The following is a 69,134-nucleotide window of genomic DNA, read 5'->3' as shown; positions in this document are numbered from 1 at the left end:
GCCGGCTCTACCACTCTCAACGTCTCCCAGGAATGAATAATTCTGCCGGGTTGCTGCCATGAAGTTCTGTATCTTTCTGAAGCCTTTGCAATAACCGGCTTTCCTCACTGAGTAACGTACGGTAGACGGCCCTCTCGTCCTACCAAGGTGAGGTCTTCCAAGCGTTTGCATGTCGCTTGTGCCCCGGGGAAATCACCCCATTTGCTCCCTAAAGGGGAGGAGAGTGTCTGCCTGAAAACCTACCAGGCCCTAATGAGCTGTATGTGTAAGCCTAGGCTGGTGGGGTAGCTGCGAGGACAGCCTTTCAGAGTTTCTTTCAGCACCAAGTTGTGCTGTGCCTTGTACCTGCAACCCCGAGGTCTGGAATTCAGTCATTCATTCATTCAACACACATTTGCCGTGCTTCTCTCATATATCAGGCACTCTGTCTCCAAGGTGCTAGGTGAACTACAAAACATGGCAGGGTGTGGAGAATGGCAGTGAGGTGTGGCCTGTGCCTTCTTCATCTCTGGTACCCCAAGTGCCAGAGCATCATGGTGAGGATATCTGACAAGTGGTTCTCAGGAATGATCATCAAGGAAACCCACAGGGACACAGGGATGGAGAGAGAAATGTCAGACTCAGCAGACAATCCAGGAGGATTGGAATTCAACCCTCTTTTTCCCAATGCTCATCAGAGCAGTGGCTTTTAGCATTTTGACCATGATCCACTCTAAGAAATATGTCTGACATTATATACACAGGCATATAAGTATATACATATGAATATATAAACAGCTGACAAAGTTTTATAAGACATTACCAGCGTTTACTATGTGTGATGAACTCTGATGTATTTTTTACCCTATCCTATTCTATCCCATTCTATTTTATCCAAAATGCTGTTATAAATTTTGCAGCCCACTAACAGATGGCAAGTGTCACTTTGAAAAACACCAAAGTTGGGAAAGAAAGAAAAGTGACATTGATGTGGGGTAGGAAAAAATTACAATCACATCTCATTTAAAGTGCATTCAATGAACCATCTACTAGATCCTTCTGTAAATCAAATCAGTCTATTCTTAATTTGCATTTATGAAGACCCAACCTTCTGCTTTTGCGTTTGCTTAAAGCAAAGTATGGCCTACCAGCCAATCCAGTCCTCTGTCTGTTTTTGTAGGCACGTGAGCTAAGAATGGAGGTGGGGAAATCAAAAGAAGAATCATTTGACAACACATGAAAATTATATAAAATTGAAATTTCAGTGTCTCTATTGGCTCATAGCCGCACTCATTCATTTGCATATTGTCTGTGGCTGCTTTGGAACTAAAATGGCAGGCTTGAGCATGGCCCGTGAAGCCTAAAATATTTTCTCTGTGGCCTTTTACAGAAAGATTTTGTCAACCTCTGGCTTAAAGCGTGGTATTTTTTATGTTAGGGAGGGAATGATCCCCCAAAACACGGTTCTGCTGGTGTGGGGCCTTTGAAGGACCCACTGAGTGAGAACACCTGACTTTGCTGAGGCTGCCTTCTCAGAGCCTTCGCTTTGGCCAGCGGGAGCCCACTGATGTGGTGACTCATCTGAACCACCTGACTGGCTGCATAAGCAGCTGTCCAACAGCTGCCCCGAGACCGCTGACAGCTCTCAGGCACTGTGTGGCCTGGCCCAAGGGGCTGGGGCCAGGGCTCGGAGAGTGCAGTTTTTGAAAAATTAGCCAACATTAGACTCTGACTTCTCCACTTGACCTTTCTCTTCCCTTCTGTCTTGCCAGCAACACTTTCATCTGGTCTTTCTCTATTTTTCATTGGGCTTATATGGGCTCTGCATCACAACTTCCCAAAAAGGAAAGTCAATTTTTTGAAATATTAATAAACATCTTTTTAAAATTTTTTTTTTATTGATTTCAGAGAGGAAGGGAGAGGGAGAGATAGAAACATCAATGATGAGTGAGAATCATTGATTGGCTGCCTCCTGCATGCCCCGCACTGGGGATGGAGCCTGCAACCCAGGCATGAGGAATTGAACCAGGGACCCTTCAGTCCTCAGGCCAACACTCTATCCATTGAGCCAAGCCAGCTAGGGCTAAACGCCTTTTTTAAAAAAAAATTCCTCTTCTCAAACTCCCTGCCACCCCCAACAGCCAGGCAGTTCTATGCCCTTGTCTCCATGGGGTAGGAGTTGGGGTAGAGGGATTTGGAACCTCTTGGCTTTAACTTCAGGGACAGGGAGGCCTTGAGAATTCTCAGCAAATACTGTTTCAGGGGAACATTAGAGAGCAAGGCCCCCCACTTCTGTTCCCTGTGGGGAAGGCGTGAGAAAGTAGAGGGGGATGCTATGTGCAGAGAAATGAGGGAGGGAGGGAGACACCCACCCCCGCCCCCCGAGATGGCAGAGAGTCCAGCACTCAGGACTTGTCAGCAGAAGGCTACCTTAACAATCAGCTTTCACTATAGCAAGTCCACTTAGGGCTACCAGCTGGCCTTCCTTCATCTGGGTGGGAATTGTCTTCTCTAGCAGCCAGCATGTCCCTACAAGGCATGACATCATCCTAGCTTCCAGCTGTGGCCTTTTCCCCACCTACCCTACCCTAAGAGTCCACTGCCCTCTCTTCAACTTCCCCAGATCTGATTTAGTCCCACATAGAGAGGGACCTGGACGTTTAGCAAACCAGAGCCAACTTGAGATTTCTCTGACTGCAGACAATCTTGGTGACTGCTACAGCTACATTTCCACTGTTTCTACTGCCAGATTTGGGACTGCGAAGGCCAGGCTGGTGGTAACCCCAGCAGGGTGTGTGTGTGTGTGTGTGTGTGTGTGTGTGTGTGTGTGTGTATGTGTGTGCGCACGCGCACACCTGTGCAATTATACAAATTTGTCTCTGAGAGTGTGTGATGGGATTGGGGTTTGGTGGAGGATGAGAATGAATGGATGGAGAGCTAAGTAGCCAGACAGACGTGGTGATTGGACAGAAACACACCCAATCTCCACACAATGTCCAGTCTGCTGGGGCTGGAAGGGGCTGGGCTGGATGCAAGCCACCCTGACTTCTGGACAGAGTCCTGCTTTTTCTGCGCCATCCCCAATTTTGGTTCTTCCTAAGGCACACAGTGGGAGGAGGAGAATACCAGAGGAGAGGTGGAATTCTTCATCTCCTCACACCTCTGGCCTGGTCCCTTGGTAACTTTTTCTAACTTGAGAGGTGGAGACAAGCTTTCTCCAGCACCTTCCTCCCCACCCCACCCCCCCACCCCCAATGATCAGTGGACAAACTTATTTGCTCTCATCTGCCAGGTTTTAAAGCTTGACCTGCATTTCACAAAAGTCAGCTTGAGTTCAATTACAGTAGATTGCCTGATCCCATTTATTTTCTCCTGTATACTTGAAGTTAGGACAGCTATAATTTGAAATGGAAATTTATGCAAATACTATGTAAATTAGGTCATTCCCAGATTAACTGGGGGGGGAAAAATCTGGTCGCCTTAGCAGGCACCATCTGTTCCCTCCTCATTCTTTCCATATCTGAACCCCAGCCCCCTTTCCCAATCCACTTTGAAACTTGTTTTCCTGTGGCCATGAAAAGAGGTATTTCAAGGGAAACAAATCACCCATCAATTTGCAGGTGGGTTGCTCTAATGTCCATTCTGCTGTGGGAAGAGGCTCAGGTAAGGGTTGGGAAGAGGTTTAGGGTTAACTGCAGGCTCGTGGCTATCTGAGCAAGCAGCTGGGGCTGGCTGTGCTGGCCTGGCGTGCTCTGAGCTGAAGAAGCTTGGGGTCTCTGAGTGAGCTGTCACACCACACATCTGCCTCTCCTCCTCCCTCTGACTGATTGTTCCCTTCCTCCTTTTTGCCTTTGCCTGAGCCCTCTCGTGCACCCAGAAACTCTCCCATTCCCTATTTGGCAGTTGAAGTAGAAAGGTTTGGGGGTGTGCAATCTTGGGTCCAGGTATATGTTTGTTGGGGGGCTCCAGTGCCCAGGCTAAGGTAGGGTATGTGACAAAACAGCTGAAACTGATAAGGGCTACAAGGACTATCAAAGACATAGTAAGACCAACCCCCAACAGGTCTACGGCTTAGAATCGGCAGAAGACTAGCTCGATCCAACATGGTGACTAAGTTCACCTTACAGTAACCCCTAGCCTCTTCATAGGCTCATTGTAGTACATTAGCTTGCTAAACCACACATCCTGGGTGGCCAGGAACAGAAACAGAAAGGAAATGGAAAGGACACAAAATAGTCCACGGTGCTCTTCTGAGAACTCTTCATCCCTTTCCCAGAAAATCCTGCCCCCTTACTGAGTGCCCTACCCTTCGATTAAATGAGCCTCAATAAAAGAAGGAAAGCCCACTAGGGAGGTGCTTCTCTGTCTGTGGAGTAGCCCCTCTCTGTCCTACTGCTTCACTAATAAACTCTTTTCACTTTAAACTCTATGCTGGTTCTAATTTGAATTATTTCCTGTGCAAAACCAAGAACCCACAGTGGGTCTCAGACCTTCAGGTCCCCTCGGACCTCTGCACTGCCTACACCAAGGCCTCCCGTCCCGCCCCCATGGCTGCAATGCAGCCCATTCCTGCTTTGGGGCAGTGACAGCTTCAGTCCTGCTCTGGGAAGGTGGAGCCTAACATCCCTGTAGCTGGAGAAAGTTTCTACTCCACAACCCTTAACCTTCCTTTCCTCTTAAAGGTTGTTCATGTCAGGGAAGTGGTGGGGGGTTCCTTCGTTCTGAGTCACTTTCTCCTTGAAAGGGGTAAAAGTAAGGAGTCTGCCCAGCAGTTCATTAGTTCTTCCATCCTGCAATGAAGAGGCCTCAGGGAACAGAGCCACAGGTGACTCACAGCAAATAGGTAACTTCAGCATAAATACTCTTGTTGCTGTTAGCCACTGAAATGTTGAGGTTGTTGGTTATTGCAGCAAAACATGAGAGATGACTAATATACCTTCTATAATCCTCATGAACCTTTCCTCAAATTTCAAAAAATTCTTTAACATACTCATATGATATTTTCTCAGTCTGAAGCCAAATGAGAATAAAAGCATCTTTATAATAACTTGTTTTTTTTTCTTGATTCATTTTGACAGTACAAACTGCACTTGCATACATGGCTTCTTCAAAACCAGACCTTTAGGCAGTGGAAACAGTCAATGCAAAGGCCCTGGGGCAGCAATGTAAAGAGCCCTGTTTTGTGGGAAAGTGGTAGGCTTGTGCACGGCCCCAGAAAATGTGCAATTTCAGAACAGAAGCACAAGGTGGCACCATGACATTCTTCACAGTCACCTCTGACCACATATGCTGGTGGTAAAGGAGGGGACACAGATCCCCCTAGCCCCCAAATAAAGGGCTCTATCAGGGAATCACAGTCCAGCAGGCTCTAAGCAAATCATAAGCCATAGACTCTTAGAACTAGAAGAACATTGAGATCTCCCAATCAAGTTGACTGCCATGTGGGGTCTATGATGCCTATGGAAGGACTCCAGGATTCTGGGAATCTCCTGAATGGCAGAATGAATTTTTCAGGGGAACCTCCAGAGCTTTCACTACAAGGGGTCTATGACCCAAAAAGGGTAAAGAAGTTCTAACTCCAACCACTCCTCCATCCAAGGCCAGACTTTATGAGGATTGCTCAGCAGCAGGCAGCCTGGGCCGCATCCAGGTTGCCAGGTGCCTTGGAGACCTGGGTCTGTAAGCCCTATGCTCTCGGTGGAGGAGCCCGGGGAATGCACTGACTCTTTAGGCCTGAGGCCACTGGGGCACCCTTCCAGAAACTAGAGCTTTTGTGATGGGCCTACAAACTCCCAGGCACGCTCTTCACTTTTTTTAGACTGAACAAACAACTTTGCACACTGATTTTTCAAAGGTGCCTCGATGCTCCCTTGATAAATAAAATATTGTTGCGCTTAATGTGGTTACTAAATTCACAGTCGCTTTGATCATTATATAGTTTCTCACCTCCTGGATGTTCTATGTAAGTCCAACACAGTGATTGTCAAGCTTTTTCATTCCATGTCACACATAAACAAATTACTAAAATTCTGCAGCATGCCAAAAAACAGATTTTTTTCCCGCTCTGACAAAAAAAAAAAAAAAAGTATAATTTTGATTAATTCACACCGGATGGCTATTTTTGTGTTGGCTGTCATCATTTTTTTTAAATTTGATAATCTAAGGGAAAAGAGGTCAGTGTCCCTGACGACATAGTCAGGTATTGCATGTTTCAAAAATTCTTGTGGCACACTGGTTGAAAATCACCGGTCTAACATATAACTAGTCAAATTTAAGTCTAATATGTATTGGGCTCCACATAAGTTTATTATAATGGGGGGAGTCTGCCAGATATTTTAAGCTAAATGGAAATCTTTATAATAAAAATGGTTGAAACTCTGGTGTGCGGTGAGAGGGGAGCACACGATGTGGAGAAGTCTGATAGCTGAGAGGGGACAGGAGCTGGACACGTAGCGGAAGCCGTGTGGGCGGCTGGTGGAGCATGACAGCAGAAGTGAGATTCAAGCCTGTGGACTGCTCAAGGGGGTCGAAGATGGAGACGGAGGCTAGCTCCTCTGACAGGGAAGATGCAAATTTTAATTCAGCATCTTGTGTCTTACAAATGTCCCTGATGCTACTCTAGCTGTTACTGGTGTTTTAAGTACCCATCAAATACCATATTTAGCAGTGTCACTTCTGGAAGCCCAACTTCCCCTCCTTCTTCCCTGGGGGGCTCCCAGAACCCAAGCATTGACCTCAAGTGGTTAGACCTGCAGGTGGGTGGTTCCCTGGGGACCCTTTCAAGCAGAAAGAAAAGGCTGAGGATTAGGGCCCCTTTCAAGTCCTCCTCTCGGTTTTCCTTCACTTCACTGCCCAAGCATGTCTCCAGACCTGGGCCCAGGGGCCAGAGCTACTGAATATTTATCAAGGGCCTCGGGGGAGGCTGAGAACTGGAAAATCAGGCTCAGGTGGGTGTCTGTGAAACCGGCCTGGGTGCTGGCCCGACTTCCCAAGATTCACGTGGCCCAGCTTGCTCTGCCGAAACACGCCCTGCCCTGCCCCACTGCCCTCCTTGGGAGGCAGGTGTGGACCTGGCTGCTGCCGGGGAGTTTGCTCCTTGTTGCTATTCTCTGCACCGGCTTCCACTGCCTGCCCAGAGCCAACTGTGGCTCCATTGTCTGCAGTGACCTGAGTTGACCAGCTTGGCCTGCAGCCCTGCTCTGGAGGATGCGGGCTACCAAGCATCACAAAGCACTGCTTTGTGGCCCTGACAGGAGGAGTTGTCATTAGCTGTGAGATGGTCCCTGGCAGATCCTGACATGTGGTGAGCAGACAGCTCTGTGCTGGTCCCAGTATTTTGAGTCCCCAGATGGATGCAGTGCCCAATCCGTCTGGGAGTGTTGCCTCCACTTCCATAGGCACCTCCATGGCACCTTTTGTGCTGGCCCGGAGCAGGGGCAGGGTGGCACAGGAGACATGGTTGGAGCCTGGTGCCCACCGTGGTGCAGGTTGATGGCAATGACACCACTGAGGTTGTGCAGGGCCCTTACATGGTGGTCTTCCTGATGGCACGATGTGCTTGGAGTCTGCCCATCCCTACCTTAGGGCGTGGGTCCCTAAACAGTGGCAGTATCCTGTGGGTGCAACAGCTTACCAGAAGAAAACAGAAGTGAATATCTTGGAGTAGGGCAGAGTGTCTTAACAAAGACATACAATCACAAACCATAACATAAAAGAGTAATAATTTCAACTACATTAAATTTGAGAATCTGAGTACCTGAGTTCATCACAGGTACTTCAAAGAAACTCAAAAGATTAGCCACAAACTGAGAAGAGACCTATGTAACACACAAGTGGTGAAGGGTTAGAATCAAGACTATATCAAGAGTCTGGCTCTCCTGGCAGGGTGGAGGGGGTAGGAAACAGACAGACAGTTCAATAGAAAAATGGGGCGGGGAGGCTTTTACAGAAGAGGAAATGCATAGGGCTAAGTGAACACAGGGAGATGCCAATCCTGACAGCATTCAAGACAATGTAAATCAAGACCACAATGAGACATGGGTCCTCTAGTGCAGGCATCCTGGGCTCTCCAGCTGGGAGAACCCTCCTCAGAAGGTTTCCCTGGGAGGCCTGGCCCACTGGGCTCTGCAAAGCCTCTGGCTCGTTCTTCCCCAAAGTATCTTCCCGCCCAGAGTCTGAGTGGGACCCCTCCCGTTCCCTTCCTTTCCCCACCCCTGGGATCCTCAGGCAGATCCCATTCCCTATTCTCAGCATCTTCCCTCAGCTCTTCTCCCAGGTCTCAGCCTGGCCAACAGGGCTGCAAGGGCATCTTCAAACATAAAATCAGTCCGTTCACCTCACAAGCCCATGGGGGTCTCAGAGCAGACTATTTATGAGCTGACAGTTAGCACCTCCTAGACCAAGTCCGGGTAAAAGAGAGGCTCCCTCTGCGTGTCTTTTCCTTTGGAGACCCTTTCTGATCAGCCTTTAAGAACCTGAACAAGCAGCTGAAAGGAGATCCTGAAGTGGCTAAGCCCAGGCTTGGAATGAGAAACAGATACAGCTCAGCCTCTGATGAACTTTTGCCTAATTACATGTCCAATAACAAATAAAGCACTGAGCAGTGGGGTCAGGGTGCCACTTCGACACCCGTGCCCTTAGGAGTTGGTGAGACCGTGAGTCAGCTGTGGCCTACTTCCCTGGCTGCTCGGCTCTGAGAAACCTACATCACAGCTCCTCTTCCCCCTCAGGGCCCACTCATTGTCCATGTGTCCAGCCCAGGCCCCCTCCTTGCCACCCTTTATTGTGGTCTTTATACAAACAGCAGGCAGGGTAGCTTTTTGATATGCAAGGGCCTCCAAGCCTTCATTATGCATTGATTACCCTAAATCTCATGGCACTGAGGATACATCAAAGACCAAAATAGTTACAGATCTCTGCCTTTGCGGAAATGATATTCTAAATGGGAAACAGGACATAAAATAAAAAGTGAAACCTGTAACACGTGAAGAGCGACAGGCAGCCCTGAGAACTATTTGCATGCTGTGAAACACGGCTATTCACAGCAGAGAAAACAGTTCACTTCCCTGACCGTTGAGTGGTAATGAACATGCATGCGGCGATTTATGTGCGTTATCTCATTTAAATTGCATCACAGTCCGTGGGGCAAGACTGTCATTATCGTCAGTTTCCAGATGAGGACAGTGGCACACAGGGCCTTTCCAGCTGCTAAGAAAGGGAATTTGGATTTGATTCTAAACTGTGGGGCTCTGATGACTTTGTTCTTAGGCCTCCCAGCTCTGCCCTGACCTCCTCAACACCCACTCAGGAGCCTCCAGACTGCACTGCAGTGAGGCGGTCACCTCTGGATCTCACCACACTAAGGAGGAGGGTGTCGCCTCTGAACATCTGGGTGATAAAAGGAGTTTTCAGGTGGATCTGAAATGGCCACTGTGGTCCTGCAGAAGGACCCCTCACCTGTCCTGTATGCCACCAGGCAGCAATGGCCGCCTGGTGGTGCCTTTTAGTCTACGATGGATGTGTGGCTCAACCCAAGGATACACCAGCCTGAAACAGAGTACAAATCAGAGGTGCTTCCTGTTGCTTCATTGCTCAGTAGCCTAACAAAGCAGGGACTAAGAGAGACCCCCTGCTCTGTGGGGACAACCTGAATTGCCTGGGGCAAGACTAAAGGGGGTCTCAGACTCCAGAGAGGCCACCACCCTCACAGCCATTGCATACTGTTTCCCCAAGTAGGGTCTGTAGTATGGGGGGTACACTCCATGTCCCTTTCCTACCCATAGTGACAGGAAGCTGAACCCAGAAAAGAAACAGAGCATGTGCCTGTGTGTATACATGTGTGCCTACACATGTGCATGTGCATCTGTCTTATCAAAGCTCAATCCATGAGGCTGAACAATGACACTCCCTCCTTCCTGGCCTATAGTGGGGAGAGCAGCAAGTCTATGCTGGGGAAATGAATTACAGTACTTTTGTTAGGGGCAGAAATAAAATGTTGGGACTAGCTACACTGATAAGAAACATTAATCATGCTCTGTTGACTGTGATTGTTCTGAGTAGAGACAGCACATTCTAACCTGGCTGAGAGTTGTATGCCCGGGACATGGGAGCTAACATTGGAATGCAGTCCATCCTCCTTTCCCCAAAAACTGCCTACCATTATGGAAAGAAAAACAATCTAGTCATGGAGGTGTCCGCCCTTTGCAACCCCCAGCCCACATTGCCTGTAACCTGTAACCATTATACCTTGCCTACTTTCCTATGCCTGGAATTCTTAATTTCCCACATATTCTTTGTCCTTCTACACAATATAAGCCACTGGCTTATGGGGAGAGGCACAGCAGATTTTTGTGGATGACCTGCTGCTCTCCCATACTGCCGGCAGTATTGGAATAAACGCTCATATATGATTCAACCTTGTCTCTGCTTAATTGGCTCGAGTAATAACAGGCAGCCCAGACCCCTTGGTCGTCTGGTTACACTTTTAATAATAAGCTATATGACCTTGGGCAAGTTGCTCAACCTTTGACTGCCATATGGGGCCAAGTACTCCTTTCGTGCCTGCCTCCATCATTTTTATAGCAGCTGAAATGAGGGGATCTCACCAGAAGGAATCACCATGAGGCTTGTTAAGATTTAGGGTAATCAGGGGTTAAAATTCCCGCTCGTCCTGCTCACAGGCACAGGCCACAAGTATTGAAAACCCTCCACTCTGTTCCAGAAACATTATTCTAAGACCTGTCCTTCCCCTTCCTCCGCTGTGGCCGACAGGTGAGAAGCAGAGGCCATAGGAGGGAGAGGCTACGGAGAGCAGATGGCATAAGAATTGGGTTTGGCGGCACTCCCATAGGGCGGGGCGCATGCACACTGTGTTTCAACAGAGCCCTGCTGCATTCCGCACCCCCATCCGAGCCACAGCTGCACTATCGCCTTTGCCCAAGTTAAGTGCTGGCCCAGCAGATGTGCCATCCGCTCTCCATAGTGAACGTAGAACCAATAAGGTCCCTGGCCCTACAGGCTTAACTGGTTTCTCACCCTCTCTCCAGAAGGCAGCTGCTTGGAAAAAAAGAACTCTCATTTATTGGGCCCCCGACAGCTTGCCATATGTTTCTTGGTTTAACCCACCCATCAGGTCTGTGAAGTATTAGCCACATGTTATATCCCAGATAGCTGTGCCTGAGCGAGGCAGAGGCATTCATCTCAGCTCTGCAGCTCCCACTGGAACCTGGATCTGTTGGCTCCCAAAGTGTGGGCTCTGACAGCTCATTACTCCCCAGGCAGTGAGTCCTTCCTAAGTACCTGTTGGTGGTGGGACTGGTCGGGGGAGGAACCTTGAAGGAAGCAAGGTCCCCTCAAGGGAGTTGGGACAAACCTACGGACTACAGTGCAGGGATCCCAGGAGGCATTCACTCCGTGCTTACACTCTGGCCCCAAAGAGGGTCTGAGGGGACTGCCCTGAGGCTTGTGATGACCCTTGGCCTGGTGGCGGGGGAGGGGGGGGAAGGGGGAGCGGGGTGGAGAACGCAGCTTGAGACAGGTTAGTAAACTAGGAATAGGAAAACTGAGAGAGATAGTTAAACAGCAATTTACAGCCATCTAGAAAACCTAGATGCCAAGCAGTTTGCAGCCACCTAGTAAATCGTATCTTCCCCAAACCAAGAACACTTAAGAGTAAATGGTTTGCACTTTCCCCAACCAGGGGGTAAATAGATCAAATCACCCTACTCAGGGACACAGCAGAAATCCAGTTAGTGCCATTTGCCAACCACACCCAAGGACAGATAAAGTTAAGAGAATAAACCTTACTTTGGTACATTAGCATAAAACTGATTATTGTATTGCCATCCTCCCTAAGACCTCCGCTAAATATCCAGCCTTTAAAATCCCTCGAAATGAAGGTCCAGCACGTGCTCTCCCTCCCAGGAGCCTTCTCCCCACTTCTTTCCCCACAAGCATGCATCTCCTGAACTCTAGAGACCCCACAAGGCTGGCAACCAGGGCAGCAATGGGCAGTGGCAGTTCATCCAGGTAAACCCCTAAACCTGTCCTCAAGGCCCCCTTTTCTCTGACTTCTTAGTGAAGCAAAGCAGACCAGCCGAGGCTCATTTCCCCAGCCCATCCTTGTCTCACTGTCCCCAGCTTTAATAAACGTCCTCTAAAATTCACCTGGACTTGTGTTGTGAAATTTTTCCTGCACAAAGTCAAGAACCCAACCATTACTGGCTGGCCCTAGGCAGACCCATTAGGGCCAGGTCCCCTTTGCAATAACAAGCTGTCAGGGCTAGGACTGCCGAGTCCTCCGCACTAAACCCTCAGCAGGTGAGAGGGTCCTCCTAGGTCCTGATGATCATGGTCAATGGTGGTGAATCCAGTTAGGAGTTCAGCCAGGACTTAGACTCCAAGCCCACTGCTTGAAGGGGTGAGGTGGGCATGGCTGTGGCAGCTAAGGGCCCAGCCTGAGGGACAAAACCTGGTGGGCACTGATCTGAACTTGAGGAGCCTACAGGGCTGGATGAGCAAACTATTTCCACTTTCTCAGCAGCCTCAGTTCTGGGAATCAGGCCAGCAATCAGAGCCTTTCCCCTCATTTTCTTTTTTGTAAAAGGGAAGACTGGTCAGGGCTACCAGAGCCAATAGCTTGCACATGGGTGCACTGCCCACACTTTGGCTATTCTAGAGGGTCAGGCCTCATGGGAGCCCCTTTCTCTTGGTCTGGCCATTGGGGCCTTCCCCTCCTGCAGCTGCTGGAACCCACTCTCCTATAGCCCCCCTGCTTCATGGGACTCCCTCTTTCCAGTCTCAACTCCCAAGCCCTTTGTCCCTTAAAGAAAGCAGCTTGGTATCAGTTCAACACCTATGGTGGATGGGATTCCTCCTGGTAAAATATCCCCAGAGAGGGTCCCACCAGCATGGTGACATGGTGACTAGTGACAACTTTACCTACAGGACACCTACCTGTCCTCAAGGCCATTATACCAAGTTCGGGAGACATAGCAGCGCTACCTAATACAAACAAACAAACTTAGGGAAGCAGCCAAATTGCAGAGGGACGAAGAAACAGGTCCCAAATGAAAGAACAGGAGGCAAGCAAACTAGCAGATACAGAGTTAAAAACAATGGTTATAAGAATGCTCAAGGAACTTAGAACTTCAACAGCATGAAAAAGGACATGGACACCATGAAAAAGAACCAGTCAGAAATGAAGGATACACTAACTGAAATGAAGAATAATTTACAGGGAATCAATAATAGAATAGATGAAGTCAAGAATCAAAACAGCGATTTGGAATATAAGGAAGCAAAAAACATCCAAATAGAAGAGCAAAAAGAAAAGAGAATCCAAAAAAATTAAGGCAGTGTATGGATCCTCCAGGACAACTTCAAGTGTACCAACATTCGGATCATGGAGGTTCTGGGAGAAGAGAGAGAGCAAAAAATTGAAAACCTATTTGAAAAACTGACAGAAAACTTCCCTAAACTGGTGAAGGAAATAGACATAAAAGGCCAGGAAGCACAGAGAGTCCCAAACAAGGTAAACCCAAAGAGGCCCACACCAAGACACATCATAAGTAAAATGCAAGAGGTTAAAGATAAAGAGAAAATCTTAAAAGCAGCAAGAGAAAAGCAATTAGTTACTTACAATTCCAGTAAGACTGTCAGCTGATTTCTCAACAGAAACTTTGCAAGCCAAAGGGAGTGGCAATAAATATTTAAAGTGGTGAAAAGCAAGGACCTCCGCCCAAAATTACTCAGTAAAGCTAGGTATCATTTAGAATCAAAGGACAGATAAAGTGCTTCCCAGACAAGAAAAAGCTAAAAGAGTTCATCACCACCAAACCAATGTTATATGAAATGTTAAAGGGTCTTTTTTAAGAAGAAGGAAAAACAAAGTTCGAAAATATGGCAATAAATACATATGTATCAACAATTGATCTAAAAACAAAATAAACAAACAAGAAGAACAGAAATAGACTCATATAGATACAGAGAACATTTTGATGGTTGCCAGATGGGAGGGGGTTGGGAGTATGGGTGAAAAAGATGAAGGGATTAAGAAGTACAAATTGGCCCTAACCAGTTTGGCTCAGTGGATAGAGCGTCGGCCTGCGGACTGAAGGGTCCCAGGTTCGATTCCGGTCAAGGGCATGTACCTTGGTTGCGGGCACATCCCCAGTAGGGAGTGTGCAAGAGGCAGCTGAATCGATGTTTCTCTCTCATCGATGTTTCTAACTCTCTATACCTCTCCTTTCCTCTCTGTAAAAAATCAATAAAATATATTTAAAAAAAAAAGAAGTACAAATTGGTGGTTACAGAATAGTCATGGAGATGTAAAGTACAGCAGAGGAAAAATAGTCAATAATATTCTAATAATTATGTATGGTGTCAGATGGGTATGAGATTTATTGGGATGATCATGTAGTAAGTTACATAATGTCTAATAACTGGGGTGTACACCAGAAACTAATATAATTGAAACACGGAAATCAAACTGAAATGTGTGGTTTCCTCTGGGCAGGATGCAAAGGTGGCTTCTTTCCCGGGTTCTTGTCCGGGTGGATTAGAAGAATGAAGCCACGGACAAAAAGGTGGTATATGGAAAGGTGGAAATTTATTGGAAACAAGCACAGACTCCCATGTGGGGAGGGCGTCTCAAAGGGGTAGCCCACTAAACCCCTTTTTCCTAAGGTTAATAAAGGCTACAGTTCTTTGTGTCCTAATAATCTCCTCTGATTGGTCACTATAGCAGCTTCAGAGCTCAAACCCCATGTGGGGTTCCCCTTTTTTTCTCCCCATCCTGTGGTAGAATTCTTTTTTCCCTGTGAAAATCTGTTTTCCTCTTTCTCCCTTTTGTTTTTCTACTCCCTGTGGCTTTCCCCTGTCTTCTATAAATGGGTATCTTCCTTTCCTCTTAGGCCGTGACTTTCCCCTAATCATCTGTGAGTGGGTATTTTCCTCTCCCCTTATCCTGTGGCATCTCTTTTCTCTCTGTGTGAACGTATGCCTTTTGGCAGCTCCCAGCCCCCCAACTTTGCAGTCCTCCCCCATGGACCCTCTTTATTTCTAAAACTCCCTAAATCTGCCTATTTTACCCCTGAAAACTCCTTTCATAATGTTGTATGTCAACTATAATTAAAAAATAAAAAATTATTCAATGGCAAACAAAAAAACCCTTAATATTTTCTTTCTAAATCTTGAGGAGAATTGAGATTATGCCCTTTTGATTCTGTGGTTCCTCTTATCCTTTCCATCACCCCTCACCCCCAGCACCACAGTCCTAGATACTCATATCCCAGACTGAGGAGTGGGGTTGGGGGAGCTGGCTGAGTAAGGGACTTACTCCCTGGCTATCCCTCTCTGACTCTCTTTCAATGCCTAGGTTGGGCCTGTCCACTGGCTATGAATGGGAAGGAGGTAAGAAGCTGGGAGGCAGGGTGGGGAACAGGAGGAAAATCCCACCTGTGTCCGTGTTTCCATGAAGCATTGTTTTGTAAAGTTCCTGAAGGAGCTGGAACTCCCTGTTTTTTTTTACCCCTGAGGAAACAGCTTTCCTGGGGAGGAGGGAAGTATGGACAAAAAAGGAGCTACATGCTAAACCTGATAAACTCAGGGGAGGCCAGCACAGTGGGCCTTACAAGCCCAGAGACCAAAGTAACCACATGGGATGGTCTGAACATAAAAATCCCTAACTAAAAGTGGGTCATGGTAGATAGTCACTTGCTAGGCCTGTAGCTTCCTTGACAAAGGCCAATCATTGACTTTGAAATTGTCTATTGCCTTTGTGCATCTAAGATAACATATCTTTGAAATGTCAGAGTAATTTCCTTTTCCAGAACCCTCAAAGGCACAACCTCGAGCACCACACTGTTATCGATACAGTAAGCAGTTAGATATGAGCAGAACAGGAACAATTGCCCAGATATGGGTCACCAGGATGGAAAGCCCAGATATCTAGTAACGGGAAAAACTGGGGAAACAAGTATTGTAGGGTGAGGATCTCATCCCCGGAGTGACCTTTCCTTCCCTAGTATATCACTCACTGGTCATGCAGTTTAGACCCCCTGACCGTTCATATCTCTGATCATGCAGTTTGAATCCTCCCCTCACGGATCCTCCCCTGGAAGTTGCTAGTCATGTGGTAGGCCCCTCAGAGGAGGAACAAGGGGGATGGAGAACAGCCTCATAGCACTCGCATAAAAGCCCTTGCACAACCACTCCCTTAAGCATTAAGCCCTCAGTACAATGAGGTTTTGGCTCCCATCAAATAATCAAATAACAACAACAACAACAACAAAAAATCAAATAAGAACACAGCCTCAGGTGTGTTCACCACAGAGATAGAGTTTTGGTCAAACTAAAGATGATGTTTAGGCTTCAGTTGTGTTTCAGTTCCAGGCACAGAAAAGCAGCAAAACCAGACCAAGTGATGCCATGGCTGACATCAGGACCAGCTGTAATGACGAATGAGTCCCAATCCTGGCACTGACCAATCAGTAGAGACCATGACCCTAAAAGGACACACCTGGAAAGCTGATGAATATTCCATTGAGATCCTCCTATGAGACCTCCCTTAAAATCCCAGCCTTTGGAAAGCAGACAAAACCCCTTAAGGTAAAGGACCCAGCTGGTGCTCTCTCTCTCTCTTGAGCACGCATGTGCCTTTTCCCACCCCCTTCTTATCCCTCGGGTCTCTCTCTCTCTCTCTCTCTCTCTCTCTCTCTCTCTCTCTCTCTCATGACTGGAATTGTTCTTCCCCCTTTCTTCCTTCCCTCAAGGCATGTATGCTTGCCTTCTTTCTCCTAAGTTCAAGGGCCCGTCTTTTGCCTCTGTTAACTTGTTTCATCAGTCCATACAGTCCATCTGACTCACTTCTTTCTACCTCTGTGACATTCTAATAAATTTTCTCTTATAATCAGAGTTCTTGGCTCTGAATTCTCTCTTAGCCAAACTCAAGGACCGAGTCTAACTTCACCAATAACATCTGGTGCCATTCACCATTAACATTATGCTGTTGCCCACAGACCATCTTTATGTGCTGTAACTGTTAACTATCCTGCACCCACAAATGTAAAAGAAGTATTTGTCTCTCACTTGTATTTTTTATCTAGTCTTAGAGATTTCCCCACTTGGCTTTCTCCCACCTCCCTAATCTACAACCAATGAATTTCATGTAATCATCCTCACATTCTCCTCCTTTGATTCTAATGTAGAATATAAACTGCAAAACCATTATTCTCCAGGGCAATTTCTCAATCCATTGAGATTTTGCTTCCTGGCAATTGTCAGTTTGGGTCAAATAAACTCTTATAAGACTTTTTGTTAGGCTTGGCATTCTTTTGTCAAGGGCATTCTTTTGTCAACAACGCAAGGAGGAAGGGGTCAAGCCCCCTGCCAAGTTGCCAGTACTCTTCCTTGTTTATGCCTTAACCCTCTGCTTGAGCTCTGACACCTTCAGCACCGCTGTGGTCAAGTCTACAGGAAACAGGAAATGTGGTTTAGCAGACATCCTCTTAGGACTCAGTGAAGTAGCTAGTACTGCTACTGCTACCCAAGGGAACGAAGCTTTGCATGATGTGTGCACAACAGACTCCACCAGAGACTGACTCTCTGTCGTTTGTAGCCTTTGGTTCCTGTGGGCATGTATATGTTTTTCCGACCTCTTAGGAAATTACCTTTACCGGTATTAAAAAGCAAGAGTACTTCAAGTTCCTTTGCCGAGCCTCTTTGGCAACATGAAAGGCTGAAAACCAACCCTAGGAACAGATGCCGGCTTAGAGTTTCACCGCCCAGAAGATGGGCCCTGCATGGTCCCGGAAGGTTCTGTTTGGAAAGAGGAAAGGGTCAACTCTGAGCAGCTCTGGGCCTGCGGCAGGCGCGGCGTTCAGGTTCAAGCACACAGCAGAGCGGAGGGTGAACGGAACCGTGTACCTTCCTGAAGATGACAGACGCGAGCTCTGGCCTGGGGCCCAAACTTCTTATCCTTGAAAAACACATTTTACAGATTGCTGGCAAAAACAGCCAACCCACATTAAGCTGCCAGAACTATTTTTTATTTCCTCCTACTCCTCTTGAAAAAATACGAGATAAAGATTTTCTAGGATGCTTCCTCCCTTGTCTCCCCTGAAAGAGATGAGAGCAACTGGGAAAGTCTGGAGTTCCCTTAGCGGTTTGCGGCCTCCAGAAAGCCCAGTGTCACACTTCAGGACATTCAATAACAAGGAAAGTATTTGCACTTCAGAAGCATTCTTCAGTTTCTAATGTGATTCCTTCAAATGGCATTTTCCTGAGGACATTTAAGGATTTATTTACAGACCCTTTATTTACTGTCAGAGAAGCTCAAGGGCAGAGAAATTCTGGGCTGACATTTTGGGAGTGCTATGCTCACAGGGAGATCAAGCAGAAAGATAAAGCGCTTTTGAAATGATAATGTGAAGTAATGGGGACAAGCATTTGTTTCACAGGCACCATTTCACCATTTCCAATGTAAAGTGAAGCCCAGACATGCTGCTCTATAGTGATTATATAATTAATATTTCAGTGACTGGCAATCCTCAGTTGTCCTTATAAAATTTTCATCTAGAAACCACCACTTAAATTGGATCATCATGAAACAGGTTTCTGCAAAGTGGATTCTATATTTTTTATTATGTAAACTTCGAGTTACATTTCTGATTAGGGACTTGACATCAAACACATCAGATATGATTGCATGATTCCTGTCACATATGCAAAAATAAAATTTCCCTAAAATCCGTGATCATTATAAATTAGAGGCCCCGGGGGTCCCTCAGCCCAGCCTGTGCCCTCTCACAGTCTGGGAGCCCTAGGGGGATGTCTGACTGATGGGGAGTGGGCCTAAGCCGGCATTCGGACATCCTTAATGCCGTGGAGGTGGGAGGCTCTTGCCACTGCTGCTGCACTCGCCAGCTGTGAGCCCAGCTCAGGGCTTCTGGCTAAGTGGCGCTCCCCCTGTGGGAGTGCACTGACCACCAGGGGGCAGCTCCTACATTGAGTGTCTGCCCCCTGGTGGTCAGTGCACGTCATAGTGACCGGTTGTTTTGCCGTCCGGTCAATTTGCATATTAGCCTTTTATTATATAGGATAGTAAAACCATGCTCCAGTACTATCAAGTGGGTGTAAAGGTACTGTAGGCATCCCAGCAGTCTCCTATCACTACCCCCTGACCTGCTGACTCTTTGACTATTGACTGTTGACATATATTATGTCATTGCACTAATCATGAGGTAGGGAATGCAAATATTGATCCCTGAATTCAGCAGATGAGGAAAGAGGTTCATGAGTGCACAGTTAGCTGGAACCACTAAGCAGGGACTTCTAGTATGGGTTTTCTCTCTACTCCTAAGTCCAGTCACTCTCCACTGTACCAGAGCATCCCCTTTGAAGCACTGCTGGTGAGATGGCGGACATTGTGTATTTGCTTGTCTGACACCTCAGAGGACGCTGCTTTAAATGTATGTTAATGTAATGATCATATATTAGGCTCCCTCCACTCCTCCAAACCTCTGGTAATCACCACACTGTTATTTCTGTCCATGAGTTTCAGTTTTATATCCCACATATGAGTAAAATCATATGATTCTTAGCTTTTTCTGATGGACTTCACTCAACATAATATTCTCAAGGTCCATCTATGTTGTCCCAAATGGCATTACTTCATCTTTTCTTATGGCTGAGTAGTATTCCATTGTATATATATGTACCACATTTTCTTTATCCGTTCCTCTATTAAAGGACACTTTATCTACATGTTTTGGTCACCATGAAAAATGCTGCAATGAACATAGGCGTGAATATCTTTGCAAATACATGTTTTCGAGTTTTTTTGGTAGATACCCAGGAGAGGGATTGTTATAACTCTATTCTTAATTTTTTTGAGGAACCACCAGACTGTTTTTCCATAGTGGCTACATTTCCACTAGTAGTGAATAAGGGTTTCCCTCTCTCCACAACCTCTCCAACACTTTTACCTGTCTTGTTGATAATAGCCATTCTAACAGGTGTGAGGTGGTATCTCATTTTAGTTTTGATTTGCATTTCCCTAATAGCTAGTGAAGTTGAACATCTTGTCATATATCTGTTGACCGCCCATATGTCTTCTTGAGAGAGGTGTCTGTTCAGGTCCCCTGCCCATTCTTTAATTGGTTTTGTTTGATATTGAATTTTGAGTTCTTTATAAATTTTGGATATTAAACTTTTGCTGGAGCTGTTGTTTGCAAATATCATCTCCCATTATGTCAGTTGCCTTTTTGTTTTTGGTTTCTTTAAATGAACAGAAGCTTTTGTTGATATAGTCCCAATCACTTATTTTTGCCTTTACTTCCCTTGCCTTGGAATCAAATTCACAAAATGTTCTCTATGACCAAGGTCTGTAAGTTTAGTACCTATGTTTTCTTTTTTGTAACTTATTCAGATCTGGTTCTTTGATCCATTTTGAATTAATTTTTGCACACGGGGACAAACTATAGTCTAGTTTCATTATTTTGCATGTGGCTTTCCAATTTTTAAAGCACCATTTATTGAAGAGGTTTTCTTTTCTCCATTTATGTTTTTGGCTCCTTTGTCGAAAATTATCTGCCCATATACATTTATTTTTGGGCTCTCAAATCTGTTCCATTGATCTGCGGGGTTTCCAGCCAGTACCATGCTGTTTTGATTATCACTGCTCTGTAGTATAATTTGAAGTCAGGTAGTGTGATATATATCCAGCTCTGTTTTTTCTCAGGATCGCTTTGGCTTTTCAAGGTCTTTTGTGGTTCCATACAAATCTGATTTTTTTTGGTTCTATTTCTTAAAAAAAAAAAAAAAAAATGACATTGGGATTTTGATGGGGATTGCATTAAATCTGTATATTGCTTTGGATAAGTAATATGGCCATTTTAATTATGTTGATTTTTCTCATCCATGAACATAGAATACCTTTCATTTCATTCTTTTTCAGTATCTTTTAATAATGCTTTGTTTTCAGTATATAGGTCTTTCACATCCTTTGTTATATAATGTCTTAAAGTCTGTGTTATTCCTCTTTTACAAGTTGTTTAGGCTGTTAGAGATCATTTGCATTTCCATATGAGTTTTAGAATCAGCTTGTCAATTTACAAAAAGCATATTGGGGTTTTTTATTGGAATTGTGTTGAATCTATTGATCAATTTGAGAAGAAGTGACATCTTGAGTTTCCCGACTCATGAACATTGTACAACTCTCCATTTATATAGGTTTACCTTCTCTCAGCAGTGTTTTATAATTTTTAGGTTTGTACACTTTGTACAGGTTTGTACATTTGTCAGATTTATCCCTAAGTAGTTATTTTTATATGCCATTTTAACAGTATTTTTATATAAAAACAATTTATTTTATATATTGATCTTGTATGTAGCAACCTTGCTAAATTCACTTATTGTAGCAGATGTAAACTACCTCCTATCTTTCCATTTCAAAGTACAGTTTCATTCTGTCACAGCCTGATGGTCTTTGGGTATTTACCATACCCCTTTAGTCTTCATCGTAATCCTAGGAAATCAAAATTCATCATCAGTTCTCCTGAGTCTATACTTTCTTGATGGCAAGATCAGTTCCAAATGGGCCATGCTTTTAATGATTGTGTTTTTAGAGAGGAAAATATTTAATCTGATTCATCCACTGATTAGCAGCCATCAGCATCATTTTAGAAACAGGAGAAATGCAGAATTTTAGGCCTCACTCTGGACCTACTGAACCAGAATCTGCATTTTGACACATTCCTCTGATGGTTTATATGCATATTGAAGTTTGAGTAGCATTGCTTCCTATTGACAAAAAGTATCATGTAGATCCTTTACTTCTGGACAGACCAGAAACCCTAGCTTTGTCCATAATTACAGAAAGGAGTTTTAAGCCATTTTCCTATGTGAAGAACATTATGGCTATTCTGACCATTGCTAGATTATTTCAAGAAAGAATAGATTTATGTGTTTGTCTTTTTACAGAATCTATTGATCTATTATCAGAATTGAGAAGGAAGCTATATGACCCAAGTAGAGATCTAAGATAAATTAATAGTACTTTAATCACAATTTTATTACCAAGAACGTGGGGAGTACTCTGGTTTTCCTTGTCTCTATTACATTTTATTCATTCACCTTCATAACCACACTCTGTATCTTATTACCCCTCCGAATTCTTTCTGACCACGATCAGCCATCTCTTCAGTTCTCTCATTCTAATAATTCCCACCACACCTGTTCTTTGAATTTACTAGGATTGCTGGTCAGTCTCCTTCGTTTCCCCCCATCTCTCTGTTTTCACCTTCTTCCCTACCTAGCTACTCCACTCTCATGCCGATATTGTCTACTTTCTTGCCTACAAGTCCAACCACAGATCATTCTGTCAGGTTTCTCTGTTTCTATATTAATTGGCTTAACGACCTAAAAGTAAAAAGCAAAACTAACATATTCAGAAGAAAATAGAGATGCTTATCTTTATGACATTGAGGATTTCTCAAGACACAAAACGCACAACAAACCATGAAGATGAATAGGCAACACCAAATAGGAAAAAACCCAAGTGGCCAATAAATACAGAGAATGATCACCAACCTCAATAACAATCAGAGAGCTACAAATTAAAAAAATATCAAAACACCATTTCAAACCCATCAGATTGGCTATATGGTCCAATAACATCAAATACTGGCCAGGATATGGGGCAACAGAGACTCATATATTGTTGGTGGGAAACTCAATTGGTAATATTGAGTTTACTAAATATTTTGTAATATTACTGAACAATTTTGTAATACCCAAGTTACAACTGAAATGTATCTCACATTTCAACAGTTCTACTTCTAGTGATGTCCTAGAGAAGCCTTCACACAATCCCAAAAATACTTTTCCCAGTGCTATTTTAGTGAAAGGTGAGAAAAATCTAACTGTACTTCAGAAAGGAAAAAGCTGTAGCTGTGATGTTTTATTTCCTTAAAAAGACAAAACCAAAGCAAATCTGACATAATGAAAACAAAATATTAATATTTGTTCAACCTACTGGTGGGGACTCAGTTATATATTATTGCTTATACTTATTTATCTGAAATACTATATACATTTAAAAATTAAGTGTGACACAGAAAGCAATATTGTCCTTAACATTTACAGCAGGTTAGTAATTATTTTAAGTATCATTATCCAATTGACCTCAATTCACACAAACATTAGTACTGGTGCTATTTATAAGTAATTCTTTGTAACCTACAACCAAGTAAAAGTTCCAAGCTGTTCTTTCTTCCATTGCTGGAAATTATCCTGTAAATTACTGAACCCTGTAATGTTGACTCAAAATCAGGGAGTGAAAAGGCAATAAAACGGACTCCTTTCTAGATCTACCGTAATCTCAAGTTATTAACTTTTAATGTCCTTAACTTTAAGTACTTCTACCACAACAGACATATAAATACCAAGACATCCCAGACTCTTAGGGGAAAATAAAGGGAGGCTCATGTAATCCTGAAGCTTGTCCGGTATTTCTGTTCCCAATCACCCTTCCCATGGACTCCAGGTTAAGAGTCTCTTTTAGATGCTATCAAGTTAGCAATCATAGTAAACATTTATAAACCTACTTTTTTTCAACGTTGTTCCTAAGGACTTTACATTTATTATCTCCCTTCATCCTCATAAATACTCTTTTAGGTCACTTTATCCTTAAGTACTTTTAGGTCCACAGCATTCTTATTCCCATTTTTCAGGTAACCAAATTAAGGCATACAGAGGGTAAGTAATTTGCCTAATTAGCTAGTATGTGGTGAAGCCAAGATTAAAATTCAGTTAGGCTCCAGGGCATGCACACTTAATCAAGAATCTGTGTGCCTAACTGATGGACAGTCAATTAGAAAAGGTTTCACTTGAAGGTTATAAACAAACATTTAAAAAATGAGATTGAAAGAAAAAAAAGGATAGACGCAGGGTCTCCAAAGCATTTTTTTACCTTTTATTCCTTGCCAAACATAAAAAAAAAAAAACAAACCCAAAAAACTACTGTGATATTCTCTTGATTGCTTTGAAAATTAATTTTATTTTGCATTGCTCATGCCTTTTAAGATGAAGGTTTCTTTGTAATATAACAATCAGTGCACTTTCTTTTGACTTCTTTATTAAGTTGGTTGCATAAAAGATATATTCTCATACTGACAATTCTTGTCATGAATAAAATCAACAAAAATAAGGCAATAGCAAGACATGCTTCACAAATAAACAATCAAGTGGTAAGAATACAAAATCTGGCCTGTACAACGAAAAGATTAGGAAGCAAAATGTGAATAAGCCCTGGATTCAAAATATACCTAAAGACACAAAAAGCACAATCCATGAAGATAAATAGGCAATACAGAATAGGGGAAACCTATGTGGTCATTCAATACAAAGAAAGATCACCAACCTCAATAGCAATCAGAGAAATACAAATTAAAAAACATCAAAGATTCCTGGTTTATGATGCATAATTTCATTATCAACCATTTGTGAAATAAGAATGAACATTAAGAAATATGAAATCCGAATTGCATTTATTTTCACAATATCAATGCTAAATTCAATAATAACTTCATTGAATCTAAGTATTAAAGGTTTCAAAAATAAAAGGCAATCTTAATTTTTTTAACCATATGAATAGGGTCTGCCAAAAAAAGTAGATTATTTTATTCTACTTGCAAGAAGAATAGGTCTCCGCCTGCAGTTAAGTGGCATGAGCAACAAAGGACAACAAATATCACTAAGAGTAATGCCCATAGATATCAAAATATCTAGTTGAACCATGTTCTTTCTGCTTATATAGCAAGTCTATTAAACAACCAGCATAATGGAAGCTTACATCTCATGAGACAGAATTACTAAATTAACATACATCTATTAGAAATTTTCAACCCCCACTCCCAAAACATTTTAGCACACCTATTAAGTACTGCAGGTCATTTAGAAAAACAAATAAAACATACAACCAGTCTTTGCAATTAAAAATTTTCCATACATATAAACAATGTCCAGATATAAATTCTGAACTAAATATGTTTTTTCTAAATATGATTTATGTAATCAAGGCTTTCTTAAACAAAGATAGGTCTTAGGTATATGATCTGTACAAACTGACAGTAGTGTATATTCCAAATAGATTTTTCTTCTTATTATGATATGATAATATAACTCTTTTCTGAGTGAAGATATATGTTAAGCTTAAGGTGTAAACACTCTGGAAGGCAAACAAGTTAGTGAAGAAATTAATGTTCATTTAAAAATGTGTATCATCTCATAATAGGCCCTGAATTTTCAAATTTACATGTACGAATACATTTACATCTTAAATTTCTAGGAAAGGTACAGGCTTTGTGTAAAAAAGCAGCAAAATTTTAAACCCACCAATTTATTGAAAAAGCCATTACTTTTATTAGAAACACATAATGCTTCTCAAGATGTTGGCAACAGGTCATAGTATAGACGTATATTTTATACAGTGTACTTCTCCCTTAAATTATATTCCAGTAGGAGGTGGAATACCTCCTTGGGTATGAGAAGCAGAAGTATTTGATGGACTGTGTAAGTTGGTCTCCTTGTACACAAACCATGCATTTCCTCCCCAAAGTATCATATTCAGAAAGCCAAAGATCTAAGAAAGAGAAAAATAAACATGAAGATCTAATATCTACTTTTTTATGAATATTTTTATTCATACTTAAATACTTAACATTTCCTTAAATACTTAACATTTCCAGGCAGTATACCATTATTTCATATAAAGTTTAAACTACATATGACGTGGAATAAAAAATACTTTATATTTAAACGCCAAATTCAAATATATAATGACTTATTCCCAATGAAATAAAGCTAAATCTCTAAATTTGTAACATATAAAACCATGACTAAAAATAAATCCTTATGCATGCTCACTACTATAAAAAATAGAATTAAATTTGAGAGCGTAACTAAAACCCTCCTTTTAAACTGCCTTGTGTGTTTTTTCCTACTTCTCTACTTTATACCTCCTACTACCTACCATATTTCCTACTCCAACAACTATAGGCAGAAGAGAAAAGGAGTCAGAAGAACTTTATTTCACATCTTACATTAGTCTCTGGTATAAATTTGATAAGAAGAAAGTCTTAAAGATGAATAAACTGAAGCTACCCCCATTTTCACGTTTTTTTTTTTCTAAATTCAAGAAATATAAATATGTTCTTATATTTGTAAAAAGAATATGAAGAGTGGGATAAGAAGCTTGAGAGTACTATCATATTACTGACGACAAAGCTTTATAACTTTTTGTATATTTGCATACAAAAACATTTCTGAAACTGTCCATTTCAGATATTATCAATCTATGTAAGTGCAAAAAGGTGACCTTTCGATTACAAAGTTATAAAGCAAAAATTTGGCCAAATTGCTTTATAAGGCAGCGCTAACTTCACCCAACACTTCCTTACAAAGACGCGAGACCTCCCTAAACATAATATACTTCATATAACATTATATTTAATTATATATTTATCTGAATTTTGGTAAAATAGAGGGCTAAAGAATATGTACATTTATATAGACTTAATTTTTTTAGGTTATTTATTAAACCAGAAAAGTATTACTTTCATAGACTCAGAGCAAGTAAGATTAGAGAACGAGTTCTATAAAGTCAGATCTGGTTCAAACCTTGATTTGCCAACTTGGAGGTACATTTTTTCCTAGTTGTAAAATGAATATAATAATGCCACCTCCCACATTCCCTTCGATTGTTGGATCACGTAAGATATTAGTGTAATGACCTTAGTGTAACACCTGGCATATTGACTTAATAAATGTTAGTGACTATTATAAATACCTATCAGGTAAAAGTCTTGCCTAGTCAATTTTAATGATAAAAAAGACTCAATTATGATCTTGTTCAAAGTCATTTTCTAATTTTTCTAACAAACTTTTCTTTGTTGTTATAAAGGTAAAGATTATATGGTAACCAGGATTCTGACAGTTTAATAAAAATAAAACCCAACACATCTAGAAATTATTAAAAGCTATTGTTTTCTTAAATTACTAGGTAAGGTTTTTCAAATAAGTGAAATGAAATATTTTATAAATACTGCATACATACCACAGATACATTTAGGGATCCCATACTAGTCACAGAGCCAAAATAACACATCAATCCTTGAGAATGACAGGGTGTAAGTTCCTGGACAATACTGTGACCGGTAGCTATTTTAATATCTGTAAGAGCTTTAGCCCAGGCTGAAGTGCTCACCAGCCACAAGAATGTGACAACAAGAGTAACAACAAAGTCCTAAAGTAAAAAGAAGTATGAATTAATAATGAACAGTTAATTTAAAAATACTAAATTTAAATCCATAATGAAGGAATTGAGATTACATCCAATCCCATGGTACTGAGAAATGGCCTTCATGATACAGTTTATAAAAAAGGACATAGTCAACATAATAAACATTGCTGTTTATTATTACTAGCTCAAAGCCTGAGCAACGACACTAAATAAGACTCAATCGTCTCTTTAGGAGTGAAAGATATTTACACTAGAAATCAAGGTTTTACACAGCTCTTACCACAAGCATACCTAAGCCACTCACTCCCAGGACTGTATCTTAGACCGTTATCACCAATAACTGTAGCCTTTCATAATCTCTATTTTAAACAGCCCACTCCCCAATAGCACTTGTCTTTCCAGCTACCTCCCTCTGGCACTGCACCTTAAAAATACCCCCCATGGAGACCTACAATCTGATCTTAAAACTTGTTTATTGTCTCTCAGTCTCACTTATGCTCTAATTTCCCTCCTTAATTTATATTCTAAAGTCCTTCAATATAATCCCTTGCATATACTCTTTAACTCCCTTACCCTTCCTTCTTCTGCTTTATCAGATTGTTCTGGCAAAACTAACTTTAGTTAAATCTAATTCTCCATGGTATGCAAAATCAAATGGTGAAAAGCACACATCAGGAAGACTAGTCTTTTTAAATTCATGATCATGAAATTTTAAGAATGCTCATTATAATAATAAAATAACAAGAAAGAAATCTCTCTGAAAATACCTTATCCTAGTAATTTTCTACTAAAGTCTTTGCTAGTTATTATATTTATAAAATCAGAACTGAAGTTTTTAATATTTTGGATAGTTTTTTCTCGAACTAATAAGATGAAGAAAGGAAAAGAAACATCTACTCTTACTCAATCCTTTCTGCTGGGAAACTAAAATTTGTCAGTTAGTATTGTTATATACTTTTTAAAAATACGTATTTGTATAATATAAAGTATAAGTCCCACTTTGTTTAGTCTTCCTTTAAGTTAAAGACCAAAGTGGGAGTAATATAAAATTTATATCTTTTAATGTTATATATTAGGGTATACTCAAGGCTATGAGTTTGTATACAACTGCAGCAAAACTCCAAGCTCAGGAATGGATTCTGGAGCTTATTCCAGAAGTATTTTGTTTTAAAAATGAATCTGATTAGTTTTTAATTACTTTTGCCAGCCAGCTCTTTGTTATTTATTTAAGATAAACACCAGTGACCACTTACAAGATACAGAAATTATGTTACATATAGCTTGTCCAATTGGTCAAAATACATTGAATAAATATCTTGTGATCAGAGAACCCAAAACAATATGATTAACTTTACAAACATGGAGGTATTTACATTTTGTATTTGAGCTTTCTACTGTTACTGATCCTTTTAACAAATGTAGATCAAACAGAAAAGGACAGAAACTTTATAGCTTAAAATTTTGCACTGAGGGAGTTCCTTTTTGCTACTGTACTTTTTGCTGCAGGTAGACATTTCCTAAACCCTTGCTAGAAATACAATGACTTTTGAAGAACTGAGAAGTAGTATGTATGAGGTTATCACATGTTTAAAAAGTAATCTCTGGGCTCAAGTTCACAGCTTTGACCAATATATATATCAAATCCTCTTAATTTTTATTTTTTCCCCTCCAAATTTCTAATTAAACAACAAGCTGTTTTTTCCCTTTCATCATTATGTTCTTTAACTCTACTTTGCTAATGGCTTAATACATGACATTCTTATACTTCAAAAACTTTTCTGAAAATGATGCACAGAGTAACCCTACGGTGAGGAGGAAATGTGGGTCTCTGAAGATAGATTTTGTCCTGCTCAGGATTCTAGTTAAGATGATGCACCATACATGCCTGGAGTTCTGCAGCAGTTCACACTGCAGCTGGCTATGGCAGCCCTGGTCCTACCAATAATCAGGATATGATTCATAAGAGATTTTTAGGATCTGGGATACCCTATATTTGTTTGGTTTTATTTTCTGGTATTTCTGATTCTCCACATGGCCTAGAAACCTTAAGCTCCTGCTACTTAACACAAAAAAAGTAGTACATTTACTTAAAAAGGGAACTATAATGGATTTAATGTCACAATTGAAATGTTCCTAGAAATACCTTAGCAGAGGATTGCTAAAATAAAAGAATGTCATCATTAACAAACAGTACTTTAAAATAAAAAACCACTGTCATATTTGGCTATATTTAAAAATTTGGGTATCTCGAGAAAACTTTTTTACATTTATATGTTTAAATTAAAAGTAGAATTCAAAATTTAATTTAGAAGCTGGACTTTTACTACAAAAAGCATCTATTATATGCTATATCAACAAAAAACCACTTAAGGAATTAATTCTGAATTATCTCTCTACATGACTACTAATTGATCATGAGGTGAAAAATTACTTTTAACTTTCTGATTGATGCAACTAGATCAGTTTTATTAGCGAGAAAAACCTTTCAAAAGAACTAGATTTGGCCCAGCCAGCATGGTTCAGAGGTTGAGTGCTGACCTATGAACCAGGTCATGGTTGGTTCCCTGGTCAAGGCATATGCCCGGGTTGCAGGCTTGATCCTCAGTGTGGGGCATCCCAAGAGGAAGCTGATCAATGATTCTCTCTCATCATTGATGTTTCTATCTCTCTCACCCTCTCCCTTCCTCTCTAAAATCAATAAACATTTAAAAAAAAACAACTAGATTTGAATGTTGCTTTTAAAAGTGTGGTCATTTTAAAGCTTATTAAACAAAATATGAGAAATGAAAGGCTCACTGCTAAATTTAACTTAAAAATTTGTTGGGATAATGACAACATGGCAAGAAATGTCTTCATTTAAATATAAGTTATAAAGAATTTTAACAAAATATAATATCGGATCATCATAGTTTTATAGCTTCCTAACATGTAAGTTCTGTAAACATTACAAATAGATAATGTCTATTTTTCTGGAAAGTACCTAACAATAAAGAAATGTTTTATGAAAATGTCAAGTTTAAGTATCTCTTCTATATATAAAAAATGAAATAAACATGGATGATAAAAAATTGTTTTATTCCTTACTTACCATTTGCATTCTTATGATCCAGGCAGCAAAAATTAAAAATAAATAAATAAAACCTGTTATCTTATTATGATTTCTTCATATTTAAATACCTTCTCTTTAAAGTAAATTCATAAATAATTAGCATGTCAGTATTTTCTCAAGATATAAATGAGCAGTATCACAAAAAACACCTCTGGTTCTCCCTTCAAGTCAGTAACACTAATACTGCCTTTGTACTTATTTTTCTGTAGTGGAGGTCAAGCTGAAACCCATGGCTTATCTCTGAATCTGTCACCAATGATCCAGGGCAAATTCTACTAATAAATATTAGAGATTATTTCTATTCTTTAGCTCAGCAGACTGAAGTCAAGAATGGTGCAAGGAGTTCAAATCCAAATCTTTTGTTGCCATCTAACGTTTCAAAATTAACTCATGAATGCCACTAATGCTGAATTCTGTAATTCTTATAGAATTATCTGCATCAGGTTTTAACTTAAGGAATTTAGACCAGGAGTCAGCAAATATTTTCTTAAAAAAGGCAAGGCAGTAAATATTTTTTATCTCTGTTTCAAGTACTTAACTCTGCCACTGTAGCATGAAAGCAGTCATAGACAATATGTAAATGATTGAGTGTGGCTGTGTTCCAAAAAAACTTTATTAAAACAAAAAACAATGAATGAGATTTAGCTTGTGGGCTATAGTTTGCTAATTTATTGACTATTAACCTCAAGATCATATTGTAGTGGCATAAAGGGGGCCTTTAAGAAGAGAGAAAAAAGTAAGTAGGACCACAGTTATGAAACTACTAGTTGGTCAACAGTTCTACTTAATTTCTCTGCTACTTGCAACCTAAGATCTCTATTACATATCTGAGGTTTTCCCAGGTTCAAACAGAATAAGAAGCAAACCTCAGTTCTCCCTGAGAGTACAGAAAAAGTGCTTCAAACACCCTAAAAAAATTGGCTTAACCATGAAACAGAAGAAAACTCAACCTCATGGCAAACACAGGTCAAAATATGTTGAACTGGCTCATGCCAAGAATTTTTATTTAAAGTGTAAGTAAATCTGTATTTTACTGCAAATATAATACATATTTATCAAATACAAATTATTTTTGTATAAAAGGAAGGTGATTACTTACAATCATGGGAAGTTTTCGACTATCCCGATATAGGTTTGTGTAACCAACATAGAGCAGAAGAGCAGCAATGCAGTACAGGAAGACAAAGACTGCAAATGTAACATAGAATTGTGCAGAAGAAGCATAATCTCCAACAAGGACAAACTTGTTCCAAACTATATCACATGTATTTACTGGAAAAGCCTGAAATGATGCCTCGTTCAACCTATTAAAAAAAAGGCTCTAATAAATTATCTGGACTCCACCAACAGAGACAAAAATACATAGGCAGAATATTAAAATGACATTAAAAAATTATTTAATAGGGTAAGGCAAAGTAGGTTTACAGTTGTTTGCATGGAAAAATACAACAATCCTATCTAATAAAAGAGTAAGATGCAAATTAACCATCACTCCATTATACCCAACAAGCCAATCAGGAGCAAGCATGCAAATTAACCCAACCAAGATGGCTATGGCCACGGAGAGAGCAGGAGGGAGGCTTGGGTTTCCCCAGCAATGGTGGAATCCAAGCTTTCCATACACCCTGGCCGGCCCAGGCTACAAAGTTTCAATTATAGAAGATAAATTAATCCCAACAAAAATGGCGGCAGCCACGGAGCTGGAGAGAGCAGGAGGCTAGGGTTGCCCCCAACGATGGAGGAAGCCAAGCTTCTGCAGCCCTGGCCTGCCTTGGCCTCCGCTTAAGGCTACAAAGTTTCAATTATAGAAGATAAATAAATTCCAACAGAAATGGCTGCTGCCCCGGAGCAAGCAGAAGGCTTGGCTCCGCTCCAGGCTACAAATTTTCAATTGTAGAAGATAAATTAATCCCAGATACCAGGGCCTCCGCTTGGATTGCCAGGGGGCATGGCCGGCCTGCAAACCACCACAGGGCCCTCGCCCAGGCCACCCAATGCCCCAAGGGAACCCCCACCCTGATCCGGGACACGCTTCAGGGCAAAACAGCTGCCCCCCACCCATGCACCAGGCCTCTATCCTATCTAATAAAAGAGTAATATGCAGATTGACCATCACTCCAACACACAAGATGGCTGCCCCCATGTGGTCAAAGATCCTGCCCCCATGTGGACACAAGATGGTCGCCACAAGATGGCCAGCAGGGGAGGGCAGTTGGGAGGGACCAGGCCTGCAAGGAAGGGCAGTTGTGGGCGATCAGGCCTGCAGGGGAGGGCAGTTAGGGGCAAACAGGCTGGCAGGGGAGCAGTTAGGCATCAATCAGGCTGGCAGGGGAGTGGTTAGGGGGTGATCAGGCTGGCAGGCAGAAGCGGTTAGGGGCAATCAGGAAGGCAGGCAGGTGAGCAGTTGGGAGCCAGCAGTCCTGGATTGTGAGAGGGATGTCCAACTGCCTGTTTAGGCCCGATCCCGGTGGGCAGTCGGACATCCCTCGAGGGGTCCCAGATTGGAGAGGGTGCAGGCTGGGCTGAGGGGCACCACCCCGCCCTGTGCACGAATTTCGTGCATCGGGTCTCTAGTTAATAAATAATAATACAAGACAAAACTCTGTTTTATGTACTCATAACTGTAAACCTACTTTGCTCTATCCTGTAAATTAAAAACATTTTCCTTTTGAAATAAAAGGAAAACTTCAAATATTAAAATGAATTAAGATTTTTATAATATATACATAAATTATACAATATATCTAGTAATTGATTCATGATAGATTTAATACAGACTTAATTTAAACATTTATGCATTAAAACTGTAACAGAGTAAGAGGGCTGATACAAAATAGTTTATAATTTGAGACATAATATTCCATTCTAAGAAAGAGTCTGTGTGACTGGCACCAGGAAAGCCAATTATAATAATTCACATTTTAATTCTGGATTTAATTACCTGCCAACTTCACCTTGTCTTTAATTTTCCCTATCCATAATTCACAAGAGTACTTATTGCTAAAGATGCAGTAAGAGTTCCTTGTACAGCAAATTTATAAGAGAAGAGTTGGGAAATGGAAAGGCAATGATACCAAGCACTTGCTAACTGACAGATCTTTAATGTAAAATTTCATTTAATCATCAAAATGACCTTAATAGGTAATATTTCCAATATACTGAACAGAAAAACTGAGTCCTAGAGAGGTCAAGTAAGTAGTTAGAGTAAGTGAAAGGAGCTTCACACTATGGCTTAAACATAGGACACATTCAATAAACTGTTCAATGAATATTAAAGTCAAATAGAAGAATTCACAACATATTCCTTTCGGCCCTGGTCTGTTTGGTTCAGTGGTTAGAGCACTGGCCTGCGGACTGAAGGGTTGCAGGTTCGATTCCAGTCAAGGGCACATATCTTGATTGCAGGCTTGAACCCTGGCCCTGGTTGGGGCCAGTACAGGAGGCAACCAATTGATGTGTCTCTCTCACATTGCCATTTCTCTCTTTCTTTCTGCCCCTCCCTTCCACTCTCTCTAAAAATCAAAGGAAACATATCCTCGGGTGAGGATTAACAACAACAAAAAATTCATTTTAATTTGAGAGTAAGAAAATGAAGTTTTATGATAGGATAGGAACTCCATAGAAACTCATTTCACATAAATCCATGTCCTAAAATTATATAAAGAACACTATTATTTAGTAATGGCAAACACATGAGAAATTAGGATTTTTTTCATAAGTTGTGTTTGCTTCCACATCATGACTTCTCACACTATGGTGATGGAGCAGTCTCTGTTTTGTTACTAAATTTTTAATCCACTGTGGGATAATAGAATACAAATGTCAAGTCAAGGCAATGTCATTTAATAGTTTCTAAATGCTTACTCCCATTTTCTATAATTTATTTCACCATAGACTATGGAAACAGTTGGCAGACAGACATTGGTCTATGTACTACAGTTTGAGTAGCAATGACCACTATTTACAAATGAGGATGCAATTAAAAATTTTTTATCCCCCAAGATTAATAAATTGCTGGAAATCTTAATGCAATATGAAAGTAAAAAGAGTTGTTAAACGATAAAAACAAACAGATAACTCACCTGAATGGATAACCAAAAGTAGCCGTAATGGTTTTATTGTCAGGAGCTTTAGGAGGACAACTCACTAGAATTTCTGTTTTGCCCTTAAAACCTCCACAGGTGGCAAAAGCAAAGATAGAAGCAACCTACATAAAGTAAGACAAAAAAAAAAAAGAGGGAGAGGGAGAAGAAAAGCATTACTATACCCAAAACATGGCTCATTAAAACCTTAAATTATTATTAAAAACCTGCTCACTAACACCACAGAAATATATAACACTAGTGGCCCAGTGCATGAAATTCATGCACATTAAAAGGGAATTAATTAGAGGAAATATTTTAGTATTGCTATTTGCCCTTTCTCTATAATAGAAGTGTCAGAGATGAAAGAAAATTAGTAAAATACATATGAAAATCTCCCTCCTGTCAGAGTCTGGGTGTGCCTCGGGACCCAAAGTTAAGTCCCTGCCCAGCCATGTGTGCCTCGAAATCACGTGTGACCCAGACCCAGCCTGCCCCACCCCCGTCAATCCCCGCAGGGCCCGGCCCAGTGCCAGATGGGGGATGCAGACTCAGATCCGCCGTCAAGCACCACTGGGGGGAGTGCGGGGGGGGGGGGGGGGTGCCGGAGGCACAGCCTCAGGTCCCCCAGCCCTGGCATGAGGGCATGATGACCATTTGCATATTAGCTCTTTATTTTATAGGATTATAGAAAATACAAAAATTCTTAACTATAAATTTAAACATAGATGATGAAAAACATTAAAATATTTACTGCACCCTGGCCGGGTGGTTTAGTTAATTGGAGCATCATCCTGTACACCAGAAGGCTGCAGGTTTGATTCCCAGATAGGGAACATACATAGGTTGTGGGTTCGATTCCTGATTGGGGAATGTATGGGAGGCAATTGATCAATGCTTTTCTTTCACATTGATGTTTCTCTCTCTCAAAATCAATTTAAAAATATCCTTGGGTAAGGATTAAAAAAATAAAAATAAAAAATTACTTGCAACTCTCAACAAATGTGATTTTATTTTCTCCTGAATATAACAGAGAAATTTGTATACCAAACCACATATAAATTCATTTATTCCAGGGGTACCCATTAAATATGAGTATGAAATTTAGAGAAAGTCTTATTTATTGGTATAAAAATCAAAAGGGGTGAACTGGAGGTATTTTTATTTGGAACCCAAGGGTAACTGTAAAGCCAAGGGTAACTGTAAAGCCAAGAGATTATATGCAAAGAAGTGTTGTTATTTCCTGAGCTTGTAAGACCTCATTGTGGATATTCTAGGTCTCAAAAAGTACTTCGAAATCTGTTTTCCTGATCATGCCAAAAAAAAAAAAAGTAATACTACTCTTACAAAGGAAAAAATTGGAAGCATCCTAAACATTGACAGGGTACCAAATAAATTAGAATCCATTCAAACAATGCAACATTATGTGGTCATTAAAATGTTAGGGATATATGCACCCCTATGTTCATAGCAGCACAATTCACCATAGCTAAGATTTGGAAACAGCCTAAAGGCCCATCAGCAGATGAGTGGATTAAAAAACTGTGGTATATCTACACAATAGAATACTACACTGCGGTAAAAAAGAAGGAGTTCCTACCATTTGCAACAACATGGACGGAGATGGAGAGTATTATGTTAAGTGAAATAAGCCAGGCAGAGAAAGATAAATATCACATGATCTCACTCATTTGTGGAATATAATGAATGGCACAGATCCAGAGACTGAGAAACGTTGATCAGCACGTCATACCTCAGGAAAGGTAGGGGAGGGTGGGGGTAAGGTGGAGAGATCAACCAAGAGACTTGTGTGCATGCATATGAGCCTAATCAATGGATACAGACAACAAGGGGGTGGGGCATAAGTGGGGGGTGGTGGGTTATGGGGGAATAAGTACACATATGTAAAAAAAATGTTAGGAAATATCTAATTATATAAAAAAATGATCATTACATATAAAGTTTGTAAAAACGATACATTGTGTATGTGTCTACATCTATGTATTCACACACAACAAAAACTAGAGAGGTTATATATTAAAATTTTAACAGTAGTCACTTCTGAACAAAAGATAAAAGATAATTCCTAGAGACTCAAAGCAGCAGGACCTCTATCTCCACTGCTGGCTTCACAGCTGCTATGCATTCTAGAGCCACAGAAGTTGATCCTTCGCTAGTCAGACTTCTGGCTGAGAATATAGCCCAGCCAAAACCTGGATTTCAGTCTATGAAGGCCTTGAGCAGAGAAGCCAGGTGTTGAGGGCACTTCTAATCTGAAACCACCATAATCCAAGTGTAAAACTTATGATTCCCTGGACCCCTGTCACCGCCATTTCAGCTGCTCTTAGTCTGGACAGATACTTGCCATTGCATACCCGTTGCAGCCGCTGGCATGCCTGTACAACAACTTGCATGACATGGTCGGAGTTGAGCCTCACAGTCAGCTAGCTGAGGGTTGATCACACACATAAACAGGCCAACAGCAATCAAGACCAAATTACAACAGGAGAGTTCATATAATAGATAAAAGGGACATTCCTGGAGTACTCAGCTCAGGAGATCAAGGAGACTGCACCACTGGGTCCCACAGGACTTTTACTACAGAAGGCCACACCACAAAGACTGGGAGGCATAGCAATTCTACCTAATACATAGAAACAAACACAAAGAGACAGCTAAAATGGGAAGACAAAGGAACAACCCCAAATGAAAGAAAGGGAGGAATCTCCATAAAACTGAAATGGATGAAAGCAATTTATCTGACATAGTTCAAAGGAATGATTACAAAGATGTTCAAGGAATTTAGTGAGAATTACAAGGCAATTAGTGAGAATTATGACAGCATGAGCAAGGAAACAGAAACCATGAACAAGAACGAGTCAGAAACGAAGACTACCATATCTGACATCAAGAAAACACAGTAAGGAAAAAAATACATGGGAAGGAATTAAAAGTAGATTAAATAAAGTAGAAGCTCGAATCAGTGAATGGAGAACAAACAGAAAAAAATCACCCTATTAGAGCAGCAAAAATTAAAAGAATTTAAAAGCAGGATAGTTTAATGGATCTTTGGGACACCATGAAACGTAACATTTGCATCCCAGGGGAAACAGAAGGAGAAGCAAGAAATAGAGAACTTGTTTAAAGAGATAATGACAAGAAAAATTCCCTCAGTGGGTGAAGGAAAAAGTAACATAAGTGCAGGAAGCACTGAGGGTCCCAAACAAGATGAACCCCAAGGGACCCATACCAAGACACATTATAATTTAAGTGACAAACATTAAAGGCAGCAAGAGAGAGACAGAAAGTTACATACAAAGGAGTTCCCATTAGACTACACTGTCAGCTGATTTCTCAACAAAAACACTTCAGGTCAGAAGGAATTGGCATGAAGTATTCAAAGTGATGAAAAGCAAGGAGCTGAATCTAAGACTACTCTACCCAGGAAGGCTAATATTTAAAATTGAAGGTGAAATAAAGAGCTTCCTAGACAAAAAAAGACTAAAAGAGTACATTACCCAAACTAGTGTTGCAAGAAATGTTAAAGGGACTACTTTAAGAAAAAGAAGATTTTGGAGAGGAAGATAGGTATAAAGAAGAAAATGGCAATAAATAAGTACCTAGAAATAATAACCTTAAATGTAAATGGGTTAAATGCTCCAATCAAATGACATAGGGTAAATGAATAAGAAAATATGACATATATATACACAAACATATATATATGTTATCTATAAGAGACTTACCTCAAAGCAAAAGATTCACACAACCCAAAAGTGAAAGGATGAAAAAATATATTCCATACAGATGAAAATGGAAAAAAAAAATGTGAGTAACAATACTCATATCTGACATAACAGACTTCAAAACAAAGGCCCATAAAAGAGACAAAGAAGGTTACTACATAATACTAAAGGGTTCGACACAACAAGAAAATATAACACTGGCAAATATAGAAGTATCTAAAAATATAAAAAATATTCTTGGTGGACTGTAAGAAAGAAATTGACAGCAATATAGTCATAGTAGGGGAACTTTAGCACCCTGCTGACATCACTGGATAATTCGGGGGTCCTCAAACTTTTTAAACAGGGGGCCAGTTCACTGTCCCTCAGACCATTGGAGGGCCGGACTATAGTTAAAAAAAACCAACTATGAACAAATTCCTATGTGCACTGCGGGCCTGGGACGAGTCGGCTGCTAAGCAGGACAGGCAGCGGCACCCGGCGGGCCAGATAAATGTCCTCGGCGGGCCTCATGTGGCCCGCGGGCTGTAGTTTGAGGATGCCTGGATAGATCTTCTGGGGGAAAAAATCAATAAGAAAACAGAAGCCTTAAACAACACACTAGATCAGGGGGATTAATTGACATTTACAGATCATTTCATCCCAAAGCTGCAGAATATACATTCTTCTCAAGTGTACCTGGAACATTCTAAAAAATAGACCACATGTTAGGACACAAAATAATTCTTAACAAACTGAAGAAGACTGAAATCTTATCAAGCATCTTCTCAGATCACAATGGCATGAAACTAAAAATCAACTATAATAAAAACATAAAAAAAAATTCAAACATATGGAGGCTAAATAGCATGTTATTAAACAATGAATTGGTTACCAATGAGATCAAGGAAGAAAACAGAAAGTTCCTGGAAACAAATGAAAATGAACACAAAACCACCCCAAATCTCTGGGACACAGCTAAACCAATCCTGAGAGGAAAGTTCATAGCATTGCAGGCCTACCTCAAGAATCAAGAAAAAGCTCAAATAAACAATCTAACCCTACAACAAAATGAATTAGAAAGAAAACAAGAAAAGCCCAAAGTAGAAGGAAGGAAAAATAAAGATCAGAGCGGAAATGACAGACTGAAAACAAACAAATAAAAAAATATACAAATATCAATGAAACCACGACTAGAAAAGATAAAACAACACTGATGAACCTTTAGCCTGCCTCATCAAGAAGCAAAGAGAAAGGAACCAAATAAATAAAATCAGAAATGAAAGAGGCAAAGTAACAACTGACATCACAGAAATAGAAAGCATTGTAAGAAAATACTTTAAACAACTATATGCCAACAAATTGGACAACATGGGCAAAATGGACAAACTCCTAGAAACATATAATCTTACAAAACTCGATAAGAACCACCAGAAAACCTGAATAGGCCGATAACAACTAATGAAATGAAGAAGTAATCAAAACACTCCCAATAAACAAAAGTCATAGACCTATGTCTTCACAGGTGAGTTTTACCAAACATTCTAAGAACAGATACCTAACCTCCTCAAACTATTCCAAAAAAAATTCAAGAGGAGAGACGATTTCCAAGCTCTTTTTAAAAAGTCAGCATTATTCTAATTCCAAAACCAGATAAAGATACTACAAAGAAAGAAAATTACAGCCAATATCCTCAATGAACATAGATGCTAAAATCTTCAACAAAATATTAGCAAATTGGATTCATCAATACATCAAAAAGATCATACATCATATACAAAGGGTTACTCCAGGAATGGAAGGCTGGCACAGTATTCACAAATCAATAAATGTGATACGTCACAAACAAAGTGAAGAATAAAAATTACATGATCATATCAGTAGCTGCAAATTTGATAAAATCTGGCACCATTTATGATAAATATTCTCAGCAAAATAGGAATATAGGGATCGTACCTCAACATAATAATGACCATATATGACAAACCTACAACCAACATCATACTCAACTGGCAAAAACTAAAAGTGCTTTCCTTAAGATTAGGAACAAGACAGAGATGTCTGCTTTCACCATTCTTATTCAATATAGCATTGGAAATCCTAACCACAGTGATCCGACAAGAAAAATAAAGGCATCAAAATTGGAAAGGAGAATATAAAACTGTCATTATTTGCAGATGGCATATTGTACATAGAAAACTCTACAGAATCCACCAAAAAACTGCTAGATTTAATAAATGAATTTGGCAAAGTGCTACGTTGTATCCTGCTGGATACAAATTAACATCCATGAATTGATGTCATTTTTATACACCAATAATGAACTGTCAGAAAGAGAAACTAAAAAACAATCCCATTTACCATTGCAACAACAACAAAAAAATAATATACCTAGAAATATACTTAACCAAGGAGGCAAAAGACCTGTACTCAGAAAACTTTAGGACACTGAAAAACAAACAAACAAACAAACAAAAAAAAAACAGGGGAAGACATGAATAAGTGGAAGCATATGCAGTGTTCATGGATTGGAAGAATTAAAACCATTAAAATGTCCATACTACACAAAGCTATGGGCAGATTCAACACAATCCCTATTAAAATGCTAATGGCATATTTCACAGATCTGGAACAAATATTTAAAAAATTTAAATGGAACCAGAAAAGACCCCAAAAGCCTCAGCAATCTTGAGAATGAAGAACAAACTTGCAGGGATCATAATACTGATATAAAACTATACTACAAAGCTACTTGTAACAAAACAGCGTGGTACTGGCACAAGAATAGGCATACAGACCAATGGAACAGAGCAGAGACACCCCCCCCCCCCCCCCAAACTGATCCACACCATTATGGTCAGTTAATATTTGACAAAGGAAGCAAGAGCATAGAATGGAGTAAAGATAGTCTCTTCAATAAATGGTGTTAGGAAAATTGGGCCAATATATGCAAAATAAAATGTAACTAGATCACCAACTTATACCATACACAAGAATAAACTGAAAATGGATAAAACACTTAAATGTAAATCCTGAAATAATAAAAGTTCTAGAAGAAAACATAGGCAGTAAAACCTCAGACATCTCACACAGCAGTATTTTCACTAATACATGGTAATAGAAACAAAGGAAAAAAAAAACCAAATGGGTCTGATACACTGTTGAACAGAGGTATAATGCCTTCCATGGATCCAGGGCCATAAACAGGATCATAACTATCAAGGGATTTTTTTCCCCGCAAGAAGAAATATAAAGAAATGGAATCTAGTTACAGATATAAAGAGCCTGAGGTAATGTCCAGCACATAGTTTGGAGTCTTCAGTTAAGAGCTAATTATTGGTAAAACCTGGCTGGTGTGGCTCAATGGTTGAGTGTCGACCTATGAACCAGGAGGTGGGGGTTTGATTCCAGGTCGGGGCATGTGCCTGAGTTGCGAGATCAGCCCAGTGTGGGGCGTACAGGAGGCAGCCAATCAGTGATTCTCACTCATCATTGGTATTTCGTCTTTCTCTCCCTCTCTCTTCTCAAGATCAATAAAAATAGATATATATTTTAAAAAGAGTTAATAGGTAATGATAGAATAATGAATACTCACTCTCTGAGCATAAAGGTGCATAAATACACAGAGAGAAAACAGAAGACCAGGAAATAAGTCTTGGGCATGTATCTGAATTCAGGATTAGGAAGAAGAAATAGAACTACAAATTGAACCAATGGAACAGAAGAGGCAGACAAATTATTTCTAGGCCCTGGCTGGGAGGCTCAGTTGATTGGAGAGTCGTCCCGTACAACAAAAGTTTGTGGGTCTGATCCTAGTCTGAGAGGCAACCAATGTTTCTTTCTCTCTCTCACCCTTCCTTTTTCTCTAAAATCAATAAACGTATCCTCACGTGAGGATTAAAAGAAATTCTATCTAACAGCTGGCGTTGCAGATCACCAAGGAAAGGAGTGTGGTGGTTTTAAAGGAATGTTCACAAACCCTTTGTTACTCCTCCTCCCAAGAGGTGGAGATTAATTTTCCTCCCATTAAGTGTGGATTAGACATAGTGACTTGCTTCTAGTGAATAGAATATGGTAGAATACAGGTAATAAAGAGACTGTAATTTCTGTCTTCCTTTTTCACACTCTTGAGCTTCTGGGGGAAGCAGCTGACATGATGGGAGGATACTCAGGCAACTTTTAGAGACTCACATGGTGAGGAACCCATGTGAGTGAGCTGGAGGGCTTGAGATGACTACAACCCCAGCCAACAGCTTGACTGCAACCTCATGGGAGACCCTGAGCCAGAACCACTCAGTTAAGCTGCTCCCATATTCCTGACCCACAGAAACTGTGAGATAATAAAAGTCTATTATTTTACATCCTAAGTGTAAGGTAATCTGTTACGTAGCGATAGATAATAAACACAAGGAAGGACTGTTCAGTAAATGTTCCAGATGGGCTAAATACTTTAATGTAAAAAGGGAGTCTTTAAAAATTTTAAAGGCAATATAAAAGAAAATCTGTGACTGTAGAGAAAGAAAAAAAAAATCTCAAGATTATTTTTAAAAACTACAAACTATGGTTAGAGCTTGTTAAATTCAACTGGAGAAAAAATTTTTTTAAATAAAAAGTCACATTTTTTAACATAAAACAAGCTACAAACTAGATGAAAGTGTTTGCAATAATGTCACAAAGGATTAGTGTCTACTAGTATATAGATTATTTTTTAAAGAATTTGTTAAATGTATTTTATTGATTTTTACAGAGAGGAAGGGAGAGGGATAGAGAGTTAGAAACATTGATGAGAAACATCGATCAGCTGCCTCCTGCACACCTCCAACTGGGGATGTGCCTGCAACCAAGGTACATGCCCTTGACCGGAATCAAACCTGGGACCTTTCAGTTCGCAGGCCGACGCTCTATCCACCGAGCCAAACCAGTTAGGGCTAGTATATAGATTTAAGAGAAACTCTTACTCATGTGTACTACAAGACATGCACAATAATGTTCATAGTGACACTGTTTATAGTATCAAAATATGGGAAGGCAGGAAGCAACAGGAAAATGGGTAAAATATGGTAGTGTATACTTACAATGGAAAGTTATATAGCAACTAGAGGCCCGGTGCACAGATTCGTGCACTGGTGGGGGGGTCTGGCCTGCAAGCATCAGCCTGCTGTGGGAGCACCTCTCATCCTGGTCAGCCGAGCAGTGCTCCCACTGTGGGAATACATTGACCACCAGGGGGCAGCTCCTGCGTTGAGTGTCTGCCCTGTGGTGGTCAGTGCGCGTCATAGTGACTGGTCGACCGGTCGTTCCGCTGTTTGGTCACTGGGCTTTTATATGTAGATATGAAGACATACAAACTACAGCTGCTTGTGTCAACATGGATGAATCATAGAAACCTAATGCTTAAGGGAAAAAGACTGTCTAAGACTGTGGTTGGCAAACTGCGGCTTGCGAGCCACATGTGGCTCTTTGGCCCCTTGAGTGTGGCTCTTACACAAAATACCACGGCCTGGGCGAGGCTATTTTGAAGAAGTGGCGTTAGAAGAAGTTTAAAAAATTTGGCTCTCAAAAGAAATCTCAATTGTTGTACTGTTGATATTGGGCTCTGTTGACTAATGAGTTTGCCAACCACTGGTCTAAGACTACATAGAGGATGCTACTCTTTTAAAAGCTCTGTTTACTTGTCCTCATCACTCCTGCCACTACTTTTGTTCAGGCCCTCACCATTTTCCTCTGGGACTAACCCAATAGACTCTTCCTCTCATTTCTAATCTCATTCCCATCACCATTCATCTACTATAGCTGGGGTGGAGAACTTCCCGCCCAAGGCCATATAAGGCCCACAAAATCATTTGGTCTGGCCTTGCCAAGGCATTAGGGGTGAGTTAATTAAATGTTTGACCAAATATAGCAGGCTAATTTTTAAGTTGATAATTCTGTATGGCCTGAAAATTATGTTATAAATATCCAAATGGCTCTTGGCAAAAAAAAAAAAAAAAAAGGTTCCCCACTCCTATTCTATAGTGTGGGCTCTAAAGCTGCAGTGTTTAGTAAATAGGTAGATAAGCCACATGCAGCTACTGAGCACTTTAAAAATAGCTAGTCTGAAATGAGATGGCTATAAATGTAAAATACACAATGAATTATAAAAATTTAGCAGAAGAAATGCAAAATGTCTCATCAATAATTGTTTATATTGATTACTGTTTGAAGCAATATTTGGATACACTGGGTTAAGTAAAATATATTATTAAAATAAATCTCACCTGTTTCTTTTCATTTTTTAGTGTGGCTAGTAGAACACTTAAAATTACTATGTTGCTCGCATTTATAGTTTGCATTGTTTCTTTTTTTTGGGGGGGGAGGGGGTATTTCTATTGGATAGAGTTACTTTAGTCACACTGATCTGAAGTAAAAATCTGGTCATGTCACCCCCTTTTAAAGAGATTTCCTCAAAGACTTTCCAGACCTAAATTTAAGAAAAGAAAAAACAAAACAAAAGAAAAAACACAACTTCTTAATTTGGAATGAGTTGCATGGCTGAGGTAGCCTCAACTTCATCTTTCTAATTTTTGTGCACTACACTCCTGGCCAGGTACTAAGACTGTCACACTATACTACTTACTATTACTGAAATGCACCACGTATTTATGTCTTGGATATACCATGTTTCTTCTGCCAGGAATTGCCTCCCAAACCTCATTCTGTAGAAGTTCATCCTTTATTTAAGACCTTACCCAATTCTTAGTGGTGGAACTATTCTGACTCCTAGGCAGCCATAGACTGGGTCATTAACTCTACCATAAACGTTTCTCTTGTGTATCTTGCCTTGTAAACTAAAAACAAGCCCAACACAAAAAGAATAAAAACTAGTTTCCCACATAATACAAAAATCAGCAAATAAATGGCATACTGTACTATAGCATACTGCTTTTTTTATCCTCCAGTATTTAAAATTTTTTTAAAATGTTAACATTATCACAGGAGTCCCCATCCCTCTTTGCCCACCTCTTACTCCCCCCATTCCTTGGCTTTTACCAAATTATTGTACATGTCCTTGGAGTATGCATATATGTTCTTTAGCTATTTCCTTCACCTTCTTATTGCTTTTTTCAAACTATGCCTTTATCTCTCTTGGCAGACCATCTTGTCTTTGCACTTGATCTTCCACAGGATTTTTAATCCTTCCAGCAGAAGGCCTTGTACACAGAAAATGCACACTAAATAACTATGAAATTAAAGAGGAAAAGTCTAATTCCAATAATCTACAAACAAAACCATATTTTGAGTCTTACACAACCACCATTTTGAAGCTGCCTTTTTGTTAGGAGGATAAATAAATGTCATGTTTGCGATTCTGGTTTTTATCTTATGGAAAAAGGGGACAAGGTATACACTTTACTAAATAGAGTACAAAATAATCTGAAGGTAAATTATCCAACCATTTCACCTCTCCCATATACTGGTAGACCATGGGTAAAACCTGGCCTGCAGATATATTTGCATAGTCTTCCCAGCATTTATAAAAAATGTGAATTTGTTGTCAATATCTTAATATCAGTGTACTGTACATAAAATTTAGATTTCTTGCTTTTCCTGAGTGTGGGGAAGCTGAAGATATGGCAACATCAGACCCACAGTTTCATAAAGCAACAATCACATGGAATTGAGTGACAGATGATAGTTAAGTAAGAAACAGCATGTGTTTTTCCAGATTGTTGCCACTCTCTAGTGTCTCACTAACTGTCAGGATGTGTGTTAGGGTTTACAAGTAATCAATGAACTTATACTATTGTTTTCCTTCTGAACAGCTTGTTTCATTCATTTACTTTATGAGGGTGGTTCCCATGAGCACTTCAGTGTGTACTCCTACTATAAAATGAGGAGCAGTGATATGCTAATTTACTAGGTGTATCGGTTAATAACGTGGGTTTTGTAATTAAAGAAAACACGGTAATTTCAAGAGAAACATCAAAAGTGCTTTATTCAAAGTAATGTCCATCACTAGCTCCTCATTTCCCCCATCTTTCAGGTGATTTGTGGATACTGTCCCAATAGAACTTTTCTTGTTTTGAGGCAAATCTTTTGGAGACCCAATTTTCCACTTCTTCGTACATTTTAAAGTGCTGCTCAGAAAGTCCATGTGCCATAGATTGGAACAAGTGATAATCTGAAGGAGCAAGGTCTGGTGAATACAGCAGGTGGGTTAATACTTCCCAGGCAAGATCTTTTAACGTGTCTTTAACTGGTTTTGAAGTGTGTGATGGTGCGTCATCATGAAGCAAAATTACTTTGCCATGTCTTCTGGCACATTCTGGTCGTTTCATGATCAAAGCGTGGTTCAAATTGATTATTTGTTGTCGGTAGCGATCAGTATTAACGGTTTCATCTGGTTTTAGAAGCTCATAATACAACACACCTTCCTGATCCCACCAAACGCAGAGCATTGTCTTCTTTCTGAAGCGATTTGGCCTTGCAGTCAATGTTGATGGTTGACCTGGATCAACCCATAATTTTGTGCATTTGGGATTCTCAAAATAAATCCACTTTTCATCGCCAGTCACAATTCGATGCAAAAAAGACTTTCTTTTGTGCCGTTGAAGCAACATTTTACTGATGACTTTTCGGTTTTCCATCTGTCTTTCATTCAGTTGATGTGGCACCCATTTTCCTTCCTTTAAAATCTTTTCCATTGCTTGTAAACGATTGGAAATAGTTTGCTGAGCAATGTTTAATCTTTCTGCAAGTTGTTTTTGAGTTTGACACGCATCTTCATCAAATAATGCTTGTAATTGTTGGTCTTCAAACTTTTTCAGTTGACCTGGAATTCTTTGTCTTTCACATCGAAATCATCACTTTTAAAGCATTTAAACCAGTGTTCACAAGTATCCTGAGATGGAGCATGTTTTCCATAAGCTTCCCGAAGTATTCAGCAGCACTCTTTTTCAAAATAAAGTAATGAATTGAAACTTCCCACAAATTTTTTTTTTTGGCATGAAATTCGACATTTTTAAGCGTAAAAATATCTATGATGTTAACACCTTCAGCAAATTTGACATGAAGTTTTGAAGCTTGTTGTCAATACAACAAAATAGCATACATATCAAAACGCATATATATCAACATATGTGTAACTCCAACTATTGAAAAAAATCTGCATTATTAACCAGTATATCTAGTATATTTCTTTGTCACTTGTGAAATTCATTTTCCATCCCTCTCTATCCCATACATAACTGAAACTGCTGACATGAAATTCTATCTGCACAATCCTATATAATAAAGAGGTAATATGCAAATTGACCATCACGCCCTCACAAGATGGCTGCCTACGATCAGGCCGGCAGGGGGGTTAGTGAGGGACGACCAAACAACTGAACAGCAGGCTGCGTGGGGTGACCAGGCCGGCAGGGGGGGCCATGAAGGGCGACCAGGATGGCAGGGGGAATAGTTGGGGATAACCAGGCCAGCAGGGGGGGCAGTTGGAGGTGACCAGGTCAGCAGGGGGGGCCAATAAGAGGCGACCAGGCCGGCCACGGGGGGGGGGCAGTTAGGGGCAACCAGGATGGCAGGGAGGGGGCAGTTAGGGGCGAGCAGGCCAGCACACAGAGGCAGTGAGGGGCAATCAGGCCAGCAGTGGGGGGAAGGGGGCAGTTAGGGGCGACCAGGCAGGCAGGTGAGCAACTAGGAGCCAGCGGTCCAGGATTGTGAGAGGAATGTTCAACTGCTGGTTTAGGCCCAATCCCTGAGATTGGGCGTAAACCAGCAGTCAGACATCCCCCGAGGCATCCCGGATTGGCAAGGGTGCAGGCTGGGCTGAGGGACCCCCCCCCCCCCCCGCATGAATTTTGTGCATTGGGCCTCTAGTAACAGTAATAATTCAGGGACAGAATGACAACCAGTTTCTCTTAAGGTCAAAAAGGTTCCATACTCATTATGACAGTCTCATGTCACCAGAGAAACAGTTCCACTTATCTCTATGCCCACCATACCCACACTAGAAACATGGAAAATCACACACTAATTTAGAGATCTGCAACTTCAGAGTTAATATTACAGCCTGGTTCTCTAGAACACAGATAGACAGACTACAGTACTCAAATGATTTTCAAGAAGGAAACACTTGACCTTCTATTTATACCTACTTTTAGACTTACACAAGAAATAAAAGCTTTATTAAAATTAATATACCACTGAAACCCATGCTGGGCCTCCATGTCAGAGAGTCATGTTAGTATAGTATGCTGAGTGTCCTGAAGGTATGGGGAATCCCACAACATGGAAGGTTAGACAGTGATACCTTCACCTATATTTTCCCTTTTAGTATTTACTTATTACAATGTGAATGTACCTGGCCAAGTGACTTTATGGAATAGGTTATCTAGTTTTAACCAAATCTTCAGAAAATGGACAAGTGGCTTAAAATATCTTCAGAAACTAAACTGATAATACAAAAACTCATGTCCAAAGAGAAAATGGAAGAATTAACACCCTATGTGAACTGTATTCGCCAGCCACATTATAAGGTAAAAATGGACTCCACTTAACCAAACAAGAAGGTGGCCCAAAAGAAAAAGAAAAAAATCAGATGAGTATCTGAAGTAAAGATTTAAAAATATGAATGGAAACTTACCAAGTATGTTATATGCCTTAAGGTACTCACATAGTAAAATATGCATCTATAACTTATAGATGCACATTGGGGCTCTGTACATAAAATTTTACAGAGAGGGATCCATGATTTAAAAAAAAAAAAAAAAGGAAAGTCTGATGATTCCTAATATTTTCAATGAGTTATTTATCCTACAGACAGAATCCCAAACCTTACACCTATTCCTAAACCTTGCTCTACACACTAAGGGTTCTACTGGAAACACTGGTACTCATCTAATTTATGCGTGTCTTTTATGTTTCTAGTGCAGGGTCTTCACTGCTATTTGGTTTCATCATTAATCTGATATCAGCTACTTAAATTTCTTTCTGTCCAAGGGACAGTTTAGAAAAATGAAATGTACAATTGAAATCTCCAGAAAGAGATCTAAAAGTATATTGTATTTAAGTGTTTATGTACAAAACCAAATATATCTGTTTTTGCTCTTTTACAAAATCAAATTATCACTTAGTATTTAAAATGAATTATCAGTCCTAGCCGGTTTGGCTCAGTGGATAGAGCGTCAGCCTGTGAACTAAAGGGTTCCAGGTTCGATTCTAGTCAAGGGCATATGCTCGGGTTGCGGGCTTTACTCCCAGTAGGGGGCATGCAGGAGGCAGCTGACCAATGATTCTCTCTCATCATTGATGTTTCTCTCTCTCTCTCTCCCTCTCCTGAAAACCAATAAAAATATATTTTAAAATGAACTATCACAGCATGTTTGCCTTTATAATCAGTAAGATTAGAGTCTAAAGTTAAAGTATTTTTTTATGAGTCAAAGTCTGAAGCATTTACTAAAGATATTTATTAGAAAAAAAACATTTTGCTGATATTTCAGTTTATTCCCACTGAGCAGAGAAGTCAATTACAAAGTGCTTCAGTTTCTTTCTTTTTTTAAAAAATCCTCACCTGAGGATATTTTCCCATTGATTTTTAGGAAGAGTGGAAGAGAGAGGGAAACACAGAGAGAAACATCGATGTGAAACACATTGCTTGCCTCCTGCATGAGCCCCGACCAGGGCATGGACTGGGGAGGAGCCTGCAACCAAGGTATGTGACCTTGAAGAGAATCAAATCTGAGACCCTTCCATCTGCAAGCCAATGCTCTATCCACTGAACCAAACCGGCTAGTGACAAAGTGCTACAGTTTCACCCTTCTACTCTCTCTGCTTATAAAATACTATCATAGAAAGTTCTGAATAGCCAGCCTCCTAGCTCAGTTCCATAATCCTTAAGAATTTCGATTATGAGAAATAAACTTGAGTTCTGCTGAAATAAACAGCTAGACATTTTTTGTTAACTATTAATTATTATATGTTGAAAACATCTTTATGTCACCTCTATTCTCAAACAATTGTTAAGCTGAGAATGGAACTAGAAATTTCTGGGGAATCTAAATATACTTATTTTAAAATCATTTCATACTACTCTATTATTTTTATGTCTTTTTAATTGAATCAATATCCTGATTATTGAGCTGTTTGTCTGTCTTTGCTGTTGTTGTTAATCTTCACCCGAGGACATTTTTTCACCATTGATTTTTAATTTAATTTAATTTATTTTAGAGACAGGAAAGATAGAGACATCAATGATGAGAAGCAGTGATTGACTGCTCCTGCACGCTCCCTACTGGGATGAGCTGCAACCTGGGCACGTGCCCTGACCAGGAATAGAACCCCGACCTCTGGTTCATGGGTTGATGCTCAACCACCAAACCACACCGGCTAAGCTTTCCATTAATTTTTACAGAGTGGAAGGGAGGGGGAGAGACAGAGAAAGAGAAACATCGATGTGAGAGACATCGATGGATTGCTTGCCCCCTGATAAGGGTGGGATGGAGCCTGCAACCTAGGTACATTCCCTTGACTGGAATCGAACCTGCAGTCCACTGAGAAAAACTGGCCAGGGCATGGCTGGCTGTCTTTGAAGTGAGTCTGTCACTTCACAGGAAGCTGATAGCATTTGCTGCCCCTGATATAAGTTGAGCTTTTAGATGAAAATAAGTTTTCTTTGCTTTAGGATATTTGATGTAGAGTCAGCTTTAGAGATTATTTCCCCCCTTTCTACCTGTCTAGTGCTTTCATAGTCATCTCCCTGTCTGGTAGTTTTATGGTCATTTCTACCTGGCCTTCTGAGTCCGCCAGCCCACCAAATGCATGTTAGGATAGGGTCCCCACATTACCAACATATGAGAATATTTAAGTTATCACAAATCCAGACTTTTAGCTGGCAGGTAGACTGATTCGGATTTTAGGAGGCTATCTCTCTCTCTCTCTTTACTTCTTTAAGTACTCAGCTTTATGTAAGTCATAAATCCAGACAATAGGTTGTAACTTCTTTCCAGATTTATTTCCCAGAGCTGGGAACAGTCCTCCCACCTGTTTCTGTTCCATTCCTGGTCCCTAATGATGTTTACCTTATATAACAACAGCAATTCTCAATGGGTGGTCTGAGGACCTCTGGAAGTACCCAAGACTCTTTCAGGGAGTCCATGAGGTCAAAAATATCTTCATAATATTACTAAGAAATTATTTGCCTTTTACACTGTGTTGACATTTGCACTGATTTAAGCAAAGGCTTTGGTGGGTAAAAACCTCTGGGCTTTGGTAAGAATGAGCAATAACATCAAACTGTTATGCACTTGCAGTTAAAAAGAAAAAGCCAGTTTCACTTACAAATGCTTTTGATGAACCAGTAACAATCATTATTTTATAAAACCCTGACATTTGAGTCTTCTTAATATTCTGTGATGAAATAGGATGCACAAAGAAAGACTTTCACTGCATACCAAAACACAGTGGTTGTTATCTCCAGGGAAGTATTTAAACAATTGAATTGTATGCTGGACTAGTTGCTTTCTTCCTGAAACACCATTTTTACTTAAAAGGATAAGTAATAGACAAAATATAGTTATTCAGACTTGGAAATTGGCAGGTATTTTTCTCAAAAACGAATGAAGTGAGCCTCTCAACTCAAGGAAAACTGGCAGGATTTGTTGCCATTGATGTTATTCAAGCTTCCAAGTGATTTATTACTGTTATTTTAAAAGAAATAAATGTTTTTTTAATGTGTCAGCTTAAATTTCTAATATGGTCAATATTGATAGACACAACCTACATAAACAAAAGCTCCTTCAAGTCTACAGTATTTAAGAGCATAAAGGAGTTCTGAGATCAGTGTTTGAGAACCACCTTATGAGAGCATTACTCTGTTATTGTAATTTTCCCTTTTATATTTTATCAGAGATTGCTATTTGCATGTGTGGGGGTGAGTGTGTATGTGCTTGTGTGTTCTGAAAACACTGACAATACTTACATTTTGTCTATGAAAATGACATCCGACCTACCCCTTAGAGTGCTCATGGTAAATACTAAGAGGATTCCAGGTAGGAAAAACAGAGGGCAGGGGAAAAACAAAGAGCAAAGGAAGGGGGACAGGGGAGTGAGTCAATAAGTCTATTAACAAGTTTTAAGTGTAGAGTGTCCTGGTGGGCACAAAATATTTGAAATCCCTTTCCCTTTCTGAAATGGGGGGTGAGGGGAATAAACACAAATGGCAGGGTTAAGAGAAAGATAAGTTGCCTAAATAGTCTGTGTTACAGACTGATGGCCTAAAAATGTAAAAGTTAAGCAAATGCTTAAGACAAACATCAGTCTATATATAACTCTCTCCCCATAATGCAATACAGTTTATATTTTCTGGGGTGCTCCACTGCACATATTGTAAACCACATAATTAGGATGAAACATGGTCCCTATTTGCAAAAATCTTATAGTCTACTTGGGATGACTAAACTTTAAATATTTTACATAAACTATTATGTATTTCTGAAAGTTTGTGATTTAAAGAAATTGATATATGTAATGCTCCAATGGTTATAGATTTTCTTATGGTTTTTCACTCCAATTTTCCTGGATGATAACTTATCCCAAAGTAATGTTTTTAAAGGTCTAAGTATAAAATCAGAAAAAACTTCAAACTTGATAAATGAATCAAGAAGATCCTACTTGTTTTAACTCTTAAGATCTTACTATAAACATACATCTAACAAACAAGAAAATAATTGCTTCAGATACCTTATCTTTTGTTTTTTATGCTTGAAATTTTTGGTAATGTTTTCAATAATTTATTAAAAGACCAGTTATAAACTGGTATCAAAATGAGTAAGAACAGACTGTTAAGAGTCCTGGATGTAATAATAATCATGGGATATCGGGTAAATTACTTAATTTCTCTAAACTTCAGTAACATGGGATAATAATCCTCATAGATTGTCAAGAGGATTAAATGAGAAAATACAGGTCAAGTCCCAGCACATATATTGTATTTAATAAATATCTCGTTAATAATGAGAATAAAGTTGACCAGCACTGACAAAAATATTCAGAGATGGTTATTAATAATTTTAGAATTATTATGGTTAATAATTTTAGAACTACTAATTCTAAAATTCAAGCTAATTAGTCTGTAATTCCTTATGTACTCCACAAACAGTATCTCTTCTATAACTGCGTGTGTGGAATTAGAAATGCACATTACCTGGATTCCTTAAGGGCTAAGCATTTGTTCTGTGTCTACCCTACACAAGATAGCAGCAAGTAAGTCCAAAATACAGTGTTAAATATTAAAAGATTATCATTTTAATGAAAAACTTTTATCTAAATAGTATAAATATCTGACTATAAAGAACCAAATTCAATTCACCAGGGAAATATACAATACTTTTAAAAAGCTGCTTTGATAAAATTAATCCTGGGCTTTTACTTCCTTCCGTGTTTAACTCCTACACTTGGGGTATCTATTCTTATCTAAATTTTATATTGTCACCTTGATAGACTGACTCAAGGCAGGAAAATATGCTGGAAGACAAATGTAAAGCATATAGTATTATCATTTCTAAAGTTTAAAATATCTAATAGAAAATAGTGATCTTGAAGGACCAGGAGATATGTATGTCAGACAATTAGTGCTCAATTGTATTCACCATGTCTAGTCTTTTAGAAACACAGCATCTCAGTCCTGGAAAAAACAACTAAAAACTGTTCAAGTACATTATCATCATTCACATATTTATATATTAACTCAGTCATTCCAACAGCCCTAAAGAGTATTGATTTTCCCATACAAAGGTAACAAAAATTCATCAACTTTTACTGAATTACACAGAGAGAACTAAGAGCCAATGCCACTGCCAGGCACTATAACTAGGGGCCAGGAGTACATAAAAATATGAAAGTAAAAAAAAAATATATATATATATAATATATATATATATTATGGTGGCTGCAGTGTAGAAGCAAAATGAAAATGCTTCTGCTTCAGCAATTGTATTTTTATTCTGGCAATAAATATTTACTGGGCATCTTGCCTTCATGTCTATGAGGCATTCAGATTTGTAATCCCCTGAAAGGTACATATTATCAGGTTATATCTAGTCTAACATGAACCTAGCCAGTGATAAGCTGATTTGGGGAATTATTCTTTTAGTTATATGGATGGTAAGCAGTCTTTATCTAGATTTTAGATTCGTTTGTAAACTTATTTATTGACTATTTTTAGAGGTAACCCCCTAACACACTTCAATCAATGCCTTGTGAAACTAACTATTCATTCAAAACACATTTGAAAATTCCTATAATGGACCTTTCTTCTATAGAACCTTGTTTTATCATTCATTCCCTGATGCCAAGATGTTTTTTCTCTCCATCTTCCAAACCATTTCTTCTCTCCTTTGATGGCAGAAAGCTGCTGAATCTCTAGCCCATATTTAAATTTAAAACCTAGATCCATATAGCTGCCTATATGATACCTCCACTTATTTGATGTAAAAGGAGACCACAAACTGAATATATCCAAACCCTTATCTTACATCAAAAATCTGCTTCTTTTTCTTAGCGATTTAACTTGGATAACGTTTCCACTCTCAGCCCAAGTCAGAAATATGGCAGTCATCTTAGAGTCCTAGTCCTTCCTCTTCTTCACGTCCAGATGTATTCTAATTGCTAAATTTCTCCTCTCTATTCCCACTGCAATTAATGTTAGGCCCTCATTATTTCTCAAGCAATAGGTTTCCTCTCATTTATGACCTTTTCAATCCCCTACACTACTAACAAAATTAAGGTTTTTAAAAGGCAAATCTAGTCATATCATTCACTTGTTTAAAACACTTTAATGAGTGAGTCCCTACCTTATGGTAGGAATCCTGAGTTTAAAGAAGCTAAGCTATCCAATAAAATACCCCAAATTCTGTACACTACCCATGCCCATTTTCCTAAGGAAAGGGCTCAGAGGGTTAAGAACCATTGGCAGATAGAATAAACACCACAAACTATCCTGGCAAGCCCTTTGAAACCTTTCAGAATCATCTCACACCATATCCTCCCTTCCAGTCTATGTTCCAACCAACCCCAAATATAGGTTGTTTCCCCAAAAATGTATATACATATTTTATAAAGACAGTGTTTACTAAAATACATTTTCTCTTCAAAATTGAGCTATCAGCTGTTAAAGTGTACATACATTTTGGAGGGACACTCTGCTTTAAGTTCTCAAATAGACTATGCTGCTTCAACTTTTCACACCACTGAACATAAGGTTCCCTTTGCCGGGAAAGTCACTTCCCTGTGAACAAGTACTCATCCTTCAAGTGTTATTTCATTTATGAAATTTTCCCTGTTTCCTCTAAGCAATTGATTTGTCCTTCCTTTCACTTACTACATCTTCCCTATACCTATACCTTTATTATGGTATTACATGTTTATATGTTTTTTTAAAGTTCTCACCAGAGGGTATGTTTTTATTGATTTTCATGTCTTTCTTTTTTTTTTTTTTTTTTTAAATATATTTTATTGATATTTTACAGAGAGGAAAGGAAGGGGATAGAGAGTTAGAAACATCGATGAGAGAGAAACATCGATCAGCTGCCTCCTACACACCTCCCACTGGGGATGTGCCCGCAACTAAGGTACATGCCCTTGACCGGAATCGAACCCGGGACCCTTCAGTCCGCAGGCCGACGCTCTATCCACTGAGCCAAACCGGTTTTGGCTTTTCATGTCTTTCTTAATAATTCATGAGGAAAAGACCATATTTTATTCATATTTGTGTACTAGTGCTTAGCATGGCACCCATCCTATATAATAAAAGACTAATATGCAAATCAACTGAACAGCGGAAAGACTGGTCGCTATGATGCACACTGACCACCAGGGGGCAGACGCTCATCGCAGGAGCTGCCCCCTGGTGGTCAGTGCGCTCCCACCTGGGGAGCACTGCTCAGCCAGAAGCCAGGCTCACTGCTGGCGAGCACAGCAGCGGTGGCTGGCGGCTGGCGGGAGCCTCTCCTGCTTCCCCCACAGCGCTAAGGATGTCCAACTGCCAGCTAAGGCCCGCTTCCTGAGGGCTCCAGGACTTCGAGAGGGCGCAGGCTGGGCTGAGGGACTCCCCCCCACCCCCAGTGCACCAATTTCCTGCACCGGGCCTCTAGTATATACTACAAACTCAAATACTTGTTGAATAAACATTCACACCAAAAGGAATAATCTTTTCATAAAAAGTTCTCCTATCAGTAATAAGTTGTTCAAACTAACAATAGTATTTCCTTAAAAAGCTTTAAAAGGATAGTAAAAATATATTGGCTACAAACATTTATCAATTTACTGCTGTTCTGAAATACTAAAGTTAAGTACATCTTTTTTTTTAAAAAGACCAATAATATAAGCACAAAATACAAACTACTTCTTTGTGTAAGTAAAAATTTAAATTTAATTGTAATCCTTAACGAGATTAAATCTACTAGGTGTAAGACTTTTTCCAAAACCTTTATATTTTATTAGCTTAGTTAAATGTGATTTTTCACCTGCAATTTAAATTTTTATATATTCAATTAATAATTTTCTTTATATTTAAATCTGGACCTAGGTTTACAGGACCCTAAATATATACATTTATGTGTCTTTGAAATAGGTATTTGTGTGAAATCAGCACGGTTTCAGTTTTCAGAAAACACCCAATGAAACTGGGGGAAAGGGAGGGAACAGGGTGTTAAGTAGGAAATCAAATGGAGTACCCATTAGAGAATCTGAGTGTCTGTGTTACTTAAAAAAAACATCCTAGGTAGGTTACTTAAAACAGGAAATCGAAAGTCCTAACTCTTCCCTACTGTAGCACTAACATACAGGGTTAAGGAGTTTGATGTAAATTTTGCTCGCTATAAAAACAACTTGCCTGCACACGCTGGACAGATGCCAGCTGCCTATTAATGTTCGCCTGAATATCAGCACTAAAATATGTACTAGGCCATGCAGTCTGAAGAAAGTCTGCGGTGCCTGGTGTATTCACTAACTCCTCCAAGCGACTTGATCACTGTCAAGGTCGGATAAATAAGTGTCCTTTGATGTTAATGATTGAGGGAGTATTCCCAGGAAAGGAGTAAAAGCGGACTACAGGCTGTTGCTTGGAAATACTTAAACGTGATGGCGATGCCTAGCATGTGTTTAAGTGAAGCGAGACGCGTTTTGGTTAAAAGACCTTTCCACCCCCGCCCCTCACGTCTCCGGCTACCATTCCGCCAGCTTCCCGGACCCAGTTTATTTTTATCCATTTTTAACTTGAAGCCAATCTTAGAAACAAATTAATAAGTGAGTGCTCGTCAAGTTAGTTCGACCAGGCACGACTAGCTTTCGAGGGAGCGGCCTCCGGTCAGCACAGGGCCGGGAAGCACAGGGCCGGAAAGCACGGGCCGGGAAGCACACGGCCGGGAAGCACGGGCCGGCCCTTGCACAGGAGGCGGAGGCAGCGCCGGCCGGGGCGACTCCCGCCCGCCGGGTTTCGGTTAGACCTCAACAGGAAGTTTTCTCTTCCCTCGCGGGAAATAGTGAAACACTCCCAGGGGGGCACCCAGAGGTGAGCGTCAGTGTGGGAGGGCGGCTCCACCCCGGACCCAGGCCGCCGAAGGGCTAGAGATTCAACGCCGACCGTGGCGTCCCCGCCCCGCGCGGGCCCAGGCCGCGGCCTCTCGTGCCCTCCCCGCCCATTCCGCCCTGTCCCGGGAGGTGGCCGCGACTCCGGGTCCAGCGCGAGTCGGGCCGCGCCCCCACTCACGGGGCTCCCTGCCTCCTCGCCGAGGGCGCCGGCCGGGCCAGAGAGGGTGCCAGCGCGGGAGCGGGAGCTAGCGCGGCGGCGCGATTCCCGGCCTGGCCGGCGCGGGCTGCACTTACCCACTCGAGGACCTTGATGAAGCCGAGTGGCTCCTTGAGCGGGTTGAGGTTGAGCTGGAAGGAGGACATCCTCTGAGGGAAGGAGGGAGAGACAATCAGGACGACTGGGCGGAGGAGGAGGAGGACCAACAAGACCAAGCAGTCCGGCGGCGAGGAAGGGCAGGAGGAGCGGACTCTGGGAGGCGGACCCTGGAGGCCGCGGGGCGGGGCGGGGCGGCGGCGGTTGAGCCGCTTCCCTAGGCGCTGGGGCGGAGACTGAGAGGAGCGGTGACGGTAGGTGAGGGGTGGGCAGGGGCTGGGAAGGGGAGGAGCCTCCCTGGGCCGCACCTGGCCGAGCCGGCTGATCCGCTGGCCAACCAAATAGATGTTGGACGCCATGCTGTGTGCGCCGCGCCCCCTTCCCCGAAGTCCGGGCCCCCACGCCTCCCCGCGCTCTGTCTCCTCGAGCGCATGCGCGCGCCCACCCCCGCGTCTGCGCAGGGAGGGCCGCTGGTCCTGCGCAAAGTGCTCGGTTTGGGTTCGTTGGGCTCCCACCTTGCAGAATAACGACCGTCTTCCACCCGCTTCTCTTCAGAGTTCCCAACTTTTTGATGGATTTATAAGACATTGATAGAGAAGAAGCCGCGTTTCAAGGCTGGTGCTTAGAGGCCTTTTACGAAAATGGTGGAGAGTTATTGCAGAACAACGGATTTTGGGCGACCATGATGTAGGTATCTCAGAAGCATATTCACCAAACATTCTTACCGAAATTAAGTTTATTGTCCGAGTTAGTACTGGAGTCAGGGTTGAAAATGTAGGAGAAAGGTAATACCTAATAGAAAAAAGACTTGGACGCACAGGCTCCTCACGACGCACCGACTCACCTATCCTGTCGTCATGTCCTCTACTTGGGGCGCTCTTGATGTCCTTCTATAGAAGGCTAATCCTATTCCCCTTTCAAGATTCAACTTCGGTGACACTTGCCTTCTGGCACCCAGTTACCGGAGGCCCGAGGTAGTGATCTCCTTGTTGGCTTCCCCAATACCTTTTAAGTTCTTTGAGGGCTGGAATGGTGGCTAATGGCATGTATGGATTGTAAGGTAGTTAACACTATATAACACCTAAGTAACGAAGAAAGGAATTTCGCACAAAAGGATCCCAATATCAACTTCCGAGTACTTGCCTATATACACACTGATTTTCCAAGCACCTATGAATTAGCAATTTCCTCGCCACTGAAGTTATTCTAGAAGGGTTTGACAACTTATTGAAGGTCTTTCTAAGACTAACCCTTTCTTTTTTCAGACCTATTTACCTCCTTATTTGCTTCCCAGAGAATGCAGAGAACACATTTCTATTTCCTGGTTAACAGAGACAGTCTTACTCCTTTGTCCTGTCTTGCATTCCTCAATCCCCAACACAGTGCCTTATGCTCAGTGGGCACCTAGTGGATGGTTGCAGATTCCTCTTACTAAATAAATCAGTGATGCCTCTCAGTAGAAAGTGACCATGCATGGTACCCAGTGCACCTGAGACCACTATAAGCGCTACTCTAGGTCTTATAGCTTTCCCTTCTTTTCTACTTTGTTTCTGCACCTTTTCTCCTGGCACCCACTTATCGGAGTCCCAAAATAGTGATCTCCTTACAGGCTTCCTTGCTACTCTTTGTATTCTCTTTAGTCCACTTTTCTAAACTTTTACTCCCTTTCTGTTGAGGCTTTTTGGATGGGCACCTAGGAGTAGGTTGTGGATAGTAGTCCTATATGGCTTAGGCTTCATATTCACAAAGATTCAAAGTAGACTCTAATGTTATTTCCAAAAGAGATATACATGGCAGATGAGAACGGTGTTGATGTTCTTTTTGCAACATTACTTATGAACTTTAAAAATCTGACTGTGAATCTATAACTTTAAAAATCTAAAATATACTATAATTTAGTATAACCCAGTTTAGGCATTTCTCCATTTTTTCCCCATCTTTTGAAAGTTTAAGAAATTGGAATTAGCCAGGCTCTTACTCAACTTCTGAAATTAACTTTCTGTTTCCTTTTCTGACTAGTTGCTTTTTCTCCTGCTTCTTCATGCCAAATAGCAGAAGGCATGGTTATTCTCTGAAATCCTTTAGTGCTAGAGTAAACACCTTGAACTTTAATAAGTTATCTTCCTTGGCCATATGTCAATATTTTTTAAAAGATAGAGACCACTTACAGTGAGCAGAAGAGTATCAGGTCACTTGTCAGAATTCAATCATAGGACATGGCTGGGCAAAACAAAGCAGGAGGGAGCTACAGTTGTTACCTGCAGTTGCATAAACCCCAGCACTGCTTCTGCCAGTCAGCTGATCTCAGAGGAGCTTCTACTTTCCTGAAAAGGAGCTGGTAGTGGCTGGCAGAGCAGGTGAGATCTGATTAGGCAATCAGTGGGGTGTGGATTTTTATTTACAACTAGTGACCTGGTGTACGGATTCATGCACATTGAAAGGAAATTAATTAGAAGGTGGCCAAGGGGCAGGACTGGGAGAGAAGGGCTGGACATGACCTGGAGCCATCCTCCCTCAGTCCCTCCCTAGCGTCTGTGGAGTGAGCGGGTCTCTCTGGCAGGTGGGATCCCTTGGCCTGGCCTGTGGGGATCCTGCTGAAACTGGCTCTCCAAGATCCCCCAAGGAGTCCCGGAGTGCGAGAGGGCACTCTGCAAAGTTTCTGTTGTACAAGGTGTGGGATGCAAATGCAAGTGTGCAGTAACCAGATTTGGGGCTGACAGTGCCCCACAGTCGAAGGTGGAGTGGTGCAGCCCCTCAAGGAATCGGGCTCCCTCCTCTCTGGTTTTGGGGTGCGTTACCCAAAAACCACCACTGCCAAGTCACTGCAGCTCAGCAGCTCCTGCATTGAGCGTCTGCCCCCTGGTGGTCAGTGTGTATCATAGCAACCGGTCAGAAGGACACTTAGCATATTAGCCATTTATATATATAGACTAGTGGCCTGGTGCACGAAATTCATGCACATTAAAAGGGGATTAATTAGAGGAAATATTTTAATATTGCTATTTGCCCTTTCTCTATAATAGAAGTATCAGAGATGAAAGAAAATTAGTAAAATGTATATGAAAATCTTCTACCTGTCAGAGTCTGGGCCACACTGCAGGACCCAGAGTCAAGTCCCTGCCCACCCACGGCGCCTCAAAATCGTGTGAGATCCAGACCCAGCCGGCCCCACCCTTGTCAAGCCTTGCCTGGCGGGGGGCACAGCCTCAGGTCCCCTGTCAAGCCCCTCCAGGTGGGGGGCATAGCCTCAGGTCCCCCATCAAGCCCCACCGGACAGGGGGTGCAGCCTCAGGTCCCCCAGCACACCCTCATGTCCTCCGGCCAGGTTCTGGGGTGGGGGTCATGGCCTGAGGTCCCTTGGCCCAACACCAGGGCGGGCGGTGCAGCCTGAGGTCCCCATCAAGCCCTGCCAGGTGGTGGACGTGGCCTGAGATCCACCATCAAGCCCCACTGGGCAGGGGGTGCAGCCTCAGGTCCCCCGGCCCGGTGCCGGGTTGGGGACGTGGCCTGAGATCCCCATCAAGCCCCACCAGGTGGGCAGTGCAGCCTCAGGTCCCCCATCAAGCCCCACTGGGCGGGGGACACAGCCTCAGGGCCCCCATCAAGCCCTGTCTGGTGGGGGGCGCAGCCTCAGGGCCCCTGTCACCCCCCGCTGGGTGGGGGGTGCAGCCTCAGGTCCCCTGGCACCAGGGTGGGGACGTAGCATGAGGTTCCCCCGGCCCAGCACTGGGATGGGGGGTGCACCTGGAGGTCCCCCATCAAGCCCTGCCAGGTGGGGGATGCAGCCTGAGGTCCCCTGTCAAGCCCCACCGGGCAGGGAGCATGGCCTCAGGTTCCCTGGCCAACGCAGGGGCAGGGGGCTCGTCCTGAGGTCCCCTGTCAAGCCCCAACAGGGGGAAGTGCACCCTCAGGTCCCTGCTGATTGCTCGTTAAGGCTCTTGCGGGAACTTGGCCTCTACTGTGGGTTCAGCCATCTTGTGTTACGGAAATCCTTTCTCCGTTGTGGGCACCACCATCTTTGTGACAATGTGACGGTCAATTTGCATATTCCATCTTTATTAGATAGGAGTAGAATTCGTGCACCAGTGGAATCCCTTGGCCTGGCCTGCGGGATCGGGCTGAAACTGGCTCTCCGACATCCCTGAGGGGTCCCGGATTGCGAGAGGATGCACACCAGGCTGAGGGACCCCACTGGTGCATGATCGGGGCCGGAGGGGGATGCGGGAGGTTGACAAGCCAGGGACGGACCATGGGAGGGCTCCAGGGCATGTCCAGCCCGTCTCCCTTAGTCCTGATTGGCCAGACTCCAGCAGCAAGGTAACCTACCAGTCGAGTGTCTGCCCCCTGGTGGTCAGTGCACATCATAGTGACTGGTCAACTGTCTGCCCCCTGGTGGTCAGTGAATGTCATAGCAAGCAGTTGAGCAGCCTTAGCATATCATTAGCACATTACACTTTGATTGGTTAAACGGATGACTGGACACTTTCTTATTAGGCTTTTATAGGATTGTATTGAATTTATTGGGGTGACATTTGTGAATCCTCCTATATCAGGCGTCCTCAAACTACGGCCTGCGGGCCACATGCGGCCCGCCGAGGACATTTATCTGGCCCGCCAGGTGCCGCTGCCTGTCCTGCTTAGCAGCCGACTCGTCCCGGGCTCACAGTGCACATAGGAATTTGTTCATAGTTTTTTTTTTAAACTATAGTCCGGCCCTCCAACGGTCTGAGGGACAGTGAACTGGCCCCCTGTTTAAAAAGTTTGAGGACCCCTGTCCTATATAATAAAGAGGTAATATGCAAATTGACCATCACACCCTCAGAAGATGGCTGCCTACAACCAGGCCAGCAGGGGGTTAGTGAGGGGCGACCAAATGACAGAACAAGCGGCTACGTGGGGCGACCAGGCTGGCGGGGGGGGGGTGCAGTTGGGGGTGATTATGCTGGCGGGGGGGGGCAGTGAGGGGCAACTGGGTTGGTGGGGGAGGTAGTTAGGAGCAAACAGGCCGGGAGGGAGGGAGCAGTTGGGGGCAACCAGGCTGGCAGCGGGGGGCAGTTAGGGATGATCAGGCCAGCAGGTGGGGGCAGTTAGGGGCGACCAGGCAGGCAGGCAGGTGAGCAATTAGGAGCCAGGATTGTGAGAGGGATATCCAACTGCCGGTTTAGGCTCAAACCCTGGGATCGGGCCTAAATTGGCAGTTAGACATCCCCCAAGGGGTCCTGGATTGGAGAGGGTGCAGGCTGGGCTGAGGGAACCCGCCCCCAGTGCACATATTTCGTGCACCGGGCCTCTAGTAAAATTATATAGGCTTCAAGTGTAGAATTCTATAATGCATCATCTGTACACCTGTACCTAAAGTCAGGTCTCCTTCTATCACTATTTATCCCCCTTTAACCTGCTTCTAACTCACCCAACCTCCCTTTCCCTCTGGCAATCAACATACTATGGTCTGTGTTTTGGAGGTTTTTTGTTTGTTTTTTTTTGTCTTTTCTTAATCTCATCACCTTTTTCACTCAGTCCCCCAATCTCTTCCCCTCTTATAGCTGTCAGTCTGTTCTCTGTATCTATGAGTCTGGCTTGTTTCACTTAGCACAATACAGTGGAATCTGGGTTCTCAAATTTAATTCATTCCAGAAGGTTGTTCGAGAAGCGATTTGCTAGAAAACAGAATCATTTTTTCCCATTAGAAATAATGTAAATTGAATTAATTCATTCCAAACTCCCAAAATGATTCCGTTAACCTTTCTTATATACAGTACATGTCTTATGTACTGTTTAATCTGTAAACAAACACTTCTTAAATTAATCAAACCACCCCATACTAGCCTTAAACAAATTACTCTCAGCACTCATTATAGACGTGTCTTTTAGGAAGTCAGTATTGGCACTTTATCAAATGCTTTTTTTAAAAAAATATATATTTTATTGACTTTTTTACAGAGAGGAATGGAGAGGGATAGAGAGTTAGAAACATTGATGAGAAAGAAACATCGATCAGCTGCCTCCTGCACACCCCCTACTGGGATATGCCCACAACCAAGGTACATGCTCTTGACCAGAATCGAACCTGGAACCCTTCAGTCTGCAGACTGACACTGTATCCACTGAGCCAAACCGGTTATACCTGAAATGCCTTTTTTTTTGCATCTGTTGATATCAGTATGTGATTTTTATCTTTCATTTGGTTTATGTGGTGTATTACATTTATTGATTTGCAGATATTGTACCAACTTGGCATCCCAGGAATAAATCCCACTTATCATGATGTATGATCTTTTGAATGTATTGCTGGATCTGATTTGCTAATATTTTTAGCACCTATGTTCATCAGGGATATTAGTCTATAAATTTCTTTCTTCATATTTGTAGTGTCTGTATCTGGTTTTGGAGTTAGGATACTGATGGCCTCATAAAATGAGCTTGGGAGTGTTCCCTCCTCTTGAATTTTTGGAATATTTGAGAAGGATAGGTTTTAATTCTTTTAATGTTTGGTAAAATTCACTTGTGAGCCATTCGGTCCAGAAGTTTCATTTGCTGGGAGTTGTTGTTTTTATTACTGCTTCAATTTCATTAGTTATAATCAATCTATTCAGATTTTATGATTCCTCTTGATTCAGTTTTGGAAGATTGCACATTTTTAGGAATTTATCTATTTCATCGAAATTGACCAATTTGTTGGCATATAGTTGTTCATAATATTTTCTTATAATCCTTTGGATTTCTGTGGTGTCAGTTGTTACTTCTCTTTCATTTCTGATTTTATTTGGGTCCTCTCTTTTTTTCTTGATGGGTCTGGTTAAATGTTTGTCAATCTTGTTTACTTTTTCAAAGAACCAGTTCTTGGTTTCATTGATCTTTTGTGTTGTTGTTGTTGTTTTTAGACACTATTTCATTTATTTCTGCTCTGGCCTTTAGTATTTCCTTTCTTCTACTCACTTTTGGTTTTGTCTGTTTTTCTTTTCCTAGTACCTTTAAGTGTAAAGTTAGATTGTTTATTTGAGATTTTTTGTTTCTTGTAATGCTATGAATTTCCTTCTGAGGGCTGCTTTTGCTGTGTCATATAGATTTTGGGTTGTTATGTTCTCATTTCCATTTGTTTCAAGGTATCTTGACTTTTTCTTTGATCTCATTATTAACCAATTCATTGTTTAGTAACATGTTATTTAGCTTCCATGTCTTTGGGTATTTTACAATTTTTTTTTGTGTGTGATTAATTTCTAGTTTTATAGCATTGTCCTGATACTATTTCAGTCTTAAATTCATTGAGACTTGTTTTGTGTCCTAATGTGAGGTCTGTCCTAGAAAATGTTTCATGTACAGAATATGTATTCTGCTGCTTTGGGGTAAAATGCTCTGAAAATATCAATTAAGTCTCTTTGATCTGGTGTTTCATATAAGGCTGTTGTTTCCTTATTGATTTTCTGTCTGGAAGATCTATCCATTGATCTCAATAGGGTGTTAAAATCTCCTACTATGATTATATTACTGTCAATCTCTCCCTTTATTTCCATAAATAATTGTTTTATATCTTTAGTTGCTTCTTCTTTTTAAATATATTTTATTGATTTTTTACAGAGAGGAAGGGAGAGGGATTGAGAGTTAGAAACATCGATGAGAGAGAAACATTGATCAGCTGCCTCCTGCACACCCCCTACTGGGATATGCCCGCAACCAAGGTACATGCCCTTGACGGGAATCAAACCTGGGACCCTTCAGTTGGCAGGCCGACACTCTATTCACTGAGCCAAACCGGTTAGGGCTCTTTACGTGCTTCTATGTTGGGTGCATAAATGTTTATAAGGGTTATACCCTTATGTTGGATTGCTCCCTTTATCATTATGTAGTCTCCTTTGTCTCTTACTGTAGCATTTGTTTTAAAGTCTGTTTTGTCAGATATAAGTATTGCTACCCCAGGTTTTTTCCCCTTTTCTTTGCATGAATTATCTTTCTACATCCCTTTTCTTTTAGTCTGTGTGTATCTTTCATTCTGAGGTGGGTCTCTTGTAAGTAGCATATATATGGGTCTTGTTTTCTTATCCATTCAGGTATCCTATGTCTTTTGATTGGAACATTTAAGCTATTTACAGTTAAAGTGGTTATTGAGCACTGCTGGTGTGGGTCATGGTTCAGTTCCCAGTTAGGGCACATGCCTGGGTTGCAGGCTCATCCCTAGTAGGAGGTGTACAAGAGACAGCCAATCAATGATTCTCTCTCATCATTGATTTTTTCTCTCTTTCTCCCCCCTCTCCCTTCCTCTCTGAAATCAATAAAAATATATTTTTAAAAAATAAAATAGTTACTGTCCTAGCCAATGTGGCTCAGTGGATAGAGCGTCAGCCTGCAGACTGAAGGGTCCCAGGTTCGATACTAGTCAAGGGCACATGCCCGGGTTGTGGGCTCGATCCCCAATATGGGGCTTGCAGGAGGCAACCAATCAATGATTCTTTCTCATCATTGATGTTTCTATCTTTTTCTCCCTCTCTCCCTTCCTCTCTGAAATCAATAAAAATATATTTAAATAAATAAATAAATAAATAAATAAATAAATAAATAAATAAAAATAGTTATTGATAGGTATGTATATATTACCACTTTATTCTTCTAACTTTGTTCCTCTGTGTGTTTTCTTTCTTCTTCTTCTTAATGAAGAACCTTTAACATTTCTTGTAAAACTGGTATGGTGGTAATGAACTTTAGTTTTTCTTTTCTAGGAAGCTGTTTATTTCTCCTTCAATTTTAACTGTTAATCTTGTTGGGTAAAGTAGTCTTGACTGTAGGTCCTTGCTTTTTATCACTTTGAATATTTCTTGCCAATCTCTTCTGGCCTGAAGTGTTTCTGTTGAGAAATCAGCTAAAAGTCTTATGGGAACTCCCTTGTAACTGACTGTCTTTCCCTTAGTACTTTTAAGATTTCCTGTTTGTCTTAAACTTTGCCATTTTAATTATGATGTGTCATGGTATGGGTCTTTTTGGGTTTATCTTGTTTGGGACTCTGTGCTTCTTGGATTTATGTGTCTTTTTCCTTCACCAGATTAGGGAAGTTTTCAGCCATGATTTCTTCAAATAGGTTCTTGATCCCTTGCTCTCTCTCTTCTCCTTCTGGTACCCCTATAATGAAGATTTTATTAGGCTTCATGGTGTCCCAAAGGCCCCTTAAACTATCCTCATTTTTAAAAAATTATTTTTGCTGTTCTGATTGGGTATTTTCTACTACCTTGTCTTCCAAATCACTGAATCAATCCTCTGCTTTTTCTAACCTACTGTTTGTTTTTTTCTAGTGTATTCTTTATTTTATGCTAGTATATTGTAGTCTTCATTTATGACTGGTTCTTTTTTTTATGGTTTCTATGTACTTTTTCAGGTTGTTGAAGTTCTCACTAAGTTCCTTGAGCCAGCCTTATAACTATTTTTTTAAAAATATATTTTATTGATATTTTACAGAGAGGAAGGGAGAGGGATAGAGAGCTAGAAACATCGATGAGAGAGAAACATCGATCAGCTGCCTCCTGCACTCCTCCCACTGGGGATGTGCCCGCAACCAAGGTACATGCCCTTGACTGGAATCGAACCCGGGACCCTTCAGTCCGCAGGCCGACGCTCTATCCACTGAGCCAAACCGGTTTCGGCTTATAACTATTTTTTTGACCTCTGTATCTGGTAAATTGGTTGCCTCCATTTCATACAGCTCTTTTTTCTGGAGATTTCTCCTTTTCTTTCATTTGGACCAAGTTTCTCTGTCTCCCAGTTTTGGCTGCCTCTTTGTATTTGTTTTTATGTATTAGGCAGATCTCCTCTGTTTCCCATTCTTGGTAGGGTGGCCTTATGTAGTAGATGTCCTGTGGGACCCAGTGGCACAGTCTCCTTGATCACCTGAGCTGGGTGCTCCAGGAATGTCCCTTTGTAACGTATGTGAGCCTTCCTGTTTGTAATTGAGTTTTGGTTGCTATTGGCCCATTTGTGTGTGGGAAGTACTCTCAAGCTGGTTGACTGTGAGGATTGACCTTGACCATAGTGTAGGCGCTTCTGTGCAGGTGCTGGCCACTGAAGCAGAAATTGCCTCAGCAGGGTCTGTCACCCTTTGGATATGTCACTTGAAAAGCAAATTGGATCCTACTCTGATGTTGTCTGAAGCTGGCCACTACGTGTGTATATTCTGGTACCTCTTGGCAGGGATTCTGGTGTAGATCAATGTCAGACACTGCCTGTGACTGGCCCTTGGCAACCTGTTTGGGGCAACAAAGTTATCCTCAGTTTGTGGCTGCTTCTGCTGGGCCTTGTTGTGTGTGGGAAGGACCAAGGCCAGCTTCCACTAGCACTGAGCATTGGTGGTCAGCATAAAGCTCAATGCACAACGAGATCCATGTCTGTCTACCTCTACCTGCTGGCTTCTTGTTAGCCTCAGTACTACAAGAACCTCTGGTAGTACTCTAGGTGCATGAATTAGATTCTCAGTGAGTCACAAGGTAAGGGAGAGTGTGTTTACCAGATTGATACAGGTTAAAACTTGGTACCAGTTCTCAGTGAGTCACAAGGTAAGGGAGAGTGTGTTTACCAGATTGATACAGGTTAAAACTTGGTACCAGTTCTCTGTTTGAGGCCACTCAGCAACGTTCCCAGGATATACCAAATCTATCTGTCCTCTGCTGGCTGCCCTCAGACCTTGGTGTTGGGGCCAGGTCTTCGGGAGTCAGGGTGAGTTTATCAGACCCAAACTGACCAAGATTTTGTTACCAGACAAAGGGACCTGGCATTGAGTGGGTCTGCCTAGGGCTTTCCTGTAGTGTGTGAATTCTTGACTTCGTGCAGGAAAGATTTAACAATATGAGTCCAGGTTACTTTGAGGGTATGTTTATTAAAGTTGGGGGCAGTGAAACAAGTAGGGGCTTAGCATGGAAGAAGCAAAGGAAAGCCCTAGGCAGGGCTGCTTTAACTCACTGGGAAGTCAGAGAAAAGGGGCCTTGGGAGCAGTTCAGGGGGTTAGCCTGAGACAAGCTGCTGCCTCTCATTGCTCCCTGGTTGTAAGACTCATGGGGATCCTTAGAGTTTAGGAGATGCGTGC

The 69,134-nt window shown here is 41.2% G+C and overlaps 1 protein-coding gene across 1 annotated transcript; it reads right to left on the bottom strand.

Annotated features, from left to right (window-relative positions):
• Positions 1-23,933: 23,933 nt before the first annotated feature.
• SYPL1 (synaptophysin like 1) lies at positions 23,934-58,462 on the bottom strand. Its single transcript, XM_080663924.1, has 6 exons — positions 58,384-58,462; positions 58,057-58,128; positions 34,472-34,596; positions 31,489-31,693; positions 27,095-27,283; positions 23,934-25,621 (listed from the first exon to the last, which is right to left on the bottom strand). The coding sequence occupies exons 1-6, from the start codon at positions 58,432-58,434 to the stop codon at positions 25,487-25,489; spliced, it is 777 nt and encodes a 258-aa protein (XP_080520050.1). The 5' UTR covers positions 58,435-58,462; the 3' UTR covers positions 23,934-25,486.
• Positions 58,463-69,134: the final 10,672 nt, after the last annotated feature.

This window comes from Plecotus auritus (genome assembly GCF_963455305.1).
Source record: "Plecotus auritus genome assembly, chromosome: 4".
In the NCBI taxonomy this organism is placed as follows: Eukaryota; Metazoa; Chordata; class Mammalia; order Chiroptera; family Vespertilionidae; genus Plecotus; species Plecotus auritus.
The sequence above is the reverse complement of the archived record's forward strand: the minus strand, read 5'-3'. Positions and strand labels throughout refer to the sequence as shown.

Excerpts from the sequence above, each read along its gene's own strand:
- SYPL1 (XM_080663924.1), bottom strand. The coding sequence starts at position 58,434 with ATGGCGTCCAACATCTATTTGGTTGGCCAGCGGATCAGCCGGCTCGGC. Across the intron at positions 58,129-58,383 it reads GGATCAGCCGGCTCGGCCAG|AGGATGTCCTCCTTCCAGCT; the intron begins GTGCGGCCCAGG and ends TCCTTCCCTCAG. Across the intron at positions 25,622-27,094 it reads GATCCCTAAATGTATCTGTG|ATCTTTGGCTTTCTGAATAT; the intron begins GTATGTATGCAG and ends TCTCTTTCTTAG.